The sequence below is a fragment of the Peromyscus eremicus genome, chromosome 4 (genome assembly GCF_949786415.1).
Source record: "Peromyscus eremicus chromosome 4, PerEre_H2_v1, whole genome shotgun sequence".
NCBI lineage: Eukaryota > Metazoa > Chordata > Mammalia > Rodentia > Cricetidae > Peromyscus > Peromyscus eremicus.
In genome coordinates, this window is record NC_081419.1 from 121304033 (window position 1) to 121376121 (window position 72089).

The window sequence follows — 72089 nt, forward strand, 5'->3', positions numbered from 1 at the left end:
ATATATGTAGTATATAGATATTATATATGAAATATATACTATCTAATACATATATTAATACATACCTATAATGTCTAAGTTTTAGGTATGAGAGACAATGCGATATTTGCTTTTCTAAGTCTGCTTTATGTCACTTAATGTGGCAATTTCTAGCTATACTTATTTTCCTGTGGATGACGTAGTTTCATTCTTCCTTGTGGAAAAATGAAAGTCCATTTTACTTATGTACTACATTTTCTTTATCCATTCATCTATTGATGAGTGTTTAGATTAGTTCCCTATCATGGATACTGTGAATAGCATAGCAATTATCATGAATGGGTAAGTATGTCTGCAGTGTGCTGATTCAGATCATGTAGGGTATGTACACAGGAGTGTGAGATCTGGATCTTATGATAGCTCTACTTTTCTTTCCTTCCTTCTTTCTTTCTTTCTTTCTTTCTTTCTTTCTTTCTTTCTTTCTTTCTTTCTTTCTTTCTTTCTTTCTCTCTCTCTCTCTCTCTCTCTCTCTCTCTCTCTCTCTCTCTCTCTCTCTCTTTCTTTCTTTCTTTTTTTCCGAGGCAGGATTTCTCTGTGTAGTTTTTGTTCCTGTCCAGAATCTCACTCTGTAGACCAGGCTGGCCTCAAACTCACAGAGATCCGTCTAGCTCTGCCTCCCGCCGAGTGCTGGGATTAAAGGCATGTGCCACCGCTGCCCGGCCTACTTTTCTTTTTGTTTGTTTTGTTTTTCGTAGACAGGGTTTCTCTGTGTAGCCCTGGCTGTCCCGGAACTTGCTCTGTAAACCAGGCTGGCCTCGAACTCACAGAAATTTACCTGCCTCTGCCTCCTGAGTACTGGGATTAAAGGCATGCACCATCACTGCTTGGCTCTACCTTGAATCTCTAAGGAACCTCCATACTGATTTCTGCAGTGAGCATACTAGTTCATATTCCTGCCAGCAGTGGGTAAACTTTCCTCCCCCACCTTCATTAAGATTTCTTATTGGGATGGTACTCATTCTTATTGGGATGAAATGGCAATTTCATGTAGTTTCGATTTGTGTTTTCTTAATGGCTAAGGGTGGCTGATGTCTACTGCTCATTTGCTCTTTGTCTTTAGAGAAGTATCTTTTCATTTCATTTCCCCATTTATTGGTTAGATTATTTTTAATTCTTGGTGATTAATTTTTTGAGTTCTTAACATAGTCAAGATATTAACTTCTATGAGATGTATAGTTTTCACAGACTTTCCTCCCATTCTCCATGCTTTCTTAATTCTGATGATTACTTGCTTTGCTACATAGAAGCTTTATAAATTTCATCCCGTCCCATTTGTCAGTTGTGAATATTTCTAGAGCTACTGTGGTCCTTTCCAGATTCTTGTTTTGAACCTAGGCTTGTCTCTTGAAGTGTGTTCCTTATGCTTTTCTCTGGCAGTTTCAGAGTTTCAGGTTTTACTGATATTAAGGGTTTGGATTAATTTTGAATGGACATCTGTATAGGGTGAGAAATAGGAATCTAGCTTAATAATTTTACACGGAGATTTAGAATTTCTCAGTAACATTTATTGAAGAGGAAATCTTTGCCTCAGTGTATGTTATTAACACCTTTGTAAAAAGACATCTGCTGGGCGACGGCGGTGCACACCTTTAATCCCAGCACTCAGGAGGCAGAGACAGGTGGATCTCTGTGAGTTCCAGGCCAGCCAGAGCTGATACACAGAGAAACCTTGTCTCAAAAGACAAAACAAACCAAGTCAGATGTCTGCAGCTGGGTGGGCTTGTTTTGGGTCCTCTATTCTACTTCATTGGTCTATATGTTCTGTTTTGTGTGTCAGGGGCACTTTATTACTTAGTTCAGAAGTATCATTTGAAACCACAGATTGTGACATCTCCAGAATTGCTCTTTTGCTCAATTTATTTATTTGTGAATTTATTATTTTAGCTGTTTGTTGTAAAGGCATTTTGTGCTTCCACATGGATTTCAGCCATTCTTTTGTGAAGAATGCCATTGGAATTTTGATGGGGATGCGATTGAATCCGTAGCTCCCTTTGGTAATACAGCCAGATCTACAGTATTGATCCTGTTGTTCACAAGCGTGGAGAGCTCTACTTCTACTGTCATTTCCGACTTCTTCAGTGCTTTAAGTCATCTTTGCTTGCTGATGATCTCCATGGTCCTACTTTGTCTTCCACTGAAGGTTTTGGCTCTTGGCTGGTACTGGCTCTGTATCTTTGATGTAGTCATTGTGCTGTGCATTACATGACTGCTATGTATCCTTGTGATTCTCTCTTTAATGACATGGTGCATTAATTAGTTTTGATTGCCAATTAACATTGCCTTTCTGAAATAAACACAAACTGTCTATCCTGCAGTATTTTCTTTGTGTGTAACAGTTTGCTTTTCTTATATTTTACTATGGTCTATTTGGAAATGGGATTGGCCTACGAATTTCTTCTTTTGTAATGACTTTTTCAGATTTTAGTGTCAGGACCGTGCTAGCCTCATGAAATGATTTAGGAACTGTTCCTGGTTTTCGGGATTTGGAAGAGTTTGTGTAAAATTGGTTTTCTCTCTTCAGTCAGTGTCAAATTTCAGCAGAGAAGCCACCTGGGTTTGTACTTTTTTTGAGGGAATTTTGTTTTTACAGCCTCACTTCATTTAAAATTTTCTTTAATTGTTATAAAACTCATCCGACTTCTATTTATCTGTTAGGCCTATCATTTGAATTAATTGCTTATAGTGTCCCCTCATCTGCTAGTGCCCCGGAGGGTTGTGGTGACCTCCTCTCATTCCTGAGTTCAGTAATTCGTGTTTTGCAATATGATTTTTTTCCTTTCCAAGGTCAATTTTTAGCTTTCTAGATTTTTCTGTTATATGTTAGCTTTCTGTGTCATCAATTTCTATCAGCTTCTTCATCCTTTCTTTGGGTTTACCATTGCCATTTTCTTATTTTGTCCTTTTCTGAAGTGCATCACTTCAAGCTAGGTATTTTCTTCTAATTGTGGCTTTCTTTGAATTTCATGGGTATTGATATATCATATTTTTGTAACTACTCAACTCTGTATATTTTCTGATTTCTACTCTCCTTTTACTGGAGCGTTTAGAGTTGCAGACATGAGGGGCATTTGTCAGTCATCATTTTTACATTCGTTTATTGTTTTAATTTTCTGTGGCTGGCAAATATAACATCTCTTACTTAAAATGTGTAAAATCCATCATAACTCTTTGTAGGCCCCGGGCTTGTTTTATTTGAGTTTTTCTTTTAGAGGTGAGATTTTCTGTGCTGCTCAGGCTGATCTCAAGCAATCCTTCTGTCTCAGCCTCCTGATTATATTTATATCCATTTTCTAACTTTTCATATGAACTGAAAAAGAATATATACCCAATAATTATCAATGTGTGTGAAAATAAATGTTTTCGTTGTCTCACTTGTATCCTTACTGATTTTTTTTTCTTGTCTGATCTGTTTAACAGCACGGTGACAGGCCTAGCTGTGACTTTCTTTGTATGTTGCTCTTCTCATACTCCTTCGTAAATCTGAATATTATATCTCTAAGTATTGCCAAGTATTGTGCCTTCCACAGTTTCTGGCTCCTCTGCTTTGTAGATTCCAGTTGTATTATATGTTACACATTTCTGCTGTGTCCCATATGTCTCTATTTTCAGCCCCTCCCACACCATGCCTTAGTTTGGTTAATTTCCACTGATGTTACTTTTAGATGATCAATTCTAATCTGCCCTAGAGCCCATCTGTTTAGCTTGTACCTTCAGTGTCTTTCTTTCTTTCTTTCTTTCTTTCTTTCTTTCTTTCTTTCTTTCTTTCTTTCTTTCTTTCTTTCTTTCTTTCTTCCTTCCTTCCTTCCTTCCTTCCTTCCTTCCTTCCTTCCTTCCTTCCTTCCTTTCTGTTTGATGCATAAACTGCTTATAGTTTTAACTATCTGCTGAAATCCTCCTCTATGTCTTAGACACATTTTTTTTCACACTTATTTTAACCTTTTCCAAACTCTGTTGTCTGTGTTTCCTGTTGGACTGTTCTTCAAGCTTGTGTGTTGTCATTTAGTTGTATCTTCTAGAATGCCTTGTAATTTTTTTTTTTTCGAGACAGGGTTTCTCTGTGTAGCTTTGCGCCTTTTCCTGGAACTCACTTGGTAGCCCAGGCTGGCCTCGAACTCACAGAGATCTGCCTGGCTCTGCCTCCGGAGTGCTGGGATTAAAAGCGTGCGCCACCACTGCCCGGCTGTAATTTTTATTAGATATTGGACTTTATATATAATAAATTCCAGAGAGATTGAAGGCTCTGGGCAGATTTATCTTCTTGATAGGCTTTTTTTCTGTGTTTTAGGCAGACATTTTTGTTTACATTTTTTTGAGCCAGGTTCTCGTGACTCAGCTTAGTCTAACTAAGAACTCAGCATCCTCTTGCCTCAGCTTCTGAAGTATTGGGACAGCAGGCTTATATTATCACATCTGGCTCTTTAGGCAGGCTTGGAGGGAAGAGAGACCATACTAGTCCAGTGAAGATTGGTCACTGCTTTTGCCACAGTGTGTTCCATTCTGGCTTGACCTTTCTCCAAGTGCATAGCCTGCAATGCTCTGCCACTCAGCTATAGATGTTTTTCAGGGTTCTCTTCTCTGGTAGATTCTGAATTTTGACTTTTCTTACCTCCACCCAGTTTGGTAAGGCTGCTCAAAGCTCACATGACACCTCTGATTTTGGCTTTCACTCTCTGCTCCCCTTCCCTAGCTGTGAGGCTCCAGGCTACTGCTTTGGAGTCCATAAATTTCTCAAGGAGAAACTCATGGCTGCTGCTCAGTTGTTTGCTACATTCACAACTCTGTTATTTTTCACAATATTTTATGTGTTTTCCAGCTTTTGTTTTTCCATAGGTTTTTTTTTTTTTTTTTTTATCAGCTAGGCCAACATGGGCAGAATCACTTATGAGCCGATTTTTGGAAAACAAAAATTATCTGTATTGCTCAGCTTGTAGGTCACAGATCTGAGACCCTAGATGGTTTTACTGAGATGTCATAAAGTATAGACTCAGGATCTAAATTTGGACTTCAAAATCTAAGAGCTACTCAAGACTTCACAAGTCCTTGTAGCACGTGCTTCTGAAGACAGACACTACCTAGAGTAACAAAGAGAGTGATGGGGAAAAGAGTGAGCAGGATGATGGATGCCAAGCCAGCAGAGACCAGCAAGCTTCTTCATCTTAGCTGGTGTTTGGTGCTCTTATCCTGAGCTTGGTTGAAGTCCTATTTCCAGTGAGACAGTATTGATTACTCATTTCCCCTTGTTTATGAACACAATATGCGACCTGAATCTACACACATGACTGTGCTCACAACAGGTTGGAAGAGGCACAGAAGCAGGAGAGCTGTTCAGGCAATACTGATTTCTAGCAGTCAATGGTGTGAAAACTGGGCAAAGACCTATACGACTGCCTTTGGGAAAGGTAAGCAGTGCACCTTAAGAAAATTGGCTCAGCCTAAGCAGAAATAAGCAGAAATAACACCAGAAGGCACAAGCCAGAAAACTTTGTCAGAACAGCTTTTCTTCTGTAGAAAGAGAGCCAACAGAAATCGCCAACACTTTTTTTGTGGTGCTGGGAATAGACCTAGAGCCTGATGCATGTGAAGCAAGTATTCTACCTCCCCTGAGTCAACATGCTTTAAATATGTACCCTGACCCTCTAATGTCCCTTTGAAGTTTGATCTAAGTTAGACATTATCCAGAGATTGCCACCTCTGGAAGTATAATTATCTTCATATTAGATATGGATACAGGAAGTCCCACTGTGGGCTCAAAAACCATCTATGCCCTCCCATCTGACTGTCAAGTAGTCAATAAAAGCTGTTATTTTGATCTCCATGAGTTGAATACCATACTCTGGGGAGAATCATTTGAACCTAATCTCTCAATAGGAAGAACACCTTTCTTTCCTTGTTGGACTGTTTGCTCTTCGCATGTGGATGTGCATTTGCCGGCTCTTTGACAAAGAGTGGGACAGGCTGTTATGATTTTTTAGTGTGTTGATGCATTTATTGAACTTGTAATAGAGAAAAAGTTGGATCATCATGTTGCTACAATAAAAAATTCTATTTTAAGCATATCATCTTGGTTGTCCAGATTCTTAAAACACAAGTCTCAAGTCATTAATGTAAATGGATATAGCAGAACAACATTACACTGTGAGTAGCAATAAGAGAAGAAGTGGAAAAAGAAAAAAGAAACCACAGTGGAAACAGACCTGAACAACCCAAGTGAACAGGGGTGAACAGAAGCACTATATACATAGCTGACAAGTGTTCCAACAGCCCTGGAGATCCTTGGAGAAAGGTGTCACCTAAACATAAGTATTTTCCCCACATTCATCACATCCTTTTGCTGATCTTGGTCACAAAATGTATAGTGTTTCAGATTACTATTCAACTAAATTATATTACAGGAGACTTCAAAACAGTGGCTCTTGGGAACTCAGGAGAGAATCCACGGGCACATTCCAAGACCTTCTTTTTCTGTCACTTTTGATACCTGATCATTCTGAGAGTGGGATTTCTGGATTTGTGGAAGAGGAACTTGAAGAATATTGGACCACATTCTTGTCAATCATTCTGAGTAGAGACTTGGAGTACTATTCTATTTCTCCCAGGGCAGACATTTGTAGTCCTGGTCTTGGATGCCACTCTGAAAGCTGTCTGAAAGCTGGACTATACTCCTCTAAAGCCATTCATAATGCTTGTGCAAACATTGCATTAGGAAGCTGGGATTTCACCTATGTATGTGACCTCCCATCAGTTCTTCTGAGCTCACTATGAAGTCTTTAGCACCTGGCAGTGAGTCTTGGGTAATGGACATTCAGTTCTATTTGCTGAATGAAGGTGTGTGTGTGTGTGTGTGTGTGTGTGTGTGTGTGTGTGTGTGTGTGAATAGGTTGCCTAGCAACTATAAATATGCCAAGTGGGAAAGATGTGTGTGGAAAAGAAGAGGGAATGGCTACCTGAGGGAATTTTTCCTCAAGAGGACTGGCACCAACTTGACACCTTGACATATACATTTCTTAGGTCATCAGTACCACCAGGTCTGCAACATTGTCAAGAATTTCTTTTTTTTTTTTAACCTTTCTAGAGCTTTATTGGGAGAGAGGGAGAGAGAGAGAGAATATGGAAGGAGAGTGTGCAGAAAGAGAGGGTCAAGCATTTCTTAGGTCATCAGTATCACCAGATCTGCAACATCGTCAAGCAGGGAAAGATTTGTTTTTCAGTCTTTGAAGAAATGGCTTCCAGTGTGGCATGGAGGGATCTAGCTACCAGGAACCTGAGCAAAGTGTTTAGCAGCAGCTCTGGGTTGGTGTCTAGTTACTTAAGAGAAACTCTAGAGCCTTTACCCTGTGATAGACAGTCTTTAAGAGGCCCCTTCCCCGGTGATTACCCCTTCTGTGCTTTAAATCCTTCTGTAACTCCTTCTGACATTGAGTAAATCTTATCTGTGCCACCAACATTACTCTGTGTGTGTGTGTGTGTGTGTGTGTGTGTGTGTGTGTGTGTGTGTATGTGTAGGTCATGTGTATGTGCATATATGTGCATGTGTATGTGTGTGCGTATAGAGACCAGAGGTTGATGTTGGATGTCTTCCTTAATCACTCTCTCCTTTTCTATTATGTATGTATGTATGTATGTATGTATGTATGTATGTATGTATGTATTTGTTTGTTTAGTGGTGATCCAGTCTCTTACTAATCTGGAGCTCACTGATTGGCTAGACTGTCTGGCCAGTGAAGCCCAGGGTTCTTCTTGTCCTTGAACCCCTGAGAGCTTGGGTTAGAGACCTGTGTCACTGTACTTGGCTTTTGTGAGGATGCTGGGGATCCAAACTCAGCTTCTCATGCTTGTGCAGCAGGCACTTTCTGGGCTGAGCCACCTTACCAGCCGCCAAAACCCTCTGATTTTTGAGGCTGGATCATAAAGGACACATGGCTCCTGCTTTTCTCCTGATGAACCACATGTTCTGGGGGAAGCCAGCTTCCATGTCATGAAGATACTCAGCCTGTGGTAAAGAACTGACACCTGCTGATGGCCATGCTAAACCTCATTTTTATCTTTGTAAAATGTGAATATATCCATCATATTTCAGGGTTTGATGAAAATTAAATGATAGGATCCATGCTAAATGTTGAATGTATTCTCCAATTGGACAACTTTTCTTGGTTCTAGTATACCTTATGATATGCACATATTAAGATTAATCAAATTATCTTCAGGTGAACACATAGATTTTTTAGAAATTTTACAATTTAAAAATCAATTACTTTGTAATAAGTATTGTTGGACACATGTTTGGCTAAGTCTTAGATTATTTCTTTAGGCTGTGTTTACTAGAATGTGTTAGAGACTGCTAATACGAAGGTTATGAATTTTAGATATGAGCTGGTTCTTCTTATTTTTTTCTTTTTTAATTTTTTTATTCATTTCACATACCAACCACAGATCCCCCTCTCATTCCTCCTCCGACTCCCCCCCCACCTCCTCCCCACCCCTCATCCCCTCCTCCAAAAGGGTAAGTTCTCCCATGGAGTACATTCAGGTGAGGCAGGACCAAGCCCCTCCCTGCTGCATCAAGGGTGAGCAGTGTCCGACCATAGGTAATGAGATCCAGAAAGCTGGATCATGTACTGGGGATAGATCCTTCTTATTTTTATCATATCAGATTCATCAAAAACTGAAGAGTGGGTGTGCAAGGGACCATGCTATTGTGTATTTCTAATACTATTTCTAACAATTTCACACCATTTCTACCAAAAGGGCTTGGGAAGAGAAAGATTTGGCTATAAAAGCAAACTATCTGATACAACAGGCATTTCTCCCTTGGGTAGCCTCTAAACCAACAGAAAGAGAGGTGTTGTCTTCCCCTCTACCTTGTTTGAGACAGGGTATCTTGTCGATTTTCACTGTGTTCACCGGGCTAGCTGGCTCGTGAAGATCCCCGCCCCCACTCTCCCGTATCACTGTAGGAGTGATGGGGTTATAGGAACATGCTACCTCCTCCAGTTTTATGTGGGTCCTGGAGATTTGAACTCCCCGTTTTGAGTCCTCATGCGTGACAAGTGCTTTACTCTCCAAGCCGTCAAACACTCCCCACCTCGGTATTTTTTGATATATGGTTAAAGGAGCACTTTCTCCTGACTTACTCTTTTTTCTTCTTCAAGTTTTAGTTGTTATTACCAATTTAATCTTCCTCATAGGAGAAAGAAAGATTAAAAGAATAACTGTGAAGAAAAGTGTAAGTTAAGCACAGGGTTGACTACTCTCGTGCCCTTCATTCATTCAAAACGATGCTTTCCTTCTCTGCTTCCTCCCACCTTCCTTTCCTCCATTTTCATCTATTTGTTCCCGGTTTATATTCCCACGCTGGTATTTCTTCATCCACAACAAAGTGGTCAGCTTTGGGATCACCAAGAAAAGGCTTTTACAGAGAGGATTAACTGCTGAGAGAGCACCCAACATGAATGAGGGTGCTACCATCCCATGAGCCGGAGCCATGTACTGAATAAAAAGGAAAAAGTGAGATGAGAATAACTTTTATCTTTCTCTGCTTCCTAACGAGGCTGCGGTGAAGCCAGCCACCTTACATTTCTGCTGCCCCCATTCCCTCCCTGCTGTGGCGAACTGTACTCTCACACTGTGAGCCAAAGTGAGTCCTTCCTCCATGAAGTTGCTCTTGCTGGGCATTTTGTCAAAGCACTGAGGAAAGTAAAATAATATAGAAAATCAGTACTGAGAAGTGGGGCTGTTGCTATGATCTTGGAGTTCATAGGTCTTTGGAACTGGTTTGCAGGAAGAACTTGGAAGGGTTTGGTCCCGTGGGCTACTGAAACTCTAAAGTGCTGTAAGCAGAGCCTAATTGGGTGATTCTGGTGGAAGCATACAAAGCAGAAAATACGGATGGCTAAGTGGAGAGCTGGGGCTAGAGAGATGGCTCAGAGGTTAAGAGTGAGGACTGCTCTTACAGAAGACACAAGTTTGGGTTCTAGCACCCACACTGTGGCGCTCACAACTGCCTGTAACTTCAGTTTTAGGGAATCTAATGTCTCTGGCTTCTACAGGTGCCGATACAAACACACACACACACACACACACACACACACACACACACACACACACACACACGGGGGGGGAGAGAGAGAGAGAGAGAGAGAGAGAGAGAGAGAGAGAGAGAGAGAGAGAGAGAGAGAGAGAAGAGAGAGAGAGAGAACTTAAATGAGATTGAACTCGAAAGCAACAGTCCAAGTTGTTTGGTGGCGGCAACTCCTAGTCAGCATAACATCCGGGCTATCTTATGGCTACTACTTTCTAGTCTTATTCAGATTTACAATGAGAAAAAGTGGAAGGATGTGAAAAACCGTGCAGCTTGGTGAGAAAAGGAATCCAGACTCCTCTTAAAGTTATAGGCAGGTGCCGAGAAAGCAGCTGTAGTTATTGAAGAGATTGGTGCCGTTAAGGAGAAACCTCATACTCATCACTGGGATTATAAGAAAGGTGGTGTGAGAGCAAGATATCATCATTTACAGGATTCAAATTCATTTGATAGGAGAAGGTCTGAACTGAGAAAGTGATCACAGGGTCCTTGATCTAGAACGGCTCTCTAGGGAAATGTTTACCAAGGTTCAGCTTGCAAAGGCACAAGGCTAAATCTCTACCTGGAAGCAGAACTTGGCAGTATTGTCCACATGGTACTCGTTTTACAGGCATGAGAGATACAACAATGAGGGGGTTATGTGACTGTAGACAGATGCGACCAGCCACCGCATGCAGTGGCCATCAGGCTTTCTTGCCATGATGGACTATGGGTTATGGAGTCTGGCACCAAGATTGCAGAAGGCCTCTTAAGCCAGCCATTGTGTATCAGGGTCTGAGTCCCTGAAAGAACGCTTCCAGAGGCTGTACCATATGCAGCTCTGAATATGAAACCCCAGTTGTGATGAAGACTACAGAGTGTTAGACATGTCAGGACAGGGGGATGTCTGTCTGTGAAAGCAGCAGGCACAGAATGGAATCAGCCCTACTGAGAGCTACAGGTGATTTAGGCAGTAGGAGGTGTAGAGATACCCAAGGCTGTCGAAGTCCCTCGAAGCCCCAGGTGACAGACACGGCTGGAGGGTTTGATGTTTTCTCAAACATCTTCTTTGGCCTGATTTTTTTTCTTGGGCTCCCATTCCTCCATTTTAGAATGAGATTCTTTATTCTGTGCCATTGTATGTTGGAATGAATTTTTTTTTTTTAATGTATGAGCTTTCACAGTTAAAAAATTGTCTTGAACCTCAAAGGAGAATTTGGATTTTTTTAGGGGGGAACATTTTTAGAACTGTCAAGAGTTTGGGGACACTTAGAGATGGAGTAAATGCATCTTTTATAATGAGATGGACCTGAACCTTTAGGACCAGAGTTGGAAGGTTAAGGTTTAAAAGTGTGTCAAGTTGGCAAGGGGTGGACTTGTGGCGATTAACAGTACTTGAAATCAGCTGGGAGATGCACCATTGTGGATGTCTGTGAGAGTGTTTCCAACAGAGGTTTAAATGAGGAGAGAAGACCTACACCAAATGTGAATACCACCATCCCATCTATTATGGTTTCTGGCTGAATAAAATGGGGAAAAGGAAGAAACCATCTGAGTACTAGCTTTGGTTCCTTTCTACTTCATGACTGTAGACAGATGTGACCAGCCACCGCATGCAGTGGCCATCAGGCTTTCTTGCCATGATGGACTATATCCTGCCTTAAACCATGAGCCAAAATCAGTCCTTCTTTCCTTGAATTTATTTGCCAGGCATTTTGTCAGAGCCAAGAGAAAAGTAACTAACACACCTCTATTGACCTACTGGCTTCCTGTTGGATCTTTTCTACAGTTTCTATTTCTTATTCTAGAGTCTTTCCATCCACAACCTTTCCTTTCATAAACTGTTAGCGTAGGAATAGGGAAGCACATATGGTACAACAGTCTTTAACATAGCTTGATGGTACTAGGGATGCAGCCCCGTGGTAGAGCATTTGTTTAGCATGTGCAAAGCTCCACGTTCAATTCTCAATGTTGTAACAAAGCAAGACAAACACAATGTGACCAATTTCTATAAATGTATACATCAACAATATATTTTTCATACTTCTTCCTAGTCTATACCTCATCTCCACTGAGAATTAATCACTATTTTGTCTTCTAGCATTATGTGTTAGTTTTCCTGTTATTTAGCGTCATATAAATGAACTATATACCATTAATGTTCTTTTATGTGTGGATTCTTTGCTCAACTTCATATATGAGGTTCACTGGGCTTTTTGTTTCATTTATTTTTAAGATAGGGTTTCTCTATGTAACCCTGGCTGTCCTGGAATCACTCTGTAGACCAGGCTGGGCTTGAACTCAGAGATCAGCTTGCCTCTGCCTCCTTAAAGGCCTGATGTTTTATGGTATCAGTAGTTTGTTCTTTTAAAAATATATAGCAGTGAAGAAGCATATTGTAAAACAAAATAAAAACCTAAACCGAAAAAGAAAATCATACCCAACTTAACCCACAATTTATCCATCTTATTGCTGATAATATAATAATATTTCATAGCATACCTATAAAGTATGCACCTTTAATAGAACAGAGAACTTTTCACTGTGTTAATACCTTCCTATGGTCTTTTGTCAATTTTCAAATCTATTTCACTTAAAGCAACAACATAACAACCGAATTTAAACCATTCTCTGAAGTCACTGTCATAGAACCCATCTAGCAAAATAAACATCCTTTCTCTTTATTTTATTGTAATGATCTAAGGACACTGAAACTTTAGATAATGCTTTTATCAGAATCCCACAAGCAGCCAGGGAAGCACTGTGAGCAAAGATGGGGTTGAAAACTGGTTTAAATGTCTAGAACATTTACTCATTAAATTTTTTTTATGTTGGCATGAAATAATTGAAATAAGGAGGCTTATGTAAATTTTAAGACAACAAATAATTCATGACTGTTTCCCATGATCACTTGAGACAAGACAGAAAAGAACCCAAAGGTTTGACAGTCTGCAGAACGGGTTCTCCAAAGGCGGGACAGACAGCCATTGCCCTGTTTTCTTTGGAAGCTATTTATCACTGTCAAACACACACAGTGGCTTCTCTTTTACCTCTATTTAAACAAGAATATACGTTACATCTTGACATTTCCCCCAAAACAGAGAGTCTCCTTTGTACCAAGGCATCCTTCAAGCTTCATATCCATTGTTGTAAAGGCAAGCTAAAGATTTTGAGGGTGGCTTTGTTGAACAACGTTATTTCCTTGTAAAGACCCACGAGTTGGCTTTTAAATGTACATCCTCCATGGCCTCTTCCTGTCTCAGTAAAACCAGACAATTGTTTATTTTCAGTTATGTTCTTATTAAGCTCAACTTTGGTCTATAAGCAAATTTTTATGTATGTGATGTGGCTCACTGACTCTTAACCTACTACTTATTCATGCATATCTTAAGGGAGAAGTAGGTAGTTTAAATATGTGAATCATAGCTGAAACTAGGATGCCTTTTTTAGAATGTTTACTTAATCCTCAACTTTGCATAGAAATTAGTTTAGTAATTGACTGGCCTGTGGTCTTTTAACTGAGAATAAAATGAATTACTTTCTACGTGAGGTAGGGAAATATGTAATAATTAGAGACTTTTGTCTGAAAATAATGGTGAGAAAATACCTGATATATAATTATATATGTATACCACATTCAGCTGCTAAGTCCTTAAAACAATTCTTAAAATGATGAAAAAAAATTCATAAAGTTGAAAAACCCTTTCTTTTTCTTATACAGGGAATGCATTCTGAGTGTAGAAACAGTAGAAAATAACCACAGCTGCATAGTAGAGAAAAATCCACGTAAATATAGTCTAATTCTGTATTTGAGTCCCAGATTCCTAAAGTTTGGTGACACTTAGGAGATACTTAATTTCAGTGGTTGGAAAACCAGGGCTCCTGGACCAAACTTAATCAGCTGTGTATTATGATAAATAAGATTTGGTTGGACCTCAACTATACCCATATGTTTATAGGTCACCCACAGCTGCCTTTATATGTAATGTGTGGGTGAGTGGTGTGTCAGAGACAAAATACCATAGAAAGCCTTAGATAACTGCCATCTGTCTCTTTACAGAAAACGCTTGTTGAATCTTGGTCTACCTCCCAGTATGGATTTGGTTACGCAGGAGAAGACTCTTAAATGTACTGGGATGTGGCTGAGCCTCCCCACAAGCAGACAGACTACTGTCTAAATGGAAAGACAAGCTATAGACTCTAGTACAACTTTAAGTCTGAAAACTGATCAATGCCATAGAAGGTATAAAATACTTCAGGATCTCAATGGAGCCATAGGGAAGGCTCCATAGAGAAGGGAAATTGAAACTTTTTGACGGATGGATAGGATTTAACTATACCCATATGTGTGTAGAAAATTCCTGTTAAGGGGCACATGAAAAAGGCTGGGAAGACAGTGAGTGTTTAAAGCATCCAGGATCATTTGGCTGAGCCTGGTTTGGTAGGAAGGTCTGGGAAAGAGTGGGCTGAAGATTTGGGATGGTAGGGCTGATAGGGATCTGAAGGCAGGTTGAAGCTTAATTAAAAGGGGTTGGAGTAAAACGAAGGCATTGTGGAGGATTAAGGCAGGCTTACAAAGCCTGTGACATTTTTCCTTAAGTTCAGAGCTGAATTCCTATCTTTTGAGTCTAGATTTCCCTGGACTTGATATCTTCTTCCTGAAGTACAGAGGAAAGGAAGTGATAGTGTATGATTTTCAAGACTAACTCATGAAAGACATTCTGGCTTCCTTCTGCTCTCTTGAATTGGTTGTCCTGCCTTAAAGCTACTCAAGAAGCCCATGTGGTGGTGAAAACCCAAGTCTTCCTCTAACATTCACCAAGGAACTGAGACCTTATGCCATAGCCATGTGGGTGAGCTATCCTGGGAGCAGATGCTTTCAGATGGACCTTCAGACAGCTATGGCTGTAGCTGTAACCACATGAGGAACCTGAGACAGACCCACCAGTGATGCTGCTTTTGAATTCTCAAACTGTAGAAATTTTTTTTTTTTTTTTTTTCGAGACAGGGTTTCTCTGTGTAGCTTTGCGCCTTTCCTGGAACTCGCTTTGGAGACCAGGCTGGCCTCGAACTCACAGAGATCCGCCTGGCTCTGCCTCCCGAGTGCTGGGATTAAAGGCGTGCGCCACCACCGCCCGGCTCAAACTGTAGAAATTTTGAGTCATTGTTTATTGTTTTTAAGTCAATAATTTTTTGGGGAAATTTGTTATGAGCGATAGTTCAGAATAGTTATCATATCTCTAGTGTTGCTTTGGGCAGAATGAACCTAGTAATTTCAATTAATTAATTATTTAATTAATTCATGGACTACCATCATTAGGGTATACTCTGAGCAGTACACTCTAAGAGCCTTGTCTCCTGGTTTGGTAGAATGCTATAAGTGTATAAGATGAACTAAGAAGAGACTAGAAATGGGCAGATGGGCCGAGTCAGCCAGAAGGAGCTCACAGTAGGCCCTTTGTTGCTCTTCTTAAATAGTTCCTTGTATGTCCATAACTTTACGCCTCTCTTTTTTTTTTAGGGAGTTCTCTGGCTACAGGAGCATGCTCAGCTTGAGTGTGGGGTAGGCTAGGGATGGCAAGAGACAATGCCTCAGGAGAAATGCTCAACAAAGGGAAGAATTTGGTTAGTAAATTTCCCAGCTTCTCATTCCATAATAGGGCAAGTCTGAGGTGCATTCCTCACAATCCCTCAGGAGGTCCCTTGGGAAGGAGCCTGGGCTGTCCACAGAGACAACTGCTTCAGCCATACAACTCTTGGTTGACTTATTTCACCTTCCTTTCTCAAAGTGCTTCTCAGAATCACCTTCTTAACTTGTGAGTTGTGTCTAATTGCTTGTGTTGGGCTCTGCTTCCGAGGGAGTGCAAACTAGGAGAGGGATCGAGGTTCAGGTGCAAACAGTCGCTCTAAGAAGGTATGAGAAGTGACATGGAAGAGATTTGACAAAGAAAGATGCAGTAGGACTCTAAAGCCTACAGTGGAGAATCATCTTGGTCATTTTTCTGGTGAGGCTGTCCTTTAAATGCTCACATCCAGGCTTAAAGTCTGAAATCCTGAGGGAGAAGTCACATGTCCAGATTCTGACAACAGGATGCCCAGAACTGAGCTTATGCCCCATAGTGTTGGGCCCCGTTTCACCAAAGTTTCTCAAGCCACGCATGGAAACTGACACCAGGAGGCTGAGAAGTCCAGAGACTCATGGCTCAGCAGTGACAGGGTCAGAATCTTACCAGGTCGTCTGACTCCAGGCCAAAGTTGTCATTGACCTTTCCTGAAAATCTGTTTAAAATATTTACATTTAGTTATTTATTATGTGTGTGTATACACACATGTGCTCATGGATGCACATGTGCCATGATGTGTGTATGGAGGTCAGAAGACAATTGGCTGGATTTGGCTTTCTCCCTCCACCATGCTAGTCTCAGGGATGGAACTCAGGTCATTTAGCTTGGCAGCAGATGCCCATTACCTGATCAGCCACCTCCAAGGCCTTCACGAGAATCTAAATATACATTTATTATCAGCTCAAACAAAAAAGATTTGCTCCTTCAAGATCCTGACTCACAATTGGTCAAGGTGCAGAGAATAAGAGATTGTGGATTCCTCATCCCTAAATGGGACATCTATATCTCACCCTGTCTTCCAAGGCTCAGGGATCATTGAGGAAGAGGAGAGAGGAAAGATCATAGTCTGAGGTGATAGATGATTCTAAGGAAACTGTTTTCTGGACACAACAGGCTTGCTTACGTGAAAGCATGTGCAAACCTGCTAAAACTCAAGCTAGAAAACATCCCAGCATGGAGAGGGGAGGTGGACACAAAGTTTCACCTCCAGCTGAGGAGCTATTGGCAACTGAAAGCTTCTGGAAGAGGACAAGTTAGTTTTCTTCAAGAGTGTGACCCTTGGTAGATTTACCATGCGCTACAGATGTCCACCACATACCAAGGAGTATATGGGCAGCACAAACTTACTTGATAGGACTAAAAAAAAAAAAAAAAAAGGACACAATGTTAGGTAGGTAGGGGAGAGGGGATGGATCTGGGAGGGGCTGAGAGGAGGGAGCAAATATGATCATAACACAGAATTATGAAATTTTCAAAGAATTAATAATAATGTTAAAAAAAGAATTCACAAGCAGAAAAGAAATGATTGGCAAACGGTGATAGTGCATAAAAATGGTTCCAAAACAATCTTGTTTACTAGTTTAATGGCTGTTATGATCAGGTACTACACTGGGGTTCAAAAAAAGAGCTTATTATGACTTCTCCCTAGCTCAAGAGGAGAGTCCACTCATAATGTGAGACATAGGCATGATATAAGGTTATTTTTAAGTAGGGAGTTCTAGAATGAATATACTTCTAGAAGGAGCAGACATACATTGCACACAGGCAATGTTTTTAATTCTAACTAAGTGGATTATCTACTGTGTGTTACGTATTTGTGAGTGTGTGTGTGTGTGTGTGTGTGTGTGTGTTTATGCATAAAGGCCAGATATTAATGTTGGGGGCCCTTATCTCCTCAGCTTAAAGTATCTTTTGGCTCCTTTATCAAGATGCAGGGTATCTGAAATTAAGAGATCAGATTCCCCTTGGACCTCAGGGCACTGGACTCCCCTGTGATCCTTCTTACATACACTCATTGATGCATAGGGTGGGACATCAGTCTTTTCACTAGAACCTTGTATTAGGTATCCATCTACCTGGTGGATACTTTCCAGGGACTAAATGAAGAATGCGACTAGCAAGACAGAAATAGAGGGTGACAGGTTGGTAGGATCACAAAGGGATGTCAGGGCCCAGACTCTCTTGCTTTATCTAGAACTGGCTACACCAAAGAATCAAGGTTGATAGTTTGTTGTTAATCAGGTGTTGTGCAGTCCATTATTCATCTAGGTGTCCTGTGACCCAGAGGTGACATATTGTCTGTGGTGACACAGGTCCTTGTTATCCATTCCAATGGTGATTATCTTTTTCTAACTCTACATCTCACCACATTTAGGCTTCCTATCAGTCGTAATGCATTATTTTATCATCATTAATTTTTCTGCGCATCTTCACAGAATGGTTTTAGCTGGACCACTAGTGGATATTTTCAAGCACCTTCATAGTTATGTATTAGCTGTCAATTATCTATCTGTAGACTGTGACTCATTTTTCCCCATATGGCAAAGGTGTCAAGTTTTCACTTAAACTTTGTATTTAAGTAAAATAAGCAACTAGAATGAAAAAGTAACTTTCAAGTTAGGTCTGGTAGGAAAAACCTTTGAAGCTGCATTTTGTCCAAGTTGAATGGAATGCCATGAGGTTTTTATTTTTATTTTTTTTATGTATATGGGTATTTTGTTTGAATGCATGTATGTGCACCATGTACCTTGAAGATGAGAGAGGGTATTAGATCCCCTGGAACTGGAGTTACAGATGGTTGTGAGCCTCCAAGTGGGTGCTGGGAACCAAACCTGGGTCCTCTGGAAGAGCAGCCAGTACTGTTAAGTGTGGAACCATATTCATAGCTCCCAGATATTTATTTTTAACCTAAACATGTTTATCTATATTCAAATCTTGCTTTGTGAAGAAGAAATTGTATAGAATGAGCTATACCAAGCCCTTGAAATGGTCTGGTGTATTGTAGAAAGGAGCAAATTTTTGGAGTCAAGAAACACTGGAACTCAATTTTCATTTTCATACCTATTGATCTGAGATTTTAATTAATTAATTTGTTTGTTATATACTTGCTATGTACACTAGACTGGCTTTGAACTCATAAAGATCCTCCCACCTATACATCCTTAGTGTGAGGATCTGGCCTGAGATCTTGTTGTCAATTGGACCTTAGTGTTGTCTCTAAAATGGGATAACAGTTCCTTTCATGAGGGTGTGCTGTGACAGTGAGGATGTCTCTGCAAATGCTTAGTACACAGTGGGTAATCAATGTTCAAAATCTACAAGCATTATCTCTTCACTCAGTGTTCTGGAGGGTCTTGGAGTTGTGGTCATTTGAAAACATGCATAATAAACATAATAAACACCTGACTTTGTGGACAGTTTACCTTGAGTGCAAGGGAGGCTTGTCTACGCTTCTGGCATGTGTCTGTGCTGTGATTAACCAGCAGGGCTATTGTGTGTTGTATGATCTGTGACTCTGCTTTCAGTGTCTTTTCAATACGTAGGAAATCCCACAGAGAGGCATTGCTGGAAGTCCAGATGCTTTGCCATGTTCCAGGCCAGCACCACAGAGCAGTGCCCACTTGTGGACCACCACCTGTCTAGAGCCAAGATATAAACAAGGAAGCCTTAAAAACAGCCATGGCCCTATTGCTCATTTGCCCTAGCATTAAAAATCTGTAGGACAAGAACCACGATGAATTTTCTTTCTTTCTTTCTTTCTTTCTTTCTTTCTTTCTTTCTTTCTTTCTTTCTTTCTTTCTTTCTTTCTTTCTTTCTTTCCTTCCTTCCTTCCTTCCTTCCTTCTTTCTTTCTTTCTTTCTTTCTTTCTTTCTTTCTTTCTTTCTTTCTTTCTTTCTTTCTTTTTTTTAACATTCCTGTGTGTCTACTGACACACTTGCTTCGGATTTTCTTTGTTACAGATATGTGGACCTTGTGGGTAACGGATATGGGAAGTTTGTTCTTGGAAGAGCCGCCACTGACCACATTATCTTTTGATCAAGTCTCCCTGGCTATTGGAATGCGACCTTCTGAGCCCTAGCTGAAGAGGGTCAGTGCAATTGTACATCAAATGCTCATCTCCAGGTGTGCTGTGATATTCAACATCAACCTTTGATGCTCAAGCTCCTTGGAGAAGACAGGGAAGGGCTGAGATGAGGGGAATCACTAGGAAGGATATGTGATAGGCATTGCATTATGACAATGATGATAATAGTCCATACTTTAAAATATCCAGGTTCATTCATAGTTATGAAACTGATATATTTAAAACTAAGCTGATGATTTAAAAACTAACTTTCATCCAATTATATATTATTTCCCAAGGGAGAGACTAAAACTCAAATGTGATTGCTGTAAGCTACCAGGAACTTTATGATGAGAAAAATTAATAAAGGAAAACTTTATGATAGAAACCATCAAACATACAGCAAATGTCTCCACAGTCACTTCTGCCATGTCTACTGCCTAGAGTCTGTCACTAAACTTTGCTGACTTACTTATATTGTGCATGTAACATCCAGGTGGGGATTTTATCGGTCTGTCTTATGTAGACCTTTGGTTCTAGCTAATTAATCATGGTGTTCCTAGAAGTGAAATAGACAGGAAGTCTGAGAAGTTCATGTTCAATCTGTGGAAGAAAACCTTTCCAGCAGAAAGGACAAAACTTATCTTAGATTGCAGCCACAGAGTCCTGTTGGTTTTGTCTCTGTTTCCTGACCTGCCAAAATGTGAGGAGCTCCTGTCACAGGCTCTTGCTGCCAGGGGCTACCTGTCAGATGAGTGCTGTGGGATACTATTTAGTCTTTTAAATGAAGCAATTCTGTCATTTGCAGCAATAAAAATGAACTCGTGTTTTTAAGTGTTTGAATACAAAATAAAAATCACCTTCCCTCAAATCCGAAAAGCTGATTTAAAAAAAAGTGCAGAAGAAACAGAATGAGACAAATAAATTGTTCCTACTTTACATTTTAGGCATTGCTATGCTTTGGATCTTACAGGCACTCCAAAGGTAAGTGTGATAAAGGTCTTCTAGAAAGGCACAGCTTGGAGATGGAGGAGTATTTAGGAGGTGTGGTCTTAGGAGGAGAGAGGTTTCTTGGTCATCAATGTCTCCAAAGGGATGTAGGACCCTGGTCCCATTCTTTCCTCCCCTTTACTTCCCAGCTGTGAGGTGGGTGATACGTTCTGTCATACATGGAAACTTGTGATTATTGCCTTTCCAGAGGCCTAAATACAGCAGGGGCAACTGATTATGGACTGGAATTGATGAACTAAAATAGCCATTTTTTTCTATCAACTGATTATCTCATATTTGTTACTAGTAATGGAAAGTCAATGAACATATAGTAAGTATCAACATTTCATATTATTACTTACGTATGCTTATTTTTGTGGTTCAAATGGTATATTTTTCTATCTGTGAATTTTGTAAACTTAGGCTAGAAAAATGCATTGTAATTTCCTATCATTAATATTAATGAAAAGTTAGTATCTTTGCACTCATAGTTAGGCTTCCAAACAGAAATTGAAGTTGTTTAGTGATGACCAGTCATATGGGGCTGGACAACTGGCTCAGTGGCTAGTCTTCCAGTAGACCCAGGTTTGAGTTCCAGAACCCACATGGTGACTCACAATAATCTGTAATTCTAGTTCTAGGAGATCTAATACCCTCTTCTGGCCTCTACAGACACAAGACACACATGTTGTGCACAGACATTTATGCAGACAAAATCCCAGTACACACACACACACACACAAATAAAGGAATTAAACAACAACAACAGACTAGTCATGTGCTATAGTTCTTATTGGACTTACTGGACACATTGTATAGAGTCCAGTTAGGAACTTAAATTTGTAATTTTGGGATTGTCGTGGTACATTATTGGATTTACCTTTCCCAGGAGGTGTGATGACTTTCTATTCCATCTGTGTGGACCACTAGTGGAACTACACTTCCTAACATTCCTTGCCCTGCATAGTTCTAGGTTTCAGTTGCTGAGACTGGCAAGCCAAAGGAAATTGGCTTCCTTTGTGAATTTATTCATGTGCAGTTTCACACGGTGGGTAAGAGCAGAGACAAAGTCCTTGGCTCCCTTAGTTCTCATCCATCTTCTCCTTCACTTTCTCCAAGGTGAGTCACCTATGTGGTAAGGTCATCAGTTTCTTCTGAAGGCCACTGTGTTATCAAGGCTTGGGATGGTGAAAAATGGACTCCAATTCCATTCTGTCTCTTTGGGTTCCTTCATGTTCACTGTTACAGTTGGAACATAAGATGTCTCCAGTAGGCTCTTGTGTTTGAATCTTTAGTCCCAACTGATGGCATTATTTTGGGAAATTGTGGACCCTTTGGAATGTAGGGCCTAAGTGGCAGACATAGGCACTGGGATGTACCTTGAAGGTTACTGCCTGGTCCTGTGTCTAGTCTTGTCTGATTCCTGGTCTACCAAGATGTGTGGAGCTCCCCACATGTGCTTACCATCAGCAGCTCCACCTTGACTTCCCTGTCACGATGGACTCTATCCCTGAGACGGTCCTTTTTCCTTTAAGTTGCTCCTGTCAGGTGTCTGCCACAACAGTGAGAAAGTTAACTAATACATCAAACTTTTTAATCTAGGTAGCCTACTCTGCTGACTTCAGGGGTTCAGGCTCATGGTCAGATGAGGAAGAAACAGCCTTTCTAGAATTTTCCACTAACTCCCTTGTTGGCCAAGATTTAGTATGTATGGTAAATATATAATTCCATGTTACTCAGAGAACCTTGATGATATAGAAGTCCCATTCAGGGAGACGGTGTTCATCTAACTTGGCAACACATTCTTTACAGGGGACCTGAGGGAGATGGACAGATTTATTCAAGTTCTCGCCTGTGCCAGGACTTGGCTTGGTGCTCCTCATGCATTTAATATTCACAACAGGTATTATCACCATTTTATAGACAAGGAAGCTCAATTTTTCTTAGGGTCTGTTCTACTAATATATTTTTTGTGCCTTAAAAATTTTTTTTATGAAGAATCTGTCATTGTAAAAATATTACCCTGGAGACAAATTTTCTAAGAGCAATAAATACCAGAAACTCAGCCAAATAACTTCAGCACCCTGTTGAGATTGGAACAGGGCAATATTGACTTATTTTCACTTTAATTTGTGACTTGGAAAAAGCCCCAACAGGGCTGAATTTCTTGTTCTTCACTCTCTTAGGCCTGTGGCAGCAAATTCTTTACATAGCCATGAACTTTGCTGCAAACAATAGTTGCCTAAATGTACTTGAGATAAATGGGTTGCACGATTCTACAGCTGTATACTTATTCAGAAGAGTGCAGTGCCCCATGAAGATAATGTTTACCCAGGTTGGGCATTTGAATATTAAACAGAGTTGGTCACGGATCAGGCTTGCAGGCTGACCATCTGATCAACCATTTCTTTGTGTTCAGTTGCCCTCATGTCCCTTGCTACTCCAGGCTGGCATTCAAATGCCACATCCCAAATACATTTTGAAAGAATGCAATTACTAAACCCATTTTAGAAGTCCAGAAGCCCTGTCCATTATAGTAATTGATGGTACAGAAACTTGTAAGACAGAAAGAATTTAATCATAGCTAAAAGTAATTTATAGAGTAAGTCCAACATACACATGCTTTCTCTAAGCCTTGGCTTGATTGTTTTTCATTTTGGGGATGTGTATTTGATGTTTCAAGCAGTTTTGCTCAGTAATGCTTTCATTTGAGACTATGAGTTCTTATACCTGTATGTAGAGAGTGGGGGAGAGGCAAGAGGAATTTGGTGCTGGTGGTGACTGCTGAACTTTCAGGACCATTAAAATACACTGCTTAACATCAAACACATTTGATTAAGAGTTCTCCTTTGGGGTGGTACTGGCCAGTTTCTGAAGGAGAAACCTTCCCTGCTACTTCTTCCTTCTTAAAGACTATTTTTGCTCAGATAGCTCCTAGTGGTCAGTCCACTCCTATCTTTATAAACTATGTTCTGCCATCTTCTCTCTGGGAACTGTGTGATTCTTCTTCAGCTTTTCCTGGTATTTGGAGCCTTATGGCATAGATACATAGAGGTTGCAAATTCTGGGGAGTTAATGCGTCAGGGAGTGGCCCTTGATGGATAGTTGTGTGACATATTCGATACAATCCCTACTTCTGCAGTGAGATCAAGTCCCTATTGACCATAGGAGGCACATGCTCATTTGTACTCCTTTTGCTGACTCCTCTTCATCTCTGTTTCTCCCAGACCTCTTTTTGAGGACCAACCTTCAAGAGTTACCTATATAGTGTCAGTTGAATGAGGAGACTATGGGTGATGGTTCCATCTGTAGAAGGAGCAAGCCAAGGGCTTAGGATAACTGGGCTTCCCAGACTAGTATCAAAAGAGACAAGGTAGACAAGGGAACAGCTGACTGGGTCAGCAGTCATCAGGGGATGGATTAAGACGAGCAGGGTTTTGATAATTGGCAAGGGAACCAAGGCTTAAGCTCACAGGCCCACCTGGGGAACAGCTAGAAATTTCTTCTCTCTCCACCTACTTGCTGAAGCACTTCACTCTCTTCTGCCTGTTCACCCACTTGTTAGAGCTGGTGACCATTAATGTCTAGTCTTTCTTCCACTCAAACTCTGAAGAGATATTTTCATAGCATCTTTTCAGTGACAGTCATTGCCCCCAGATGTTCTTGAGCATATCTTGTGTTGTCTGACCTGGATCTGAGCTGATTTCTCTTCATGATCCTCCTCTTCCCCAAAGTAGTCTTTTCCCTTTTCAATATGATTTCCAGAGGTCAAAGCCAACTCTGCTCTTTTGAGCCATCTGCTGCTCCTCCATATCTTACTCCTCACTCAAAGTTATTCTTGAGCAAGGCTTCTCCCTGCTGTTTGCTTCCTACCCACCTCTCATTTCAACATCCCAACAGTTTCCCGATGCCTTCTACTCTGCCTCCTTGTTCATCTTTCCTGTATTTTACAACCAGAGTTGTCGGTGCAGATGATGAATCTGGCCACAGTTTCCATCCCACAAGCCTTTGATGGTCACCCATTGTCTTCAAAGAAAAGCTTGAGTCCTTTAGCTTGGCACTCAGGCTTTCATGTCACTTGTCATGTAACTTGCTGTCTTTTTACCCTACATGTATCTCATCACTTCTCATGTGCATTTTAGAAGTATATCCCAGGCAATGTGGATGTTAAATATGTTATTAATTTTGCTTAGAAGCATTGCTGAAAAAAGTTCATCTTCAATTGATATATTGGCTTTAAAATATTGTTATATATATATATATATATATATATATATATATATATATATATATATATATACACAATGTATCTTGGTCATAGCCATCCCCCATGCCTTCCTTCTAACTCTTCCTCACACACAACATATCTCAAATCTCCCTCTTTACTTCATGTCTTTTTTTTCCCCATAACTCAGTAACTCCAGTTAGTGAAGTCTGTAGTACATGCCTGTGAGGTCATCCCCTGGGGTATGAGCAACCTGCCAATTCTCCCTCCCAAAGAAAAGTGACTTCCTCCTTCAGCAGTTACAACCTGCTATTATTTCTTAGCTAAGGGTAGAAAATCAAGAGTGCCTCTTCTCTCTGTGCTGGAATTTTTAACTCCATTGACTTTGTGGGGATCTTACATGGATTACCACAGCTGCTGTGAGTTCACGTGTATAATAGACTTACCATGTGTACAGGTCAGCCTTCATAGCACTCCTTCCCGTCCTTTTCTGCAATGTTTTCTGAGCCTTGTGGTGGGGGTGGGGTTGATACAGATGTCCCATGTATAGCTGAGTGCTTACAGTGGCTTATTCTCAGCATTTTAGGAATCTCTTCATTAACTGCTACCCTCTTTTCTGGCTGGGTGGTGGTGGCACACGCCTTTAATCCCAGTACTCGGGAGGCAGAGCCAGGTGGATCTCTGTGAGTTCGAGGCCAGCCTGGCCTACAGAGCAAGATCCAGGACAGGCACCAAAACTACTAGAGAAACCCTGTCTCAAAACAAAACAAAACAAGAAGCTTTTCTGATCAAGGTTGAAAGCAGTACAAAGCTATAAATATAAACATAAATGTTTAGACGGGAGTTGACAATATGACAATTTAACAGATCTATGTGAATCACGACTTTGGATTCCCTCCCTACCCATAGATTTTGACCATGTTCACGGTCAAAGACCTGAATTGAGATGTCCATTTACACAAGATTTTACTTAGTAAGAACTTAGAAGGTTCCATTCATTCTGCCCAGATCCCTTTATTAAAAAGAGTGCACTGGTACATTCTAGACTCTGAGAAGTCTGCAAATGATGAAGTCAATTTATGTTATTTAATTCAGTGCTCCCCAGCTTACTTGACTGTGGATTCTCTTTCCTCCCTTTACAGAACAGTAGTAACATCAATCTTGTGAAGAACTAGTCAGAGTGACTGTCAAAACTCGAAGGTGTGTCAAACTTTGAGGCTAGAATTGTTTTTTGTTCATGGACACTTTCTTAAGCTGTTCTCATCTTCAGTAAGTTTTATCCAGGCTCTCTCTCAAATCCCGCGTTCTTCAGTTATCTGCTGCACTGACCCTGTGGTCCCCTCACCACCTATCAGAGTCCTTGTCTCTCAGTGGGAGGTGTGTTTCTTCTCCCTGTCTTGTAGCATAAATATATGCACACTCACCTTCACAATCTTTGGTGATGATGACCTTTTAAAATAAATTATACTTACCATACGGTGTAAATACATCAAATGAGCGATGCCTGCAGATAGCTCTCATCAGGGTGGAAAAGAGGCACACGATGGGACCAATGGCTGGCAAACACCAGGGGAACAGTTGTCCTGTCAGATCTGCTTTGCTCCCCCTGGGTCCATTACCAGGTGGGAACCTTAGCAACCTGCAGCTCTCCCTGTGCCTGTTTCCTTATGGGGCCATATTGAGAATTAAATTCTCAAGCCTATGGAAGGAGTTTAGCAGGGCACCTGGAATCTAGTAAATCTCAAAACCGCAGGACTAACAAAGATGGCAGAAGTGATGACTGAGGGGTGATAATGAATGACATGTACTTAACGGTCCCCAGATGCCAGGCTCAGAGTAAGTGAATTACAAGTATAATTTAATTTTGTCCTCCTGATAGTAGAATGAGGTATGTGTTATTACTCTCATTTTACACACAATGAAACCTTAGCTCCCTCTATACCCTCTGGTCCACTTAACTGCCACGGCACCCTGTCAATCAAGGCAGCAAAAAAACATTTATTAGTTGTTACTTTTGTTCTCAAAGGTTGCAAGTGATACTTTATTGGACAGGAAAGGATCCAGGACCCCAGAAACTGCTGGAGGAGACAGTGCTGCTGATGCTACAGTGCTCACCATTCTTACTGACTGTGATAGAGGGTCAGAATTAGCCTGCTGACTTCGTTTTTTTCTTTTAAACCTGTACTGAGAAGTGTGAATAAAGTGGGACAGCCTATGCAACACTCTTGGTGTCCAGTGTCCGTGGTAGTTACTGTCACCATCTCCTGAGCAGCAGCATTCCAGAGGATGCACAGCCTCATGAGGAAAACTGCCACCTTGTGGTTATGCAAATTAGGAGCATCCCATAGAAGCTGTTAGTTCATCTTGTCACTAGGGGGAGGGAAAGAATAAATTTAATTCTAAAATTTGAACCTAAATTTCCTATTAAAATAATCTCTCTTTCTTTAAGTCCTAGGATTGATAACAAAAGATACCTGGGAAATGGAGCCCCTAAGAGTCCAGGAGCAGGTGCAATCACAGATGGCTAGTGTGGATGCAAAGCCCAGGGTACCGAGTCCTCTCCAACTTACCATGAAATCCACTGAAAGTGCCCCCGGCACAGCTCCTATCACCTGTCTTCACTGTGCCCTCTTCAGCAGCCAGCCTCCTTAATCTCTGCAGAGCCCACAGGCATCCTCACTGCTCTTTTTTCTGCCAGCCATTGATTCCATAGTGTGCCTCTTTCCCATCCTAGTGAGAGCTATCTGCAGGCACTGAGAGAGCCCACTCCTTTTCAAAAACCCTGAGAGACAGGAACCTGCAAGTATGCTGGCATGACATCAAGGCTCATCATGCTCCTCTCTAACTCACCTATCCACCTCACTTCTGTTGGTCTCCTCCATACTTTGTCAATCAACCTGTGTGGGTTTTTGCAGCTATGATTTCTGGCTTCTATGTCCTTACTCATGGAGCCCTTTCCTTATGGTGTGTATTTTTTCTTCTTTTGGTATTTTGAGACAGGGTTTCTCTATATAACAGTCTTGGTTATCCTGGAATTTACTTTGTAGAGCAGGTTTGCCTCGAACTCATAGAGATCTGCCTGCCTCTGCCTCCCAAGTGCTGAGATTAAAAGTGTGTGCCACCACACCGAGCCTTCATTGTGGTGTATCTTTACTTAACTTTTACCCTCATTTTGATGTATTCCAGAAGCTCCACAGAGTAAGTGAAATGTCTTCTCCTCCACAAAGTCTTCTCTGATTGACCAAGACAAAAGGGACGTTCTACCTGGAAGACTTTTTCCTACCACCCCTGCCCTCCGAGTTGCTCCTTTACCCTTTCGTTATGGTAGACAGCATTTTCTAATTTATATTGCAATTAGAATTGGAATTAGACACATTTTCATTTCAACTTACAGTCATCAGCTTTCTGTCACTGTGACAACATGTCTGAGATAATCAATTTATAATGAGTGTATAGTCAAGATTCTCTGAAGTAACAGAACTGATAGAATGAATATATATTAAAAGGATATTTATTAGATTGGCTTATAGGATGCTGTCTGGGTTGTCCAATAATGGCTGTCTCACACTGGAGAGGCCTAGAATCTAACAGTTGCTTAGTTCTCAGGGATGGATATCTCAGCAGTCTGAACCTAGAACTGAAAGCCTGAAGGATTCCTGGGAAACTGCTGGTCTTCAGTCTAGGTTGTAATACTAAAACATTGATTTTAATATTGATGAAGGAATGCCCCAACAACAGGATAGATAAACTTAACAGAAAGAGTGAGGGCAGTCAGGCAAAAAGTAAAGTTCGCTTCCTTCAAGTCCTTTTATCTGGAACTGCCACTAGCAGATGATACCCTATGTTTTCCTTTTTCAGATAATCTGATACAGAACATTCCTCACAGTTTGTGTTTCTGTTGATTCCAGTTGTAATAAAGTTGACAACCTAGATTAGCCACGAAAATCAAGAAAACTTTGTTTTGGTTCATGATTTAAGATGTTTCTATCTATGATTAATCAGCTCTGTTGCTTTTAGGCCAATGGTTGTATCAGGAGCTACTCACCTCACGGCATCTAGGAAGTAAAGAGTAAGAGGAATGGTCCAGGATCCCAATATTCCATCAAGGGCATGATCCTCACTGACAACTTCTTTCCACTAGACTCTATCTTTAAACACTCCACTGTAGCTAGAGTTTTCCTGCCTGGCCCACAGTCAGGACAAATCTCTCTCACCTGCCAGTCCCACAGCCGCTCAGACCCAACCAAGTAAACACAGAGACTTATATTGCTTACAAACTGTATGGCCACGACAGGCTTCTTTGCTAACTGTTCTTACAGCTTAAATTAATCCATTTCTATAAATCTGTACCTTGCCACATGGCTCGTGGCTTACCGGCGTCTTCACATGCTGCTTGTCATGGTGGCGGCTGGCAGTGTCTCCCCCCACCTTCCTGTTCTCTCAATTCTCTTCTCTGTTAGTCCCGCCTATACTTCCTTCCTGGCCACTGGCCAATCAGTGTTTTATTTATTGACCAATTAGAGCATTTAACATACAGAACATCCCACAGCATTCCACCACTTCCCAATAGTGCTCCAGGCCAGGATCAAGCCTTTGGAGGACTCTTATGCAAGTCCTAGCAAATGAAGCCATAAGAATCATATCAGAAGAAGCCAGGCCTATATTTGACACTACCTAAGCAGATATAGGCTTGGATATTTGCTCTGGCTTGCAGTCCTAGAAACCTGACTGGGAGCAATGTAAGATTAAGAAAGGCAGACACAAGTAACATAAAGCTGGGATCTGATGGGCCATGAGCTCAGACGGAGATGCACTAGCATCAGCAGCATTTATTATAGACTGGGAACACAAGGGAATGGCCAGCTAATCACAGAGGGGAAATCTCAGCAAGAGGACTTCTTGGCTATGTGGTCTTTGGGAGCAAGGATACTGCAGTAAGAGCCTTCTGTAGGTGATGCTTGCCTGCTCAAGGCCAGAGGTTACACAGACATCTTGTTTGAGCAAGCATCCCATTCTCAGCCATGGGGGAGGCCCTGCCTGGAGACTTTTTGGACATGGCTTTGCTCAGGTCAAGAATGCAGTCACATGGGCACACTCACTCTCTGCAGGTATTGCTTCTGCAACACCTAGTACACTTTGATATCACACAAAGTATCTCATTTCTCTTTTTATTAAACATTAATATGATTATTGAATTCATATAGTTGTAACTAACTATTAGTTAACTACCAAACCTACTTCCTCCTTTTCCAGTTAGACATGACTCCACAGCCTCTGTGTGTGTGTGTGTGTGTGTGTGTGTGTGTGTGTGTGTGTGTGTGTTAGATATGGTCACATAGCAAAATCCCAGTTAAAGAGTGTGTGACACTTGCTGCTTTGGGGCCTGATTTGTATGAACTGCCCTAATCCTCTACACTCTTCCATTTCTGCAGCAGACATGGGTGCCCTGTTGTGAGGATGTGGCTTGACTTCCCAATTATAAGAAAAGCCTTGGTGACCCTCCTGTCACTGTCATCCTGGGTAATCCTTATGTGTGTGTGTGTATAACTGTCATGTTTTATTTCTGCCTTTTATTGTGCATTTGTTTATGGTATTTCAGCAGATTCCACATTATTTAATCATACGTTTAGAATGTAGCCATGCCAAAAGTTCTAAGGCACATTTTGGGGGGTGCAGGTGGTGGATGGAAGCAGGAATAATGCCTAGGCTCTAAACAGCAGGAAAGCACAAGTGTTTTCACAGTGACTGTGGGAGAAGGAGGAATAAGAAGAGGAAGCTGAGATAGGAGAGAAGCAATCTGGGAAGCAGAGGATGTGAACGCACACATGTGCACGTGTGTGAATGTCTTTGTGTATATGTGCCATTGAGTGTGAGCACAGACAGAGTACATATTACTGTTTTCTCTGAGCACTGAAGACAGGGATAGGCAGAAAGTGGGAAAGCAATAGGAAAAGGCACCCAAGAGCCAGCAAGGTTCATCCTCACTGCTTGTGGAATGGAGCCAGAGAAGCTTGAAAAGGAAGAAAGCAGTGGAGGATGTGTAGATAAAAGCCCTTCCCAACACAGGGGAAGAATATGATAAATCTGAATTGTGAGTTCCTTTCCAGAAGACAAATAGATCAGGAGAAGCTGAATGTGTTGGTTCAGACACTAGAGGTTGACCAGCATGAGACCCAGGCAGGCCAGACAGGTGAAACCCCTCCAAAATCTTTCTTCTTTCACAACAAAAGCCCGTATGCTGCTGCTTCTGATGTTCATCCTGAGCCATTGCTGTTCTGCTTAGCACACGGGCTAGGGGTACAAGAATCAATTTGTTGACAATGGTGACTAAAGAACTTTCAGGTATCATTTCAGTGTAATCTATACCCTGGTAAAAATCACAAACAGATTTCTTTAGTTCCCAAATGATAGTCCACATGGTACAGAAAAGGAGAATTCAAATCGAATATCCTCTCATTCCATGACGAGAAGACCAGCAACATGCCAGTTTATGAAAACCAGATACGGTGAAATCAAACACCCATGTGTCCAGCCTTTCTCTCCCTCAGTTAGGGCTCTGGAATTTTTTAAAATGCAGTTAATGAATATAATTTTTCAAATATTGGTTTTCTTCCTTCTAAACTGCAGTTTGGTTTGTCATTAGTACCAAGATCTCAGCACATCTCCTTCCAGCTGCAAATGAGATGCAGCTTTGCAGTGTGATCCAAGCTTCTACCCTCCCTCATCTGTTTCCTACCTCAATCTATTTTTTTGCTGTGGGAGAGAGAGGAGGGTAGGTGCATGGTCCAGACTTATAAAATATTTTCATAGGAACTATAGTTTAGAATCAAGGGGTTGGTATTTAATTTTCTTTGTATCATTTTACCACCTCTAAGCCTGATTGAAATATTACTGGCAGAACAGGTGCAGAGATACCCATGTAGTACATAGTGGATAAAAAGCATGAATAATAGTAAGAAAAAGCTGAAGCCAGACATATAGATGTGCTTTATTTAAATGCCCTTCCCTAGCTAGAAAATGCCAATGACTTTAAAAACTTATGTATTTTAATAGTGTGTGTGTGTGTGTGTGTGTGTGTGTGTGTGTGTGTGTGTGTGTTTAGACATTTGTGCATGTACCTTCAGAAGCTAGAAGAGGGCGTTGGAACCACTGGAGCTGGAATTACAGGCAGCTGTGTATGCCCAATGTGGAATGGAGGAACTGAACTCAGGTCCTCTCCAAGAGCAGCAAGTGTTCTTAACTGCCGAGTCACCTCTCCGAACTTTGGATCAAATCATTTGGAGTCACTTTGGAATGCAGATGGAATTTGGATTATGGTGGCCTAACTGATGACTTCATGATGCTTTGAAAGCACATGAGTTGAGCATGAGCTGTCTCAATGCCCACCTCTGGGCAGAAGTGCCAGCCTCTATTTCATTGTTGGGCAGCAATATCCACCCACAGCTCCCAGCCAGCCTTGTGACCATGTAATTACCATGTATACACAAAACATGTGTCAGAGGATGTTTTCCAACACACAAGTCTTCTAAGCAAGTCTAAGGCAAGTCTGGGCCAAGCTAAGGTGTTTGATAAATTAGGAATGTTAAATGCATTGTTGATTTATGATATTTTCAACTGACCATGGGCATAACCTCAGTAGATGATGAGGTACACCTGTGCTGTTCAACACTCTGGACTTACCCAGTGGAGCTCATCATTCTGGATTCTCAGAGTTCCCTCTATCTCTCTACCTTCTGTGAACCTGGCTCAGATTCTCACCTCTCAGCCAATCAGGTTCACCTGTTTTTAGATTCTCTCCTCCCATTTCATGTTGCCATGGGCACTGCCTGCTGGAGCAGTCATCACTGTGGTTCCTTGCTTTCTACAAACAGATCGCAACTTCTGGGAGCTGGCTAGATTTCTCCAGATATCCTAACCACTTAAATTGATTTAATCATTATTTCCTGAGTGACTTTAGTGTTCTGATGCCTCAGGCCTTTATTTGCCCGATTCCTGAGTCTGGAAAAGTCCTCTCTTCCCCATCTCCTTCCTTTCTCCACTGTCCAAGACCTCCTGTTTGTCAAGAGCTGTTTACTGCTTCCTGTGCGGGAAGTCTTCCCCGGGTTTGTGAGTGGAGGAGGCCACCTGTGTCCCCACCGGCTCCCACTTCTCATGTGCATTGCTTTGTAGTGTGTCCTATAGAGCTCCTGGTTGCGGTGTTCCCTGGCTCAGTGATATTTCCGCTCTCAGTTCCATTCCCGACTCAGGGAAGATAGAGAATGAATCCGAGATGAAGAATGTCATTTAAAATTTTTTTCACTCCATCTCTGGTTCCCTCCTTGTAGGTATGTCCATCTGTTAGTAAAGGGGAGGAAGTAAAGTGGTCTTCCAACTCCAGAGGGGGCTGGGAACACCGAAGGTCCAGTGCCTCAAGATTTTCAACACAAGCTTGGGTTTATCTCCCTAGGTCCCTTCTTTGTCCTGTCTTTGCTGCTGCTTAGGAATTATGACTGGGGATCTCTGCTATCCAAGGGGTGGCCCCGCAGATGTCTAATTAGACTTGTGCACATCTCGCTTTTTGGAATTGCCATGCCCACCTGATATGAGGAAGGTCTGGGTCTTAGGTTACTTTGCTCCATGCCTGAGCAGACCTCCCTTGTTATAGATCTGAGCATGTCTTGGTTTTCTTATAGTTACAGGCAAATTGTATTGTGACTCTGTAATCAAAATCATATGAAGAACTAGACAATTTTCAGTTTGCCATAAAGACATTAGTTGGTTTAAACTATATTTCAAGAATTGTCTCTTTGAACAGTTTTTACTGAAATATTTTATTTTATTTATTCAGCGTGTGTGTGTGTGTGTGTGTGTGTGTGTGTGTGTGTGTGTATGTGTGTGTGTGTGTGTGTGTGTGTGTGTGTGTGCATGTGTACCATGGCATGTGAGTGGAGATCAGAAGACAACTCAAGGGAGTCAGTTCTTCCCTTCTGCCATGTGGTCCTGGGAATCACATACAGGCCATCAGGCTTGCATTACACATACCAACCACAGATCTCTCCCTCATTCCTCCTCCTACTCTCCCCTCCCCAGTCTTCCCCCCTAGCCCACCCCATCCCCTCCTCCCAAAAGGTAGGGGCTCCCATGGGGAGTCAGAAAAGCCAGGCACATTCAGCTGAGGCAGGTCCGAGACCCTCCTCCTGCATCAAGGCTGTGCAAGGTGTTCCACTATAGGCAATGGCCTCCAAAAAGCCAGTTCATGCACCAGGGATAGGTCCTATTCCCATTGTCAGGGGCCCCTCAAACAGATCAAGCTACATAATTGTCTGCCTATACAGAGGGCCTAGTCCAGTCCCATGCAGGATCCACAGCTGTCTGTCCAAAGTTCATGAGTTACCACTAGTTTGGTTCAGTTGTAGCTATAAGTTTCCCCATTAGGGTCTTGATGGCCCTTGCTCATAGAATTCCTCTTCCCTCTCTTCAACTGGACTTCTGGAGCTTGGCCTGGTGCTTGGCTGTGGCTCTCTGCATCTGCTTCCATCAGTTACTGGATGAAGGTTCTATGATGACAGGACCTTCACCAATCTGATCACCGGGGTAGGTCAGCTCAGGCACTCCCTCCACCACTGCCTAGTAGTGGGGTCCTCCCTGTGGATTCCTGGGAACTTACTTCTTATCAGGTTTCTCCCTATCTCCAGGACGTCTCCCTTTATCAAGGTATCTCCCTCATTGCTCTCCCCCTCCATCCCTGTTCCAGCTCAACCATCCCATTCCCTTATGCTCCCATCCCCCATCCCCTACCCTCCATTGCCCACCCCCAGTTTACTCAGGAGATCTCATCTATTTCCCCTTCCCAGGGCATTCCATGCATCCCTCTTAGTATCCTCCTTATTACCTAGGAAGCTCCATATTCTTACAAGCCAGCTTTTGATAGCTCTGTGTGGATTATGCTAAAGTCAATCTAGATGTCTTTAATTTTATGCCATGTCTTGACATATTCCTCTAATGGATGAGAAAAAATAATAACCACAGTGTCTTTTGTTAAATAAATTAATAGATTCTTCCTTTTCTGATGGTGATTGCTAGACAAATTCTCTATCACTGAGCTACATCCTCAACCCCATAAACTTGTTATGTGGTAAGTTCTGGAATGGTGGCACCCTCATTGCCAGTGAACAGGTAGGTATTGAAGTCTTACCCATATAAGTCTCTCAGTTTCCAATTGATCAATTGATTAATCAAATATCTGAAGATTGTGGTCATTGGCTTTGTGGTTATTATGGACACCAGTGGAAGGTGACCTACTCTCATGCTGAGTTCTAATTCTTAGCTAACTTTGAGCAGATAATTTTATTTATAATAGATGAGTTTTAAAGGCCAGGACTCTATAATTCTTAGATATTCTTCTAACACAAATGGCTGCTAAGTGAACCAATGTGGCATCCAATCGACAAGGGTTCTTAACTATCACACTAATACCATTTCCAGCATTTTGGACTTAGCCAAGTTGTTCAGTCTCTAAGTCCAATTTTCTTATTGGATATATGAAGTTTATAACAGTACTTTTTTCTTAGGGTTTTTGTGGTTTATATTATAAAAAAATACAAAATTTTGTTGGCATGTAGTATGTATTCAGTAAGTGTTATCTATACTCAATTTCCATGTCTCTGGAATTTTAATTTTCTCTTCCCCCTGCCAAATCCTTGCAAATTTCCTGGGGACTGGACCCAAGTGAATAAAGAAAACACATACATACATAGAAAAGCTGAAATTGGGTGGGTTAGGCTCTCTGATAGAGAAACTGCAGCACCCTGGAAGCTCAGCATGTTTATTATACAGAGTTGAACAGAGAAGTGGGGTTATTGAACACAACTGAACAAATTGTCTGGACTATTGCATACAGATAAACAAGGAGACAGGGTTTATTGTATACAGTTGGATCAAGGAGAGAGGTTTAGCTAGTCTAGGTAGAAGCAGTCTCCAGGGGAACAGTCTTCAGGCTGTAAACATCTGGAGACAGAAAGCTATGGTAGGCATTTGGGCCTATATTGTCAACATTTGCACTCAGACTCCCAAGAAAGGCTTTGCCATCCCTCTAAACCTCACCCTATTAGCAGTGGGTGGATGGACAGGTGGGAGAGGCTTTGCCATTGTCCCATGAGTCTGAGGCTAGGCCCATGTCAAATGGATACACATATACTCAGGACTTTACTCACTCAGGGCTTCCTCTGTTCTCCACACCCTCCCCTTTTAAAATGGTGGAAGAAGATTGAAAATTGGAGCTAGCATCTCACTTGAGAAAAGTGATGAGACATTCATATCTTAAATCAGCACTATATATATATATATATATATATATATATATATATATATTCATGTTAGCCAATAATATTGCATACTTTCCAAGTATTTCACAGAAGCAACAGGACTCCCACTGAAGTGTGATCTTGTCAAATCCCCCAAGTCCCAAAGACGATCTTTTCAAGTCTCCTTTCTCTACTTCCCCAAGCCATGATCTGCCTGTTGTGTTGTGGTCCAATGGTGAGCATAGCTGCCTTTTACAAAACTACCTGCAAGAAAAAACCCTTCACCAGGGCACTGAATTCCATCTCAAAGAAACAGCACATCAAGGTGTCTGTCCATGTGACACACATCCCAAAGCTCCACCGGTGCTCCTGTTCTGCTAAGGAGGCATTCCTGGCATGTGGAGAGGACAGCTCTTCAAAAACCTCAGCACAGTGGAAGAGGCAGGAGGCATCAGGCCCATTTCCAGGATTCTCTCTGACTGTGACTGTTAAGGTTTACATTCAGCCCTTGGGATAGTTCATCCAGAAGTTACTAAGATGACTTGGGTGTCATACAAGGTTGTAAAAATGCAATATAAGCCTGACATCTTTATTTCCCATAAAGCCTTGTAGGGGAAGTGAAGCTGAAGGACCACATGTCGGCATCACATCCATCAAGTCCAGGCAATGACCAAGGACAATCTTCCCACCCATTTAATTATGAATTGCTTGAACTGTCAATGGCCCATCAGTAAATTCTTGATAAGAAGATAAGGCGGAAAATCTCTCCTTAAATCCTGGCAGTGATTTTGTGAACTTCTTTTGCTAGTCATTGGTAGTGATCATGAGGGAGGTTATGGAGCTGGGGACCCAATAGGAGCCACTCTGAAGAGATCAGGCAGAGTCACAGAGCAATTCTGAGCTCAGCCAGAGTTTCAAAGACAGATATCAGCTATCAGCTATCCATGCAATAAACATTACAACGCATTAGTGAAGTAAAGCCATGATTATTGATCATTTTGTTCCGTCATGGGGCGGCAGGTCAGCAAGAGTGTCTTGGAGTCGGACTACCCATAGTGTCAGGTTTCTTTCATCTGTCTCCCATCCAGGAACAAGGGATGACCCAGGGCGTGGTCTTCTCATGGTTGTTGCAGATGTGTGAGAAGGCTGAGCAGAAACATATGTTGCTGCCGAGGACCTCGGCTCTGAGTTGGCCTGTTGTCACTTCTGCCCACATTTCACTGGCCAGCACGTTTCCTATAGAGGAGCTCAACACTCCTCAATTGGGTGGGAAAGTATAATTCATTCACAGTAATCCAAGGCAAATGTGGAAAGAAAACATTCACTCTCCACACAGGAGGGAGAGGTTATAGCTTGCCTTCTTAGCATCTGGGCTGGCCTCATACATCCCAGCTCAGTGACCCATGACTAAGCTTACTCATTAGAAGCTCCCATTCAAATGGCCTTAAGTTCTTTCTTTCTTTTGTTTTTTTAAAGGGAAAACTTGTTTTATCTGTTTTTTTTTTTGCAATTTAAAAAGTTAAAGTATGATATAATTTTTCCTCCCTCTCCTCCCCTCAGTTTCTCCCATGTCCCTTCCCCCCCCCACTCCTTCTCAAATCCATGGCCTTTTTTTCTTTAACTATTATTGCTGCATATATACATACATGCAGAAATACAACTTGGTGTTGCTTGTGTGTGTGTATGATTTCAGGGTTGACTACTTTGTATTGGATAACGAATTAGGGGCTCATCTTTGGGGGAGATTAATTCTTCCTCTGTCAGAATTCCTTAGGAGCCTGTAGCTTTTGGTCTAGGGGTGGGCTCCATGAGATTTTTCCTCCTCCATGTAAGTGTGTTCACTGGTGTTGCCATTGTTCAAGCCTTGTTTAAGCAGCCATATTGTTGAGGTAGCATGGGGGTAGTAGCTTCCCTGCCATTTCTAGGCAACACAATCTTGAAGAAGACTTAAGTTCTTAAGTCCTCAAGAAATTGATTGCTCTGTATACCTCTCCATGTCCCGAGGTACAAAGAGTAAGCTAGCCAAGTGTCTTTTCTACATGTAGATCTGTTACATTTTGTTGGCTACATATGGTACACTGAGATTTTTCCAGAGTGAGAATTTGGGCTTTGCAATGTACCTGGACCTTAGAGCTTAATAGTGAAAGGAAGTTATTGTTGGATTGTTTAGAGCAGGGTTCTCAACATTCCTAATGCTGCGACCCTTTAATATAGTTCTTTATGTTGTGGTGATTCTCAACCATAAAATTATTTTCATTGCTCCTTCATAACTGTAATTTTGCCACTGTCATGAATCATAGTGTAAACATCTGATTTACAAGATATCTGATATGTGATCCCTGTGAAAGGGTTGTTCAATCCATAAAGGGGTCGAGACCCACAGGTTGATAACCACTGGTTTAGAGCTTCAGGGCAATCATGATTTGCATTTGAATAGCACATGAGAATTGAAACTTTACAGGTGCCCAAGGAACACCAAGCAAGATTCCAAATGGCAGGGCCTAGAAGATGGCTTGTGTTTGTGTGTGCACGTGTGTGTGTGTGTGTGTGTGTGTGTGTGTGTGTGTGTGTGGTAGAGACCAGAGAAAAATGTTGAGTGTCTTTCCTCAGGTATGCTGTTTACCTTCTTTGTTTAATTAATTAATTTTTGAGCTGTCTCTTCTTGGCCTGGACCTTGCTGATAATGCTTGACTGGCTGGCTGTTGAGCACCAAGTATCCACATATCTCCATCTCCCTAGGACTGGAATTAAGAGCATACTATCATTCCCCTCCCTTTAAAATAAAACATTATTTTAAAGTGTGTTTGGGATTGAACTCTTCACACTTGTATAACAAATATTTTACCAATGAAGCCATCTTCCCAGTCAGAAGTAATGTGTGAGGTGACACAGGCCTGTAATCTAAGCATCCAAGAGGCAGAGGCAGGAGGATTTTGATATCCTGAGGTTGAGACTAGCCTCAGCTACAAAATGGGACCCTGCCAGAGGGAGAGAAAGAGAGGGAGTATTGTACCAGGCTTTTTCTTTTGGGCCACCAACCAGGTCCTAAATTATGATATAGAGACTTATTAATAGTTTTGAATACCTGGCCTTAGTTTAGCTCTTTTCTGGCTAGCTCTTTTAACTTAAATTAACCTGTTTCTCTTTATCTATCTTTGGCTCGGGGCTTTTTACCTTTTCTTACTTTTTTGCTGTCTCTACGGCTGGCTGGTGGCTGCCTTGCTTCTGGCCCTGGGCGTCTTCCTTGTTCTCCCTTCTCTTCTCTTGTCCTTCTTTCTTCTCTGTCCTAGATTTCTCCTCCTATTTATTCTCTCTGCCTGCCAGCCCCACCTATCCTTTCTTCTGCCTAGCTATTGGCTGTTCAGCTTTTTATTAGACCAATCAGGTGCCTTAGGCAGGCAAAGTGAAACAAATGCAACACATCTTCACATAATTAAACAAATGCAGCATAAACAAATGCAATACATCTTTGCCCATTTAAAATAATATTCCATAATAGAGTGTAAGAAGTATTAAATATGAGTCTTTTCTATCAAATGTCATCAAACTTGTCTTTAGGGCAAGAAATTCAAATCTTATCTCCCTCGCCTTATAAGACCTTGTAAATATTTTAATTCCTCCACTCAGTAAAGCATTTGTTTGCACAAAAGGCCCCCTGTTGCATTCCAGGGATTTGATGGTCTGGAGCAGTGACCCTTTCACCCTTCCTTCTTCACTTCCTATGTGCCAGTTCTTTACAGACTAACCAATTGAATGAGACTGTGAGGTCTGACCCCAGCCAATAAGGAAAAGATGCCACCTGAGTTGGAATGAAAACCAAGTGCATTTCCTGTCTCTGTGTTTGTGCTTTGATCTGGAAGTTACTTCTAAAGGGGGCGGGGAGGGGAGAGAGAGAGAGAGAGAGAGAGAGAGAGAGAGAGAGAGAGAGAGAGAGAGAGAGATTCTTTTTTCTTGTCTCTTTGGAAACAACATTCCAATATATTGTAATACTTTGGGTATAGATATTAATGATATTGGTTTTGATTATAAATGAATTGCCTTTTTAATCTGTTGAACTACAAATTATTTAGCAATTTCTTCCTGTAATACTTTGATAAAGAAAAACACTGGGGAATATTATTTTAAGGTGTGTTACTCTTGTTTATGTTGCATCGGTTTAACTCTGTGAAGCTGTGATACTTGGTCTGTCTTAAACACCTGATGGTCTAATAAAGAACTGAATGGCCAATAGCAAGGCAGGAGAAAGGATAGATTGGGCTGGCAGGCAGAGAGAATATATAGAAGGAGAAATCTGAGGAGAAGAAATAGCCAGAGAAGGAGGAGGACCTAGGGGCCAGCCACCCAGCTACACAGCAAGCCACAGAGTAAGAGACAAAGAAAAGTATACAGAAATAGAAAAAGGTAAAAGCCCAGAGGCAAAAGGTAGATGGGATAATTTAAAGCTAAGAAATGCTGGCTAGAAACAAGCCAAGCTAAGGCCAGGCATTTATAATTAAGAATAAGCCTCCATATGTGATTTATTTGGGAGCTGGGTGGCAGGCCATCCAAAAGAGTTAAAAATACCAGCAACAGAAATGGGTTGTACTTAGTCACTAATCTTTGTTGTCAGCCATCAATCAACTGTTGCCATACCTATGCAGCTGTGAACACAATTCATGTCCCCAAGACTTGAGAATGGGATGGTACTATTGTGATTATGAGGTGTTGTTAGTACCACTGGATGAGAACAAGACCACTACCACAAGTTTTGAGCCAAATTTCAATTTGAAGCAAGCTTTATTAAATATTGGCCAGGATTACTGACACTGGCCAGGTCCATACCCGGGATTTGCAGAGTATGGTGCTAAATTACATTAGTCAGGGACTTATAAAGGTAAAAACCCACAAGGCTCATACTTCCCACCTTCATCCAATCAGGGGCAAGCATACACCCTGACTTACTTCCTGCCTATGTACCTCCTGCCTATACATGATCAAGCACACATCTTGCACAGTTGGTGCAACCGAGCTTGTTTAGAGAAGCAAAAACATGTGGTTTGCTATCTTACATGAACAACCCCCACCATTCCAGGAAGTTATCTGTCCTTGGGTATGTTTCACGCTTTAGAGGCATTTTTGTTTTATATATCTCTTAAGAACAGTAACTTAAATTTAAAACATAAGTTTAGCCATCACAATATGTTTATCAGCTTTCTGACACTGTGACCAAATACTGAAGATAAATTAATATGGGCAGAGGTTTGTGGCTCATGGTTTCAAAGGTCACTGTTCATTTGGGCCTGTGGAGCAGAGGACACCATGGCAGGAGCATGTGGTGAATTAAGTTGCTCCTATTGTGACAGCTGAAAAACAGGGGGGGAAGGGATGAAGAGAGACCCATCTTGATGTTTTCTTCAAGGGCCCACCCCCAGTCCCCTTACTTCCTCCCACTGGGCCCCACCTCCTAAAAGTTCTACCACCTGTTAATAGAGCCTGAGGCTGGAGATCAAGCCTTTAACAAGAGCACTTCAAATCCAAACAACAGCACTATTGTATTGTATTACCTTTTTTGTCTGGGGAAATGGCTCAGCAGGTAAAGACACTTACTGCTAAAGCCTGGTGACCAGCTCACATTGTAGTAGGAGAGAACCAACTCTCACAAGTGACCATGTATGTGTGCAAAGAATAGAGAAGAAAATGTTAATGCTGAGATTTTTTTGTTTTAACTTAAAGGAAAAACGTATTTTGCACTCAGTTTGAAGACACAGTCTACCATGGCAGGGAAAGTATGACTTCAGGAGTGTGACGCATCTGGTTTCATTACATCTGTAGTCTGGAAGCAAGAGACCAATGTTGCTACTTAGTTCATGTTCTCTTTTTATTCACGTGTGTACCCCAACCCACAGAATGATGCCACTCATACTAAGGGTAAGGCTTTCCATTTCAGTTAACCCAATCTAAAAACTCCCTCAAGACACTTTTGGAGGTTTATGTCCTGGGTAATTCTAGATCCTGTCCCAGCCACAGATCATCCATAGGACTGTCATGGTGGCAAGCCACTCTTCCAGCTTCTCAGAAGAGATGCCAGTAAACACAAGCATATATTTTGAACACTTACTCAGCCAGACACTGGAAACAGAAGAGCACAGGTTCTATCCTTGTAAAGCTTGGGTCTATTCACAGTTCCTGAATCATTCCTTTATGTCTAAGCCAGGATATAAAGAAATAACTGTAAAAGAAAGTGAAAGGATCTCTGTAGGCATTTCTTAAAAAAACATGCTGTCTTTGATTGTTTTTTCCAGTCAACTTTTACATTGGTTATGGCTGAGATCTAAGCTTGTCTCCCCAGGGTTCACAATGGGAGTTTGGTCCCTATTGTGGTGTTGTTAAGTGGAGTAACACTTAAGAACCAGGACTAGTGCAGGAATATGTAGGTTGGGGGGTGCCCTCAGAAGAGAATATGGGACCTCAGACTCCTCTCTGCTTTTATCTAGAAGCTCTCCTATGCTCACAGCTGTCTCTTGCATGGGGCCTTTCCCCATTAGCTCTTCACAGAAGTTAGAGCCTGAACCAGAGTGGGCCACTTGGCCTCGGCCTATTAACCTCTAGAACTGTGGATTAATGTCTCTTTTCTTCAAACACAATCTGCCTTGGCTACTTCATTTAAACCATCCCAAGGTGACTAAAACAGTGGCATCCCATTTTACAGATGAGAAGACCAAGACATGTCTGTACTAGCAACTTATTCAGAAGCTCAGAGAAATCTGACAAATGAGTTGGATTCCAACTCAGACCAAGCGAACAAGTCATATTTTTTCCCATCTCACAACTTAAGGAGAATGGAGGGGCTGTCTTAGGAGAAGGTGGTGTCTCCAAAAATTTGTTCTTAACAGTATCCTCTCACCTAACACCTTTCAAATTTCATGTGTTCTTTGATGAAATTGTGTCTTAGAGGAATTTTAATTCTCTGAAGCAGTTGGCAAGGCACTGGATGACTGTAGATATTAAGACCAGCAAGAGCAACAATTTATTAGTGAAGACAGGGGAAAAAGGTTGCCATGACAACAGAAGGCACACAGCACACGGCAAAGTGCTGTCTGGATGTGACCTGCTGCTTTGGCTTTGGAAGGCCTCTGGATGACCCTTGCTGTTCTTTCTCTTCTGAAACAGTGACTTTCAACGGATGGCCACTCAAATGAGAACATTAGTGTCAGGATCATACCAGGGGACAGGCAAGTATCTAGTCAAATGTTCACTGATTACAAGACCCACACTTGGTTCCCCTCCTCCTCCATGCATCCCCTGTTTAAGGGTGTCATTGACCTTGTCTGAAGTTCCAACTTCCATTTAGCAGCAGGCCTGAGCTCCCAACTTTCCCTTGAGCTCTTTGAAGTCATGTGCACACCACATACAGGAGGAAGCCATTAGCCAGGGGAACTCCCAACCTATATGGACAACCATAAATTAGAAGGCTGGGGATGCCTGTCCAGCCACTGCAAACCTACTCAAGATGACTGCTGCCTGTGCCTCCCCTTGATGACAGGTCACTAAAGAATTCTCTCCAGGCAGTTCATTTCTGTTGGCAGCAACGTTACTATTTGGACTTCGGAAGTGACTCTGGCAGTGTACAAGGCTGCCAGAGACAGGCATTCTGGAATTGGAGTCTCAGTGAAATATTCTAGGTTGTTGAGTCTCTATTGGGTGGGGGATGGGCAAGTGTATTCTAGCCCTTCTTTGTGTGTCTGTCTGTCTTTCTTCCTTTCTTCCTTTCTTCCTTCCTTCCTTTCTTTCTTTTGTTCTTTCTTTCTTTCTTTCTTTCTTTCTTTCTTTCTTTCTTTCTTTCTTTCTCTCTCTGTCTCTCTTTTTTCTCCCTCTGTCTTTTCCCTCTTTCCTTCCTTCCTTCTTTTCTCTCTTTCTTTACTTTTGTGTGTATTTATGGCATAATGTTCATATGTGCACATGTGTGTTTATGGATGTGTGTGAGCCTGTGTCTGTGTGTCTGACTCACAGCCAGAGGTGGACTTAGGGTGTCTCCGACTATAGCTTTCTCCTTTTCCCCCTTAAGACAGGATCTTTCTCTAACTGGATGTTTGCTGTGCAGGCTGAATCTCCAGTGAGCTCTTGGAATCTGCCCAACTCTACTCACCAATTCTGGGGTCACCGGCATTTGTGGCCATGCCTGGTTTTTACGTGGGTGCTCGGGATTCAAACGCAGTTCTTCATGCTTGCACAGGAAAGTGTGCTTACCCACTGAACCATCTTCTTAGCTCCACATATTTTTTCTTGAGTCAGGACCCTTACAAGGTCAGAATGGTAAGAGGTCCCTGAAAAGACCCATGGGAGTTCTTAAAGAATCCATGGAGAGTAGCCTGAGAGTCTGGAGGGTGCTGTGAAGAACAGCTGGTGGGAATCGTTGTTTGCCTATGTGACACTCACTTCACTCCAGCCAGAGAAATGCCCCCATGAGAATCCATACTCAAGAAATTATTTTTAATTACCTACTGCATGGCAGATAACATTCTCCACACTGATAATACAGCAGTGAATAAAACATAAAGATGCACATTTGTGTGAAACAGAGTAAATAGACAATAAAGCACAAGTAAGTACAAATGTGCCTCAATTTAAGGTGTGGTAACATCACAATAAACCCTTCACATGCTGAAAGTGTTTTAAGTTGTAAACTGATTGACTACATCAAGCCTCCCAAACACTGCTTTAGTGACAGAACACACTGTAGAGTCAGCTGATCCCTCTGGTGACATGGAAGTCACTCTTGGGACTGACTACTCTTACTCAGAATCAAAGTAGAACATCCCATGGCTATTGTAAGCCTGAGAGAAGACAACAGGAAGATTTTATGTATAATTTCTACTGATTGTGTATCGTGTCTCTTCATCTGGGAGTTGCAAAGTCAACCATTCAGGTCAGGGACTGCATATTTGTTAGAAGGAGACAAGAATCCTCATGAAAAGGGGAAAGAGAGGTGAATGCAGGGGCAGCACAGGAAAGATCATAGCCATGGACTGAGAGTCAGTGTGTGACCACTTCGAGAGGTGACATTTGAATAAAGACACAAGGGAGGGAAAGAGGCAAAGCACCCTTAAAGAAGGGCAGGTAGAGCCTGATCCTGAGGTGCAGGTGTCTTTGGACACGCAGGAGCTAGCTGTGTGGTGATTGGACACCCTAAGGATTCTGAAATTCTCCTGGGGGCATGAATGCCCACTAGCAGAGTCATGAGAAGAGTAGAGTGCTCTCATTAACAAAGAAAAAAGAAAGAGAAAAACTTTAAAAATGTACTTTTTAAATTGAAAAACATCATATTTATATTTATGGGGGCTTATGGCAATGTTTAATCTATATTTAAATTGTGGAACCATTAAATCAAGATAACTATCACAGTTATTACCTTGCTTTCTTAGCATTATTTTTGTGGTGAAAATGTTTAAAAGTGACTATGATAGCAATTTGTACATAGGATACAAGTTTTCAAAGACTCTCTCTGATTTTTCTCTGTTGCACAGAGGCTGGGACCCTCGTTGGGAACTGTCTGCAGCTGTCTGGCCATAAGATGATGGTACTTGGTGGGAATGATAAGATTAGGAGAAATCATTGTGGTCTGGAAAGAAACAGATGTTTGCTGACAGACTGAATGTGAGTATGGGGAAAGGGGCCCCAGGAGGTCTCCAAGCCTTTTTCACTGAGAAATATGCCAGATGGCACAGCTTTTGGTTAATGGGGGAGGCTGAAGTAAAGCAGGTATTTGGGGGTGCTGACAGGGACTTCATTCTGCGGAGACATAGGTGGGCTCTGTTAGACCTGCAAGTGGAGACAGGAAGCAAGCCAGTGGGGGGCAGGAATTCAGAGAGAGAGGCTTAGGATTAAATACAGACATGGCTGTATCAATCAGACCTTAGAGCTGATGTGATTGGATCCAGGTGAGTGAACATGGGTAAGAGAAGGACAGCAAAGAGAGAGTGCAAAGCAATTCCCTCTGAGTTAAAGGAAAAGAGGCTGAGGTAGCCCACGTGTGCATCTTTTTGATGAAATACCTGACAGAAACAAATTGAGGGCAGAGGGATTTATTTTGGCTCACAGTTTTAGAGGGTTCAGCACATACTTTGTTGCACACATTGGGCAGAACATCATAGCTGTAGGAAAGTGTGGTGGAAGCTGTTTACCTTTTGGTGGACAGGGAGCAGAGAGTGAGAGGGGCCAGGGGTAATGTATCAGTAAGGGTTGGTTCTAGTGACTTATTTCTAAAAGTTCCCACAGCCTCCCTAAATAGTACTTGTAGTTGGGGATCTATATATAAGCTGCAGGGGACCTTTCATATCAAACCATAATAGGAGAGGAGGTGAGAGGACCAGGGAAGAGAAGAGACGCGAGGAGAGGAGGGGTGGGGAGAGGAGGGAATGTGGAGAGGGGAATGGGGAGAGAAGAAAGGAGGAATCAGAGCCACAGGTTGCAGGAAGGCCAGTAGAGGGCAGTGTTCTGGAAACCAAGGGAAAGAAGGGAGAGGCTTATGATGTTCAGTGCTGCTGGGTTGTAAAACGGACAAGAGCGTGGTTATTGGACTGGTCCATGCAGTAGCTCTTCAAGGCATAGTTCTGACACAGTGAGAGGAGACCTAGAAAGGAATTAGAGCAAGTAAAACCTCTTTCTATGGACCCTAACTCAGCCAGAAGTCATTTTCAGAGAGTCTCAGCTAAAAACCTGCCAGGAAGAACTGACCTACAGATTCTCTTTTGGACCAAATTGGCTAGAGACACCAAGAAAAGGAAGATGGCTCCTCTGTGGGCTTTTGCAGAGAACTCAGAGGCCTGTGGAAAGAGAGACCTGGATTTGAGGAGGTGGTCTGGCCTTTGTGCAGGTGAGGATCCACATACAGAAGTTCCTCAGCCTGTGGCCCAACTTCCATTACATAATTCTGCTCTGAGGACCTACAGCAAAGCTTTGGGCCATAATTATGACTTACAAAACATTATGAGGACACTTTCAGGAGCAGTGAAGATCAGTGTTTAGAAACACGCACACACATATACATCACACACAGACACACAGATGTACACACACACACACACACACACACACACACACACACACAGTTCAGATCTCAACTCTGTCATATTCGAGCTGTGCAACACGTGGAGAACACTTAACCTATCTGAACTTTGATTTCCTTGTCTGAAAATTGTGGTATTGCTAACACTCACCTCCTGAGCTCTGAACATGAACTATATTCATAGAGATGGCTCTGGATAGAATGATCTGATGTAGCACTTTTGTATTTATTTATTATTTATTTACACTTCATAGTGGTGAGAAAGCAAGGCACATGAGTGGAGACTGCACTCTGAAAGTAAATTCCAATATGTTTCCCAGCTGTCAAAATGCAGCTCTGATTCTCTCCTATGGCTGGGATGTACAGTGAGCCGTGGTGCCCCATCAGGCCACCATTGCCAGGCACACAATTTCACATGGGCTATTCTGTTGCCTGCAGTTTTGGGTACCAGTAATTCTGTAAGTTATATGTGATGTTCAAAACCTTGTTATAAAACTGGCCCATGTAAATATACTTGGCATGCTCAAGGCAGGTGAGGCCAAGAAATGATGTTCTGTGGGTTGGAGATTGTTTTAGTTCACTTTCTGTTGCTGTGGTAAAACAGCACAATCAAAAGCAATTTGGGGAGGAAAAGGTTTATTTGGCTTACAGGTTCAGCCCATCATTAGGGACACCAAATCAGAAACTCAAGGCAGGAACTTGGTGGTAGGAACCGAAGCAGAGATGATGAAGGAATGCTATTTACTGGCTTGTTCCTCATGGCTTTACCAGCCTACCTTCTTATACAATCAGGACCACCTGCCCTGAGCTGGAATCTTCCACATCTACTATTGATCAAGACCATATTCCAGAAGTGTGCCTACAGGCCAATCTGGTTGGGTCATTTTCTCAATTGCATGATTGGTAGGATGTGGGCTGAAATTCCTAGCATCTTGTAAAATAGTGAAGTGAGGCTACTAACATTGTCAGATTGTCCATAAAAGTAAGTAAACCAGACATATGCCTAGAATCCCAGCATTTGAGACATGGAGAACTAAATGGTAAACAATGATCCTAGGATCTGGACAATAGATCAGTTGGTAAAGTGCTTGCCTTGTAAGCACAAGGACCTGAGTTTGAAACCCAGAACCCTTAAAACCAACCTCAGGGTAAAAATAAACAGGTTTCAGTGATAGATGGCAAACATTTCCATCTGGTAACAGAGCTTGTCACTCATCCTCCTTGCCTGGAGACTCAGCAGGATCATCTGGCAGTTCAAGAGAAGATGCACATCTCACCTCTACCTTGACATTTGTCACCTCATCAAATTTCTTTTGACAAAAGAAAGGAGAGTTGAGGGACCCAAGCCATATCTAATCACATCTTCAGTGTGATTGCCTGGTCTGCGATGCTTTTCTGGGTTCCACCCATTGCTCCATTAGTCAGAATGGCAACCCTTACAGCAGTGCAGAACATAAACCCAGCTTGGCATTCAACCAAGGTCAGCCAAGCTTTCACCAGCTCACAGTCCTGTGTGTGTGTGTGTGTGTGTGTGTGTGTGTGTGTGTGTGTGTGTGTGTTAGAAGTTTTTGTTCTTGTAACAAGTGAAAATCCAGAACTTCTTGTTATGTGTCATTGCAGCAGAGACTGGCTCCTTCCTGGAGATGAGAATAAAGTGGTGAAAGTAAATTCAGAAGGAGGCTGGAGATTGTGACAGCATGAGGTGAGCTTCTAAGAGCAAGATCCATCTTGAAGACTCCAATGGATGGAATAGTATGCACAGGTCTCTGTGAGTGACCTGTAGAAGCACTGACTTCAATCATGAGAAATTTTTCCTTGATCCTGAAGTCTACATGATGCCTTTGGGCATTCATTAAAAGTATGAGTAGAAACTGGGATGGATGGGGAAGGTGTGTAGACACATGTGTGTACATATATGTGTATGTTCTATGGGGAGTTAACTTATCTGGGACTAAAGACTTTGTTCCCTGATATTTCAGGACAGTCTGCCAAGAACTTAAAAACATATTTTACAAGTTTTATGAAGTTGTAAATGAAACAAAATTTAATAATACAATATCAGAAATACGTATTTGAAGGTGCTGGTGTAAACAAGAAAGTCATAACACAGTCCAGGACTGTGGCTATTACATGTAGTGTATAGAATAGTCCTCCCCAAAGATGCTCAAGTCCAAGTCTCGGGAACCTGTGAGTATATTTCATTATATGGCAAAACAGGATATTGTAGGTGGGAGTAAACACAGGATCTTCAGATGAGAGAGGTTACCTTGGATTCTATGTATCAGTCCACTGCAGTCACATGGAAGAGAGGCAGTGTTGCCAGAGGAGACAGTGACAGAGGTAGAAGCAGAGGGAGAAAGAGAGGTTCTACCCAGAATCTTAACGCTGGAGATATGTTTGAGTCAAAAATACAGACACAAGTGTGGACCCAGGACACAGAAACTCTGGAGTCCATGCCCATTTTCATCACTGCTCAGTTCACTAGGAGGAACATTGGTGCTGTCCTTACACAGAGTCATAGCGAGAGGGGAGGTCACTTCAGGATGTGTTGAGAGCGAAGCAGGCTGTGCAAGGACTCAACAGGCTTGTGAAAGCACCGCCATGGCTCCTCCCAACTTCTTCAGACTTCAGGTCTGGAACAGTATCTTGGTGCATCCTTCTGTGAGTATAGAAAACCAGAATGTCCTGTAGGAGCTAGCATTCCAATGTGAGTAATAGAATGTAACATAGTAATGTAACGACTGCTGGGCACTGTGCTCATCAAGAGGCTATAAGAAAGTAGAGGTAAGACTGAGACCCTCCAAAATATCCTTGAAAAGGGGAGCAGCCTCACCTATAGAAGTGGATTTTGAGGCGCCAGTGGTTATAGTGGCAGCAAGGCAAGGGGAGGCAGATGTGGGGTGTCAACTGCTATCTCGGGGTGCCAACACTCTTATACATAATGCTTGTTCAGAGCTTTGGTGGTTATCCTTACCTTTGTGCCTTTTTCTTTTTTCTTTTCAATACAACATTTTGATTGATTCTCTGGGAATTTCACATCATGTACCCTGATTGCACTCACTTCCTAGTCCTTCCATTTTCACTCCCACCCTTGTGACCTTCCCCAAAAGTAAAATAATAATAATAATAATAATAATAATAATAATAATAATAAAAAAAACAAATCCAATTTGTGTTATCTGTATTTTCTTTGGAGCACGGTGAAACTCTCAGTGGCCTTCCCCTTAAAGAGGACTGAGTCCTTCCCCTCCCGAACCCCCACCAGAAGACATCAGTTGTGGAGAGCTGCACTTCAGCATCCCCATCACACTTTTAAAGATTTCTCTTCATACTGTCTAGGTTGTTACTTTTTTGGAGGTAAGGTGGGTTGTGCAACATGAATTGCAATGGTCTTTTAATTAAAAAAAAAAAAACAAAAACCCAGAGCCAGAATATTGGGGTAAATGCTGAAAGATCAGAGAGATAAAGGAATAAGCCACAGCCACCTCTCACCTTACCAACTCCTCAGCTTGAAAAAGCCTGTGCCGATAGGCCTCTAGCTGAAAGGGGTCCTCTCAGCCGAAAGGCTTCAGCAGAAAGAGCCTAGCCAAAAGGCCTCTAGCCAAATGGGTTTCCTCAGTCGAAAAGCCTTTAGTTCCTGTCTTCTCACTCCTTATATACCAGCCATTAAAGGTGTGTGTGCTTCCCAAGTATTGGGATTAAAGGTGTGTGCCACCACTGCCTGGCTCTATTTCTCTCCTAGACTGAGTCAATCTCATGTAGCCCAGGGTGGCTTTGAACTCACAGAGATCCAGACAGATCTCTGCCTCCTGAGTCCTAGGATTAAAGGTGTGTGCCACCATTGCCTGGCCTTTATGTTTAAGCTAGTGGCTTGTTCTCTTCTCTGATCTTCAGGCAAATTTTATTAGGGTACACGATACATCACCACAGGGTTGGGTGGGGGTAGGGTTTGTCATAGAAGCCCTCCACTCCTTCTTTCTCAACTATGCATCTGCAGTCATTGATTTCACAGAAAAGTAGCTTCCTTGCTCTTCACAGTCAGCAGGAACACGGGTCATGGCCTCCACATGGTTTCTGGCAATAGTACAGACCATAGACATGACACTCAGTTGCAGTAGGACCACAGAACCAGACAAGGCCCTGGGAGGCAGCCCAGACCACGGGCACCAACATGGTCTCAGGTGGCAGCACAGGCCACTCAGATCAGTATGGTCCCCAGTGGCTGCATGACCCACAGACGTCAACATGACTTCAGGCTGAAGCACAGATCATGGATACCCACATGGTCTTTGGTGGCATCTTGTTCCACAGATGTCAACACAGCCTCCAGCAGCAGTAGGACCATGAACTCAGACATGGCCCTCTCCAACATCATGGACCTAGACATTACCATGGCCTCAGGTGGCAGCACAGGCCACTTATATCCTTAGGGCCTTGTGCTTTTTTCTTAACTTCAAACAGCTTTTTCGTTTAAAGTTTATTTTAAAATTTCACTTTTAATCGATATTAGATTATAAACCTTTTTGGGTGCAGGGTAACATTTCATTACATTTATACACTGTATACATTAATGACCAAAGCAAGGTAAATGGCACATGCATTGGGGTGTGTGTGTGTGTGTGTGTGTGTGTGTGTGTGTGTGTGTCTACGTGTGATGACAACATTCCTCTCTTCTGGCTACTCTGACATATGCAGCACAGTGTGAATCATTACAGTCTCTCCTGGTGCCTGGAACACTGACTGTTCCTCCCATCTGTTTGTAACTTCATACCCATTGACCCTCCCCTTCCCGTTCCCCTCTCCCCTCCCCCCCCAGCCTGTGGCAGCCACTGTCTTACTTCTTGTCTGAAGCCAAGCATAGTCTTTTGGGAGGTGGGGGTACACCTCAGTGGTAGGGTGGCTGGCCTGCTACATCAAGGTCCTAGATTTAGTTTTGAGAAAATAAAATAGCAAGAAAACAAACAAGAAGAAAGAAGAAACGTTCTGTCGTGGTTCTTTCCAGCCTCTCCCGGTCAGGACTATCCCTCTAAGATCAGCCCTTTGTGCTCCTCGTGAACCTGGTTTCTTGCTTGACTGACCCTTCAGCTGATCACACTGTGAATATTATGGTGTGCTTCTTCTCTCCATGGAAATGGGGTGCAGGGGTGGGAAAGCCTACTGATCGATGTTCACATCATCTAACCCTTCTTAGATGTTAGTTAACGTGCAAAGAATAAGCTCAATATTACACTTTTAATGAAATTTGTAGCTGTTCCTTTCCGCCATTCTCCCCATCTCCCTTTCCTCCTTGTGAGCTCCCATTCCCTGTAGCTCTCTTTATGTTCTCATGTCACGTGGGACCTTCTGCCAGCTCCACCCCCATTCTCATTTCCCCTCTATCTGGTTTCATGCCCTTATTGTCTTCCTTTTTTTAAATATTAATTTCTTTCATTTGTTTTACATGCCAACCACAGTTTCCTCTCACTCCTCTCCTCTGGTTCCCTCCCCCACAACTTCTTTCTACTGCACACCCCCATCCACTCCTCCTCCATTCTGAGAGGGGCAGGCCTCCCTCCCAGGGGAGTCAACAAAGCATGGCATATCAAGTTGAGGCAGGTTCAAGCTCCTCCCTTTGCATCAAGGCTGGGCAAGGCATTCCAGTATGGGGACTAGGTTCCCAAAAGCCAGCTCAAGCACTGGGGACAGGTCCTGATCCAAATGCTAGGGGCCCCACAAATAGACCAAGCTACACAACTTTCACCCACATGCAGAGGGCCTAGGTCGGTCATATGCAGGCTCCCTAGCTGTCAGTCCAGAGTCCGTGAACTGCCACTAGCTCAGGTCAGCTGTCTCTGTGGGTTCCCCTGTCATGATCTTGACCCCCCCCCACTCGTACAATCCCTCCTCCCTCTCTTCAACTGGACTCCAGGAGCTCAGCCCAGTGCTTGGCTGTGGATCTCTGCTTCTGTTCTGCTTCCATCAGGTACTGGGTGAAGGCTCTCTGATAACAACTAGGGTAGTCACCAACCTAACCACAGGAGAAGGCTGGTTCAGGCACCCTCTCCACCATTGCTAGGAGTGTTAGCTGGGGTCATCCCCGTGGATTTCTGGGAGTTTCCCTGACACCATATTTTTTCCTATCCCCTAAATGACCAGCCATCAAGATATCTCTTTCACTACTCTCCTCCTCTGTCCCACCCCAACATGCCCAACCTGATCCCTCATGTTCCCATGCCCCAGACTCCCCGCACCCAGTTTACCCAGTAGATCTCATCTATTGCCCTTTCCCAGGGAAATCCATACATCCCTCTTTGGGTCATTCTTGTTACCTTGCTTCCTGGGGGCTGTGGATTGTACCCTGGTTATTCTTTATTTTACAGCTAATATCCACTTACAAGTGAGTATATCACGTTTGTCTTTCTGGGTCTGTCATGCCCTTACTTTCACATAAATGTTATTAATTAGGGTCCACATATGAGAGAGGGCAAGCATGCTTCATCTTTTTGAGTATGGGTCACCTCACTTATATAATACTTCCCAGATCCATCAGTTCCCTGGAAATTTTGTATTTCTTTACAGATAAGTAAAATTTTATTATGTACATGACACATTCCATTATCTATTCATCTGTTGATGGACATCTTGGCTGACTCCATGACCTTGTTGTTGTGAATAATGTAGCAAAAAACATGGATGTCCAAGTTTCTTTCAAACACATTTTCACAGAGACATCTAGACTGACGTTTGACTAAGCAACTGGGTACCCTAGCTCAGCCTAACAAGATCAGTCACCATCGGGTCAGTCAGTCCTTTGAAAACAGCCAGCTTTGTTCCAAGACTTCAGCATTTTGCTTCTCTGTGGAGAGAATGGCAGAAAATTAAGGTTCTCACACACCTGCTCCAGTATGTATATCATTGACATCCCTGTAAACCCAGCTGGTATCTATTTACCATCAGGTTGTTGAGCGCACAGAGCTAGGTGCCTTTCTGTCATGCAGATCCATTGGCTGCCAGAAGGTGCATCTACAGTGTGGTATTTGTTTGGCTTCCTGGTTCCATATGACTACATCATCTTTCTGTGTTACTAGAAGGTGAATGTGTTAAGCTGGTACACAAGTGCATGCATGTGTATGTCCGGCAGTCATAGATGTGTCCTATCTTGTATTTCAAAAATATCAAGGAAGCAGATATGCATGTGGTCACATGATCATGTGGTCACATGCTGACTACATTGCCCCTTAAAACAAGAGCAGCTACACTTTTATCCTTTGGCTTTATTGAGGATCCTCTGGGTGAATCAAGCCATAAGGGTAAGTATAAGAGAACAGTGAGATGGGCTATAAATATGATCATCATCATTTTGACAGTACGACAGCCTGAAGGGGAGGAAAGGATATTTTGTTGGTGATTCAGAGTCTCGGCTTGGGGCTCTGTGAGCTGCAAGGCTGCCACTATGCCTGGTTCCTCACAGGTGCTCCTTCCACACTCTTTCCACAGTAGTCCCAGCTTCAGGACATTTCGCAGCTTCTATTAGCACCTGGAACTAGTAAGGACCTATTGGTGAAGACTACTTCATAAAGAAGGGTTCCTAAGAGCCCAAGAAGGGGTGTTAGGCAAAAGAGAAGCCCTGTGTTGTGATAGGGAGCTGTGAGGAAGGGAGGTGTCTCAACAGGTCCCCATTTAATTACCCCTGCACAAGACAGGGATGTGATATAGGACATTTCTGCTGGCCGTGTGCTTGTTTCAAAGCTATCTTCAGAAATGATGGCTATACTGAAGGCTGCTCCAATACCATCTTCAAACTGTGTCTGAGAGGCTTCCAGGATAAATAAAAGTGAAAACTACATGTTGCAAACAGCAGTCTGTAGGCAGCCTAGAAGAATGGTCTCTACGGCGCAGCCCAGGCTGTGCTAGAGTTTTCTACATCCTTGGTATGGGGCTCTGGCTTAAGGGTGTTTACTAGCATGTTTCCAGGGAATAGCCAGAGCCTGGGCTCTGCTTTCTCAAGCTATTTCTATGGGTTCCTGTCTCATGGTTTGAATGACTGTTCCCAATCTGATGGCACTCTTTTGGGAGGCTGTGGAACCTACAGGAGATAGGGCTTGGCAGGTAGAAGTAGGTCACTAGGGGCAGGCCTCTGAAGGTTATACCTGACCTCTGGTTCCTGTCACTCTCCCTTTTTTTCTGGAACCACCTCCACGTGAACAGCTTGCGCCATATGCTCCCATAGCCATGGACGAGCAACTTACCACATCTTACCAACCACCAAGCCCTGGACTCCTCTCAAACCATGATTCCAAATAAATCTACCATCCTTCAAGTTGTTTCTATCAGGAATTTTGGGTACAATACAAACTTAACTAATGCTCTAACATAAAGCAAGATTTAGGCAATGCCCTGGGAGGAAGGGTTCTGAGTTTTAGAATAATTATCAGTCATTATTTCCCCCAAGTGACCAAATGGAATCCTATTTGAAAACCCCCACTCTGGTAATCTCAACCCATTCCAAACTGGACCATCACCAAAGGCCACATAATTAGGTCCCTGTGGGAGACCCAGCTCCTAATTTTCCCCCAAGGTACTCTTGAGGAGAGAGGGATAAGAGACTGAGGTAGAAATCTCGCAGTAGAAGGATAGAGGGGAGAGAAACAAGTAGAAACACAGGATAGCCTCAGGAGGGCCTGGATCATTATCCACTGGTCCCTCTGTCTCTTCTAAAAGGCTATTTATAAGAGTGCCAAGGAGTGGAGCAAAGACCTCCCCCTAGTTCAGCCAAGTGTAGACCCTTCCAATCACCTAGTAACCATGCACATGGTTAAGCAATTCTCTAATGCAGCCCTGCTGGGTAAAGCAAGTTCAGATCTCATTAGGAAACCTTTGTGGGCCTCCACAGATCCCCCACTTGTGTTAGCCACTAGAGAGCTATGTGTACTGGCCTGTATTTTGACCTGTATTTGTTGGGGACAGAGTGTACTGTTGTGTTCTGTGTTCCTGTATTTGGGTAAAAACAATATGTGCTGTTTTCACAGAATTTTTTTATGGGATACTTCAAGAGAAAAATCCTTGTAGGAATCTCTGGCGGAAAAGAATGTTTTTCTTCTGAGTTGTTAGGTTTCTTTTTTCTTGTTATAAAATTAATTTTGTGGATACCAGGATTCTAGTTAATACCACCGATCTGTCTATAAAGCTTGTCCCCAGGTTTGTCATGCACCCAACTAAGCATTTATGCAAAACTTTGGTGAATAGGGGTTGAAGAGAGAGCTACTGGCTACACAAGCATGAGGACCTGAGGGTGGATCTCCAGTATCCACGTGAAAAACTCACAGTGTCAGTGCTCGTCTACAACACCAGTGCTGGGGTGGGGTGGTGGTAATAGGTAGACTTCTAAGCTCATTTGCCAGACCGTCTAGCTGTAATTGGTGGGATTCAAGTTCAGTGACTGACCTATAAGACGGAGAGCAAGTGCAGATATCTGATATCAACCTCTGGCTTCCATGTGCATGTGTACACAGGTGAACACACACACACACACACACACACACACACACACACACACACACACACACACTGCAAACCAATTTTGGGTCCAGGAGGAAATGTTACCATGGGATTTCATTGAATTAGTTTCTCTCTCTCTTTCTCTCTCTCTCTCTCTCTCTCTCTCTCTCTCTCTCTCTCTCTCTCTCTCGTTCTTTTCAAGACAAGGTTTCTCTATGTAGTCAACTTTACTCAGCAAGTCCATTGAGTTATTTATGCAAACCATGCCTTTAAAAAAATTGAGGATTGTTTTTGGAATGTAGTGAACTCTGACAATTAGAGCCTTTTAAACCTTGCAGATGAAGATTTGGAGCAGGATTTGAATGCAATGCTTTATTTGGGGAGTGGTTCCTGGGTGCACAGGTGGAAGGACAGGGAGGAGAGGAAGCTAAGACAATTATGACAGCTGGTAAACCCACTGTGGGCAGGTGGGAATCCATCTTGTCAGGGAACTCTGGGAGAGCTGCAGGGATTTGGGGATATTCATCCCCTACCTCTGTTGTTCAGTGGTAGAAGTCTGTTTGTATATACATTAATTGTATAGGACTTCTGGTAAATTTTACATGTGGACATGCATGCTGCTGTGGTCAAAGAATGCTTTCAGGTCAGTGGTTGCATGTGTTTAAATAGAAAGTAGCAATCTACATGGAAAGGTGTAGGCCAGAGCCATATGAATGAAATAAAAGTACCAATAGTGCTGATTGCTACCAATTAGTTTTCATTATCAATCTGACACAACTTAGATTCATCTGGGAAGAGAGAAACCTCAGTTGAAGCCTTGTCTTGATCAGACTGGCCTATGGACATGTCTGTGAGGTATTTCTTTGATTGATGATTAATGTGCAAGGGTCCAGCCTGTAGGGCAGAACCATCTGTAGGCAGGTGGGCCTGGGCTATATAGGTGAGCAAGCCAGAGGGTAAGGCAGTACACTGTCTTCTTCTGTGGTATCTGCTCCAAGTTCTTGCCGTGACAGTCAATGATTGACCAAGATCTGGAAGTGCATGCTTTTGGACATGATATTTGTCACAGCAACAGGAAGGCAGACTAGAACAAATGGCTTTTCTGGAAGAATAGAGAGATAAATACTGGTGATCACACAGTGCTTTTAGTATTACTTCTCAGAATAGAGTGTTTGGAATAAGAAGATTACAAACATTTGGGGACTTCAGGCAAGAAGTGTCTGCTTTGCTTCATTGACAGTACATGTACACCAAAGCTCTCTTCACCAGACCAGATCTCACTATCCCAGGTCAGCAGGAGGGCCAGGAATTCCCCTTAGCTTACAACTTTTTAACACAAGTTTAAATGAGTTCTCCATCATGTAGGAATTCTTTTGATGAGTGGAATGGTTTTGAGAATGCATCCACAGTGTGGAGTGCACTCCTTAAGCATTCCTTACTTAATATCAGGTCACATTATATTGTGCACACACCAGTTTTTTTTTTTAAATCTCTTCTACTAATGGCCATTGAACTGAGGTTTTGGTGATGGTGGAGATAAAATTTTGAAAGCATAGCATAAGAAACAAGTCTTGATTCATTGCCCTGATCCCTCACCCCCTTGCCTCTGATAGAGGAACAGGTCCTGTCTTTTCTTTTAACTAGTTTTCTCTCACATTTGCTTCCAACAAATGGGAGATCTCTAGGCAGGGTCCCAGTCATCCCTTAACAGCCCTCTGTGTCCATGCTGGTACCTCTGAGGCCTCTTGTCTCCTTCAATCTGTTGTCTAGCTGGCAACCAGAGTGCATAAAAGTACAGACAGAGCCATGTCACTGTACAAAATCTATCAACGACTGCTTGTTCCTTTAAGAAAAGCCAAATGTCTCATCTTTAAACAATATTTTATTTTTCCCTGTGATGTTTATATATGATACACACACACACACACACACACACACACACACACACACACACATATGTTAGGTACATTGATTGTACTTCAGTTCCTGCACATATTGATTAGTGATTGCTTTAGCATATGTGACCTTCCTATTGATAATTTCTTTATGGTAGATATTAATAACTTCTTCAAGATCCTGTTCTTCTGGCTATTGGCCTACATAATGTATTACTGTCAGTTACAATCACCCTGCTGTGTCATACAATACTATGACCTATTTCTTCTGTTGGGCTATTATATTGTACCAATTGACTGACCTACTCCCTGTCCCTGCCCCTTAATTCTTTTTCTGTTTTGAGTTAAGTTCTTGCTAGACTTGAATCCTGCTTCATCTTTGTATGGTTCGACTATTGCACACTAGCCTGGTGGGAGTGGGGGAAGGATCCTGAGCCATGGGAAAGAATACCCCAGAGACTGTGTCAGAGGACAGGTCATTTATTAGGAGGAAGCAGAGGACAGTTAAACCCTAGGAAGAATGGCCTGTTGGATCCATGTGGTGGTATGTTATTGGTTGGGGCAAGAACATCAAGTGTGCTTCATTTGCATACCCAGGAACCACAGGGCTCAGAAGAAGGAAACTTATAAGGCCATATAAAAAAGAAAGGAAGTTTAGCCTGGGATGGTTCAGCAGTCAGATAAACAGCAACCAGTTCTTGTAGCCATGAGCTTATCAGTTGCTACATGCACTGGAGCATGTCCATGCTGGCAAGACTATCTGTGGTGGTCTGTCGGTGTCTGAGTAAGGCAGGGAACAGGCAAACTCCTGCTGCTCTCAAGATGAGAAAATCCTGGGTTTTAGGCGTGCTTTGACCCCTTCTTAGCTTCAGGTCAGCCCCCAAGGTCTCACTCACTCTACAGTCCAAGCTGGTTTCAAACTCACCATCCTTCTGCTTCAAAGAGTGCTGGGATTACAGGTATGTGCTTGCTGATATGCTCAGCAGAAAGTCAACTTTTTTTTATGATTTTGTGTCTGAGTGAGATTATCTGATGTTTTTCTTGCTTGACTTGTTTCACATAGTGACATCCTGTTCCTTCTACATCGTTGCAAATGATGGTGTTTGAAGTTTTTAAAATCACATCTGGAGCTGGAGGAGTGGTTCTTGCTCACCCTTCCTGCCTCATCTCATTCCCACTCCTGCTGCTGTTGGTGTTGTCGTTCAAGTGCACTGTTCTTCTGACATATGCGGAGCTAACCAAGCCCGCCACGTGTGCCACCCTGTGTTGATGCTGCTCTGCTGCTCCATTGGGTGCACCTCATTCTTCATGCCTTGGCTTGATTGTCAACACCTTTGAATGACTTACTTCCTTTAACCCCCCTTCCAAAGTGACCTCCCAGCTTATTTCTATCAGTATTCTATGGAGAGTTCCTCCTGACTCTCAGCACTGGACACACTCTGGTTATATATTTAGCATGAGTCCACCTGCTCCATAGGGTGGGGACATGCCTATCTGTTCACTGGTGCTCCCTTGACCTTGGAGTACAGCACATGGTAGATACTCCTCAGTGCCTGTTAAACAAATCACTTTTGTGTAAAATGTTATTGTACAAGAGTCTGTATAGCAAAAACTATTGGGAACCCATATGTAGGAGGAACATTGTCATATATATATTAATTTGACTTTCCTTTTTCCTGTTCCACAAATGAAGCCAGACTTTTTCTCACCCCTTGGGCCACAAGATGCATGTATTTTTTTGCACATCAAGCTTGTGGATGAAGATTTATACCCACTACCCATGCCTCATCCTGACAGGTGGCTAAGTTAAATCAAATGTAATTCTGCTTACTAAACACCATTGTGGAGTTTCAGCCGAGTCTCAAAGCAGCTCTTCAGATTTATGAGCACTGTTTTAATTTATTCCGTGCTATTTTAACCACTACAAAGGTAACTGTGCTCTGTATTCACTTAGGAAAATAAGTTGGCTTCAGCATACTTAAAGAGTTTTAATTTCTCTGAGCTATGCCACAAAACCAGCCACTGTTAGCTAATTCATTTCATATTTGTTGGGAAGTGCAAGAGATGTTTCCCGAGTCATAATTGAAGTAAGAAATAGATGGCCAGCGATGTGCAGGTGGGGTAGGAGATGATCATTCATTAGCCACTGTCTGCAGGGAGGAAATCATTCCTAGGGATGAAGGTAGGATTTTATGGCAGTAATGCCAAATCTTCACATAATAGGAAACTATTACACAATTTTATAATTCATGTGTGACATAATTTACATGACTTGGAAATTATTAAGTGGCTCCCTAGAGCACAAGTATTTGCTCAACATGCATGGTTTTATCTTACCCCCTCCTTTTATGTTTAATAATCATAATTTTGCATCTAGGAGGGCCTAGTCTCTCTTCTCCGTAGAACACAGAGGACTCAGTCCTAGCATTTGTGCACCTTGACATAGTTTATAGAAGCATGCATCAGAGTCCAGAGGTCTCACTCTATAGTGGCCCAGGTTTCAGAAGCAGTCAATGTGGGATTCAAATTCTATGTCCTAAGCTAACTTAGTAATTCCTCCAGTTCAAGGTGAGATTAGAGGAAGATCTACTAAGGGGAAAAGGAGGAAGATGGAGGATAGGGAGGGAGGGAGGGAGAGAGAGAGAGAGAGAGACAGAGACAGAGACAGAGACAGAGACAGAGACAATGAGGCGTATTACAGAGAAGACATTACTACCAGAAAACAAGTCAGAGGCCCTTGTCTTTAACACCTGATGATTTTGCCTATATGGAGCTATTATGTTGGTCTTGAAAACAGGAAACTTCTGGAAATTTCTAGTAAACAGCAAGTTAGGTCTTATTGTACATTTCTACACTGTTGTAAAATTACTGTGGTGGTTTGAGTGAGAATGGTCCCCATAGGCTCATGTGTTTGAATACTTGGTCCCCGGCTGGTGGAACTGTTTGGGAAGGATTAGGAGGTGTGGCCTTGCTGGAGGAAGTGTGTCACTGGGGGTGGGCTTTGAAGTTTCAAAAGCCCACATCACTCCTAGTTATCTCTCTTGTGACTTATGACTGTGGCTCTCAGCTACTGCTCCTGCATCATGCATGTGTGCATGTGACCATGCTCCCTGCCATGATAGTTATGGGCCCTGACCCTATGGAACTGTGAGCACCAAATTAAATGCTGTCTTTGCAATGTTGCCTTGGTCCTGGTACTTTGTCACACACTTTGAAAAGTAACTAAGACACCTATAAAAGCATGAATTTCCTTATCATATGATAAAATGCTTTAGAGAGAACAACTTTATATATTTTTTTCTGTTAATTCATAATATTAAACCATTAACCTATATTTTACTTTGAGGAAATATTTATTATATGCTGTACTAACGTCGAGTGACACCATGCTGACAGTTTGAAATCAGCCACGGTATAGCATTTCCAGCACAGGAATAGGTCAATGCTACCAAACAGTCCCTTTCCACCTCAACCAGTGAACAAACACAGTAAACACACACACACACACACACACACACACACACACACACACACCAAACACAGTAAACAAAGGGCTACAAAAATGGATGAATTATTTTTGGTCTGTGCTTATTAGTTCAAATTTTTCAAAGAAAAATTTCCCCCCATTAACCCTGTAATTACTTTGAATTACACAGAAAGGATAGCTTAATTCTTTCTTATTCTTACTCATTTTCAGATGAATGAGTTGTCCTGGCAGCTACTGTACATAATACTGTAATAATCTGTCTACTTAAAAAAAAAATAGTGTTTGTTTTCAACTTACGTACCCATTGATTTGCATGTGTTTAGTGAGATTCTAATTAGTATATTCATTATTCCTTTGGGTGTCCATGTGTTCTATCATAAGGTACCACAGTCTCTTAAAGCTTTCTTCTTGGTGTTTTGGATATAGGTAATAAAGAGTCCATGTTTGAGTGTATTTTCAAATACTTGGGAGTGTGTGTGTGTGTGTGTGTGTGTGTGTGTGTGTGTGTGTGTGCACGTGCATGTGTGTGCATACCACACATTTGTGTGGAGGCTAGAGGTTAACTGTGGGTGTCATTATTCAGGTGTGGTCCATCTTGCTTTTGGAAACAAAGTCTCTCAATGGACTAGGGCTGGCTGGTTAAGCTTAATGACCAGTAGGCCCCAGGAATCAGTTTATCTCTGCCCCCCAGTGTTGGGATTATGAGCGTGTGGCATTGTGATCTGCTTTCCCATGGGCTCTGAGGACAGAACTCATACCCTCACTTTGGTATAGCAAGTGCTTCAGACCTTGCTTTCTCCACAGCCCTCAAATACTCAATTCTTTGGAAAACAAATTTACTTTTTTATTTTTAACCAGTTTATAGGGAATCAAGTTTCATTTTTTAAACAAAAATTGTTTTTTTCTGTTTCTCTCCCCTCCTCTTCTGTAATCCCATATCTTGTGTGCTCTCTCAGGCCTCCAGCCTCCTTTCCACCTTCCTGTCGCTTGTGACTTTTGTCTTCCTCCCTCTTCTGTCAGCACCTCTTATTCCCCTGTTCTGTGTCAAGATACACATTATTATGAATACATGAACATTTATTCAGCAGCACTCTTCTTTCCTATGACTTGCTATTTTGAACAACGGTGCAATTTCTAGACAAGTGGTCTACTACTGTATTATTTCCAAACCATTTAAACATTCTTAAGATAAGATCTCACTAAGTTGTTCAGGCTAGCCTTGAAATTACTCTGTAGCCCAGGAAGGTCTTGAACTTGTAATACTTCTGCCTCAGCCTCCCCAGTCACCAGGATTGCAGGCCTGTTGCCACCAGGTCCAGCCTCTCTCTCTCTCTCTCTCTCTCTCTCTCTCTCTCTCTCTCTCTCTCTCTCTGTGTGTGTGTGTGTGTGTGTGTGTGTGTGTGTGTGTGTGTGTGTGCTCATGTGTGGTTTTTGAGGACCGATTCCCAGAGTGAACCTTTTAGAATCACAACTAAATGATCATCCAGGAGTCTTCACCTGCTTGTGAATTCTGCCCACATTTGATGAGACTATACATAATCTGAATTCTCTTTGGAACTATATATACGTACTTTTCTATTGATGTATTGGAAATGCTCCCCTCCTGCCACTTTGATTTGATGGATTCCCTTTGTCATTATCAAGATGATGACGATGAAGTGAAGGAAGAGCAGAAAGACTGATGGTAAGAAAACAAGAATTATTCTTTTAATTTTAAAAGGGCAGGGGAGATTTGTGTGAAGCAATACTTTAGTGTATTTAGTAATTTTTTCAGTATATACACAATTCTGTGAATTTTGATAAATGAATGATTATGTAACCAGAACTATGAGGACTGTATAGAACCATCACCTTTCACAATTCCCTCAATCTCCTTTAGAGACAATCCCTCCCCACAACCCTCTCCTTGGAAACCATGGATGTGCTGCCCATTTCTTTAACAAATTTGAAAGGGAAAAATAAACATGTAAAATGTAGTTATGCACCACATGACAACGCTTTGGTTAGTAACAGCCTGCATGTGCCCCAGTGGTCCCAGCAGATTAAATGGAATTGAAAATTCCTGTCATCTGGTCCTTTTTTCTCATTGTTTGCTTGTTTGAGGCAGGGTCTTAACTCTTGATCCTCTTGCCGAGGTCTCCTGAGTGCTGATATTACAGTTGTGAACAACTACATCTGGCTTGTGTGGTGTGTTTATTATAGTTTCCCCATGTTTAGATAAGTTTAGATTCACAAGTACTTACTATTGTGATGTAGTCAAAAGAGCCCACATGTTGAACATTGACTGCTTAGAAGAAACCAGCTGTTTCATAGACCTTAGGTGTGTAGCAGGTTAGACCATGTAGATTTATCTACTCATACTTCGTGGAGTTCTCATGACAATAAAATTACCTCAGCATACCTACATTTTCTCAGATGTCCCCGCTTTTAGGTGACACATTTCTGTAGTTGGTCCTTCCCATCTGACTTTCTCTTAGCACAGGACACTCAGTGTTGGTCATGGGGCTGTACATAAAGGCAGTTCACTTCTGTTCACCGCTGAGCCTCATCAGAGCACCACAGCTCCTTTTTCTACAGGTCAACTGAGGACATGCTGATTATTTGCAATTTTTGATGATTATGAGTAAAGTTGCTATCAATATTTGTAGATTTCTGTGTGTATATATCATCATCTCACTAAATCAAGTGCTCTGGAGTGAGCTGTGTGGTGAGCCTGTGTCTAACTTTAAAGGATGATCACATTTTCAAAGCACTGCCTTAAATTTCTGTTTCCTGTGATCTTTGAATCAGACCGTGAGCATTACAGAGTTCTTGGGGAAGGGGCTTTCAAAGCTGTTGGGGAATGCTAGAGGTGAATCAGGGTAGGGGTGGGCACACAGGGAGATGAGGGAGAGGAGTGGATTGGAGAGAGAATCAACCAAAATCATGTATGTGTGAAAATGCCATAAGGAAACTGATTACTTTGTATGCTAATTTTAAAATAAACTAAGATAAGCAAAACAAACAAACAAACAACAAAATAAAACAGGACAAAAAGTGAAGATTCCTTTGGCTATGTTGATGCAACAAATATTCCATTTAAGAAGCCACCAGGAAGGTGCAGATGTCCACTACAGATCTTGACTCTTCCAAATTTTTCTTGTCTGCCATGCTTGGCTTGCTTTTAAGGGGACCAGTCCAGGACTGAGTCGACATCCAACAAGTTTTAGCCAGAACCAACTAGCACAGAGAGCTAGCTGAAGTGCCATGAGAGAAATACTTGGTTATGGTGACAATATGCAGGCAACGGCTTGAGGAGTGAGCGGTGTTTCATGTCATACTCTGTTATAGTTCCATTGGACCAGGGGGGGTGCTGCCTCCATTCACACTGCTAAGTGGATTGTTTGCCTTCCAACAGAGTCTGCTTCTGTCCAAAGCAAGCAGGACTGTGGGCAACCATAGATTCTTGGGGAGGGAGGTGTGTTTTGATTCATCTGGCTATCTAAGGACTATCAGGTACCAAAAATAGACAAGAATATTGGGTTTATCTAGTGAAAAGAAACTCCTGTGTTCTCCTAAAGGAACAGCTTTGGTTTAATATATATCAAAAATCTTCATGTGGGGAATCACCCTTCTATTTGGATGGAGAACAGTAACGCAAGTTCAATTCAGTCAAGCTGGCCTCTGCTGTGACTTCTCTATCTCTTCTAATGGTTTCAGGGAAGGATGGGGAAAGACTGACCCAGGCGGACTTGGTCAGAGTACTGCAAGAAGTCCTGATTCCTTTCACGGGGGGAACTATAGGTGACAGCCACAAACTGTGCATTTCGGGAAAGTTATGTACATTTAGAAAGTACATTAGAAGTTTTCACCAAAAGAAAGGATGAACGTTGGAGAAGACAAATATGTTGAATCTGACTCCAAATAGCACAGTATGTATGTGTGTTAAAACATAATGAGGCATCCCATCACCCCTCCTTACTCCCTCCTTCCCTCCCTCCCCCTCCCTTCTTTTCACCTCCCACCCTGACAGTGTTACACTATGTTACCTAGGTTGCACTCTAGCTTGCAATTCTTCTGCCCCAGCCTGGTACAAGCTGGGATTATGGGGATGTGCCACCATGCCTGTCTCTATTTTTGTGTTTTGATGTATCAGTTAAGAAATAAATTTAATCTAAACAATGTGTGGTGCCACATGCCTGTAATTCCATAGACAAGGAAGCTGAGGGCGGGTCTTGATTTGAGGCCAGCCTGGACTACATCATGAATTCAAGGCCAGGTGGTCTGCATAGTGAGACTTGGTTGCAAAGCCCTAGAAAACAAACAACTAAAATGAACTATTTAAATGGAAAACAAATGGCTTAATTTCTAAGAACGTCAGAGTCTTATACACATTTGCCACAATCAATATGCACATTAAACTTGTATCAGATTTTCTTGGATAGCAGTGTATAGTAAAATAACAAATGTTATTATAATTGCTAAGTAGCCCAGTCCAAGCCAGAGCATTCCATGAAGGCTTCCTATTTATGAACTGGTCCTCAGTTGCCTTTGAATAAACCCTCAAGAAAGTCTAAGGACTCCCATGAAATATTTTCCTTTATCTTTTTTTGAATATTTTATTGTTGTTATTATCTTTTGAGTAACCAGAAAATTTGTGAAGTTTAATGTTTAGCAGTGGTAGAGAAAAGACACAGTGGCAATCCAGATCTAGTTGGATTCTAGTTTTGGGTCACTGTCTGAAGCTGTCCGTGTGCTGAGATGGGATGGATGCTCTGTGCTGGGGCCCCGGGTTCAGAAATAGAAGCTCTGTGATTGTATGTCAAGGGATGGGGCTGTGGGAGCAGTGAGGAGGGATCAGTCAGTCTTGTCTGGGCTTGAATGGCCTCCCCAGCAGCGTCTTTTAATGCCTTCTCAAGTTACTAACACACACTTGCTTTCTAGGGGTGAGGAAAGTGATACGCAGCTTATTTGAGAAATTTGTCATTTAAGATGAGTCCTCTGGGTGGGATTCAGCAGACCCAGGAGAAGCTCTTTGATAATTTCCAGCCTCATCAGAACACACATGATTGTGCACCCAGGCATTTCTGCCAGCCTGTAGAAACTGTCTGGAGCAGCTAGAAATGTGGGTTTCCAAGGTCACCTGACACAGCAGGGGGCTCTTCATGGCTGGGCAGGGAATATACAGGCTCAGGGTTCTCCCTTCAGAAAGCAATCAAGAAGATAGTTTTGGAAGCAAACGTATTTTTGGTGGGCATGGTGCCACATGCTTGTACATAGCATTTGGAAGTTAGAGGCAGGAGGATCTCAAGTTCCAGGTCAGCCTGGGCTACCTAGTTCAAGGCGAGACTGAACCTCATAGTGAGACTATGTCTCAAAAAGAAATAAACACAAACAAACAACAGGAACAACAAAAACAAGCCTTTCCACCCCTTTATTTGACACTATAGATTCATATTGTGCTTGAGCTACCTATTAGGGTCCAGGAACTTACCTTTTATCCTTGGGGATTCAGAAAACAGCAGTGCAGAGGCCAGTTCAGTAGGAAGGGATAACCTGCTAATCAAGGCGTCTGTTTCTTTAATTCTTTTTAGATGTTTCTGAGTTAAATGAGACTACGTTATTTATCATCCCTTTTTAAAATACACACACACACACACACACACACACACACACACATGCACACACACTCAGGCATGCACAAATGCACACACATTGTATACTGGCCATGTTTGTATAGGAGAGGTGGCAAATCTTTCTAGTTGAGGCATAGCATCACAGTGTGGTCCCTGTCACATCAGCATAAGCATCTCGGAGGAGCTCCATAGACAAGCAGATCCCAGAGCTCACCAGATCCATCCCATCTGAAACTGGGCCAGCCATGGGATTTCACCCTCTAGAAGACTACAGTATACTCAAGTGTGAGAACAGCTTCCTTTGTTCATGTAACTTCACAAAGAAGCATACTGAGGTTGAGTATTTTTGGGATTGTAGAAGGCCACTTGGTCACAGTTCTGGACAGGATGGCACCGCAGAAGTGGAAGTGTTGTTGAGCACTCAGTCCATAAATTCACGTTCCGTGAATTTGAAAAGAAATTGGAAAAGAAAATACCTTGACTTACAGTTTTGTTAAACCAGGGATGGGGTGGAATAAGGAAGAAACTGAGTCTCTGCCACCCCTATCTATAGCTGCTGCACTATCTTAAAATTTGTAGGCGGTCCAAACAGAGTCTAGAACATTTGGATAGAATAATCAGGACATTGCTAATTGGGAGCTATGTTCTCATTCTCTTGACAGTTTTTATTTAAAAAGTAAGGTATTATAGAAATTTATTTATTTATTAATGAAAAGAGACCTAGGGTAGTCATATGGCCAGCAGGGTAGCTGGTACCCACAGTGTCAGGGAGGGGCTCCTTTACACAGAAACCCTCCATCCCACCCCCACCCCCGTTTGTTCCGTACACAGCATCTTGCCACTGTACTGACTACAGGATGTTGTTTCCAGTCCTTGGTCTGAGATGGCTGCTGGTGTAACCATCATCTCATCTGCGTTCAGCCAAAAGGAAGGAGAAGGAACCCAGAACTCTGCCCCTCCTATTTAAGTTTAGAAAACCATGTTACGTAAACTATGGATTAATGCTGTGAATGAATGGCCATCACCATTTTTGAATTTGTGGTTTAATAGCATGAAGTACAGTGATTGTGCAACAAATCCACAGAGCTCCTCTGTTACTTCTTTTCACAGTGTTTACAGAATGATTACGAAAAAGATGTACTGAGGTCCGGTTTTAATGGCTGCATGTTCCAGTGACATTGTGGGGACAGGACCTGTATGTTTACAGAAAAAGTTCTTCAACCTTGGAGCTTCTTTTTCACAACTATTTGGTTCTGAATAAATTATGCAGATGAAGTGATTGGGTCATTATTGGTGTAAGTGGGAGCCACTCTCTCAGAGAATCTGGTCTTCTAAATACCCCAGGTTCCTCCTAAATGAAAATTAAGGAATTATTTGGCATTGGGCTCTTTTTCTGAGAACAGTGACATCAATGATGTTTACTTCAGTAGTAGAAATGCTTTTTGACAAACTTGACATAAAAGTGTCTAATTTATTAAATGTTATCAAGACAGTCCTAAGATTAAAGGCAGCTGCATAGAGGACACCATCTTCGTTAGCTCTCCTTTTAAGGGAGCACCTTAGAGACTGTAAAGTAGGCTAAACTTCCATCTTATGAAAATGTCCCCACTTCTGAGGCCCTTTAAATACGTGTAGGACATCATTTAAGGGAGTTAATCTTAAGAAACCTAATTATTCCCCATTTTGTGATGTTATATTATGTACCCTGATAAAATTTGCCTGAAGATCAGAGAACAGAACAAGCCACTAGCCTAGATTAAACACAGAAGCCAGGCAGGGGTAGCACACACCTTTAATCCTAGCACTTGGGAGACAGAGATCCATCTAGATCTCTGTGAGTTCAAAGCCTCTGTGGACTACATGAGATTGACTCAAGTCTAGGAGAGAAAAAGAGCCAGGCAGTGGTGACACACATCTTTAATCTCAATACTTGGTAATCACATGCCTTAAATCCTAGCACTTGAGATCTCATGTCTTTACTTGGGAAGCACACACGCCTTTAATCCCAGGAAGTGATGGCGGGTGCGGAGAAAGGTATAGAAGGCGTGAGGAGACAGGAACTAAAGGCTTTTCAGGCTGAGGAGTCCTAGAGGTAAGACATAGCAGTGGCTTGTTCCTTTGTCTCTCTGATCTTTCAGCATTCACTCCAATATTAGGCCCCGTTTTTTTTTTTTTTAATTTAAATACCATTTAACATTCGTGTTACACCATTTTACCCATGTCTTGACTTAGTTTTAAGTGCTGATGAATATCTAAGGGTTCTGTCCAAATAAAGCAACTGGTTTGTGTGCTAAGGGGGATGGGCCCTCCCAGGACTGGTTTTGTTCCCATATAGAATGATTCTTCAAGCCCTAACCTGCTCTGGGTCTACTTAAGTCTGGGTATAATGGCGTTTGTATGAGGGAGACTTTAGGGAAAAGTTGGCCAAAAGGAAGCCTTTGCCTAAGTCTGATCTTGTCCCCCTTTCCTGGGCAGACAGGTACCTTGGCGAGTTCCTGTTTGGCACAGCACTCTCCATGGACTCTCTTCACATCATTGTCCATCAATGTGTCCCCTTACTTAGTTGTCTTTTGAGAGCCAGTGGGGAGTGATACGATACTTTGCCTAGCTAAATGTTGTCTGTACCTCCCCAGAGAAGAAATAAAGCTGTGCCTTCATTTGAGGCAATCTCACATGTTTTAGTTAACATCATTTTCTTCACTACAATGGATTCTATGCATTTCCATCCTAGAAGGCATTATGAACCATTTTGCTCAAAATCCCAAGGTCTCTATCACGCTGAGCTTCATTTCATTCTGGAATCTATGAGATTTAAAGAAAGCTTCTAATTGAAATGTACATTGATGATGGGCTGTGGTGACACATGCCTTTAATCCCAGCACTCAGGAGGCAGAGACCAGCCTGGCGTACAAAGCAAGTTCTAGAACAGCCAGGGTACACGGAGAACCTTGTCTCAAAAAAAAAAAAAAAAAAGAAAGAAAGAAAAAAAAGAAAAAGAAAAAGAAAGAAAGAAAGAAAAGAAAAAGAAATGTACACTGACAATTTAAGAAGTCTCCAGTAGGAAACTAGAAACCATGCTAATACTAGGTCCAATCAAATAAAGATTTCAGTCAACTGCAGCCATTTTGAGAATACTCTGTGCACCCACATTGTTGCTATATCTGTTTCATTTTGCGTCCGAGGAAATTAGTGCCTGTAGTTTCCTGTGGGAGACCAGGCAGATTAGCTATACTGAATCCATTGAGCCACCAAAGCAGGGTCGGGGCCAACACACACTCAGCTGAGCTGAGGCACTCTCCCAGAAGCTGCAGGCAGGATGGGAATGGGCTTGGTCCCTGGGGTCTCCCTGCATCAATCACCTTCTGGATGAGAGGGCTTTGGACTATCCTCATGTGTTTTTCCTGCTTGACAGGAAACGCAAGGCAATTGTTAGCAGCGGTTATGTTTAGAGAAAATATTTATTCTATTTAAAAGTATTTCCACCTCCCATCATGGTTGGCTTCTTCTTCATCGTGTGTGGGACTTAACATTCTTTTCCTTGTCAACAAGGATTATGTGGAGGCTGAGATTATGAAGGCCCTTGGCTTTCTTTCCCCTATGGTTTTGTTTCAGAAACATAATAATGACTTTTAAAAAAAATTGTAGGAAATTTTCATCAATAAAAGGGAACCACACTCTTTTGGGAGCAGTTGAGGTGACTCTGGGTTGGCTACTGAACTGGAGAACAGATTATAAAGCAAAGACAGAGGTCACACTTGGGTCTCCATCATCTGCCTTGTGATGAGTGATGACAGAAACTACAAGATGCCTTTTCCTTTCTTCTTTGGAGTTAAAACCACATTTTTTTTTCATTTTTAAAAAATTGAAATTTTCAAGTCAAGTCACAAATAAAAAGTTTGGGGGCGGGGGTGGGGAATGATAAGTGTTGTCTTAGCCTGAGTCTCTCCACTTTGCACACCAATGCAGATGTCCTATGCAGAGCACTGAGACAGGAACTTGCTTCTTAGGCAACCTCATCTTCTTGGTCCAGGGCCATCTCAGACTCTGCTACCAACTCGCTAATGGACTGAGAGGTCCCGGAAAAAGAGCTGGGCTCCTTCATGGGAACTGCCAGTTGTGAATGTGAACACACAGGGCAATGGGTTATCTCTCTGGGGGTTAAGTTACCTCACTCAGTGTCAGCTTGTGCAGACAATGGGGGGAGGCCAGGGGGCCCCTGCATAATCCTTTTACCTGCCCCATCTGAAGTGACACTGGAATGAAGGGACACTTTTGGAAGGTATCAATTTCC

At 42.2% G+C, this 72089-nt stretch overlaps 1 long non-coding RNA gene across 1 annotated transcript; it reads right to left on the reverse strand.

Annotated features, from left to right (window-relative positions):
* Positions 1-38915: 38915 nt before the first annotated feature.
* LOC131908597 (uncharacterized) lies at positions 38916-43868 on the reverse strand. Its single transcript, XR_009378634.1, has 3 exons — positions 43583-43868; positions 42378-42488; positions 38916-39021 (listed from the first exon to the last, which is right to left on the reverse strand). It is a non-coding gene; the product is annotated as an uncharacterized LOC131908597 (long non-coding RNA).
* Between the last annotated feature and the right edge of the window lie 28221 nt (positions 43869-72089).